The following is a 72089-nucleotide window of genomic DNA, read 5'->3' on the forward strand; positions in this document are numbered from 1 at the left end:
TCGGGAGCCTGGCTCCTGTCTTAGAGTTTGGACCTCTGTCCTTTCCGCAAGACTGCCAAGCTATCCTAGCCAGGGCTAGAGCCTCTTCCACCTTGAAATGCTACAAGAGTAAAAGGCAACGTTTTCAAGTATGGTGCAGGAGCCAGTGACTGCAACCTCAAACCAATCCAACCGGAGGATCTGTTGCCATATCTGATGTCCTTGGTTCTGTCTGGGTTAACACATTCCTCCATTAAAGTGCATCTAGCGGCAATCACAAGGTACAACCGTGCTGCGGGTGTGCCTTCCCTGTGGTCTCACCAGCTGGTGAAGGAGTACTTACGGGGGGGCTCTTCCGGTCTTTTCCACCTGTCTGCCGCCCAGCGCCAGCATGGGAGCTCTAGGTACTACTCGTAAGACTCCTGAAGCCACCCTTCGAGCCCATGCACCAAGCATCTATTTGTCATGGCTTTGCCATTCTGGCATCGATGGATACATAGAATTGGCTGCCATTGTAATGCCGCCACGTTCACTCCGCAAACTTGTGTAACGCTCTAGTGTCCCAGCAACATGGTCTAGTATATTCTGGTTTCGGATCGCACTGGCGGTGCGTTGCAAGCCGATATTACCCAAGAAAGCAGGTAAGACGCTCCCCGTGTGTTCCCATTCCTGTTTCCATCCTGCAACTTTGGAGTTCTTTTACTCTGCCTTCCTCGGTTTCCTTTTTTATAAACACAGCTGTCGCTGGCGTTTAGCTGAACCCCTGCTTATCTGCTGTGCTTGTTCCTGCCTTTACAAGTATATTTGTCCTTCTCTGTTCTCCTTGCTGCATCCTATTGACCTCCAGATACCTGCCTTCCTGCATCGTTCCTCTTGTTTTGCTCAGTCCGTTCCTACCTATTGTTCACCTCATACATGTAGTTATATTACTACCAGTTTCAACGTATATTGGATCAATCAATCAATGCATGCTACCAGGAGTTTTTATACTGGAGTTCCATCTGTTTGTTTTGTACCTTAGGCTTTTTCCCCATCGCTTGGGTGCTCCGGGGAACCAGCCTCTTGCCCGGACAACAGTCAGGCAGGCCATAGCTCCACAAGGAACGCAAGACTTCAAAAAAGAAGCCGCCTCCTCAAACTGACTTTCCCGCACACCTCTTTTGAAACTTTAGGTGAGGAGAAAGAAGGGGAGTCTGACACTATTAAACATCTTGAAAAACTGCATTCTTGGTGGCCATAACTTCAGCCAGACGATCGGGTGAGATCCAGGCGTTTTCTGTAAAACAGCCCTATTTAACGTTTCTCAAGGACAAGGCTGTTCTATGTACCAACCCATCATTTATGCCAAAAGTGACATCTGCTTTCCACCTAAACCAGCAAGTGGTTTTGCCTGTATTGTTTGGCACACCAACGTCTCCAGTGGAGTGCACACTGCACATGCTGGATGTGGTGCACGCCCTCAAGTACTATGTGGCACGTACTAAATCATTCCGTACAATGGATCAGTTTGTTTCATTTGGACCTTCTGGGCCTGGCTTGGCTCTCTTGAAGTCCTCCATTGCAAGATGGATTTCTGCCTGTATCTCATTTTGCCATCAGCAAGCCAGCAGACTGCTACCCGGCAAGCACTGGGCTCATTCTACCAGAGCAGTGGCTGCAACCACAGCTTTTCTCTGCTGCTGCCCGACATCTGCCATGTACCCACCTGGAGATCCGTGCATACGTTCACCAGGTTCTACTGTGTTGACAGACATTCTGCGGAAGAATCTAAAGTCGGCCAATCCGTTGTGTTGAACCTTTATGCGTGAGGAGGGTTAAGTCTCCAGTGGCAGGTTATGCTGGGGGCTCGCCTCCACCCATGGTATTGTTGTAATACTGCCTTGTAATCTATTCACAGCATGAGAACCTATGAAAGATTGAATGCTGGAGAAGGAATAAGTTACTTACCTGTAACTCTGGTTCTCCAGCATTGGTATCTTTCATAGATTACCATCTGGCCTTTTCTTCTTTGGTGGCTAGTATTTGTAACTTGCTCAAACCGTCTGACACATATTGTTATTAATATGGTACTTATTGAGTGCAGACCTAGCTTCGAGAAGCAACAGAGCGCTTTACAGAGGTATCCAACAGAGCAAATATACAAAAGGGGGTAGGATACAGAGGTGTACAGCTGTTCAGGGTGGCAGTGCGGACGGCATCTAGCGAGTCAGGTCGTGCAGAGTGGCAATGCAATGGCCTAGGTGTCGATAAGGAGAGACTCCTTGAAGAGGTGAGTCTTGAGTCCTTTTCTGAATCGTCAGAGCATGGGGGCAAGTCTGGTGCTGACTGGGAGGAGGTTCCATAGTTTTTGGGGCATAGGCAGCAAAGGCTTGTTTTCTGGTCCTTTTCTTTTTGCAGCAGTGGATTACAAGTCTGCACGTGTCCTGTCTTCTGGTGATACCCTATCTACCAGAGATGCTGAGTTTCTCAGCGAGTTAGCTAGGCGCCTGCCTTATAGATGATGCAACAAGACTTGAAGGTGGGTTGTGTGTGCGCAGTGGGAGCCAGTGAAGGTGGATGAGGGCGGGGTGATTTGGTCATATCTGTGTAGACCCTCGATGAGGCCTGTGGCCGCGTGTAGGACACTTCTAAGGGGCACAAGAGAGGCCTTGGAGTAGGATATCGCCCGCCCTCCCATCCAGGTGGGATAGGACCAGCGCTTGAATGGTGGATCTAAAGCTGTCTGGAGGGAGGGAGAGAGAGAGGGAGGGTGAGAGGGAGGGAGGGAGGGAGGGAGGGAGGAAGGAAGGGCTTGACTTACGCAGGAGGGGGACCTATACCAAGCTGTCTGAGTTTTCTTAGCTATGTGTGTTTTGAAAGAGAAGTGTTGGTCGATGTGGAACCCGAGGGACTTGGCGCAGGAGGTGAGCTTGCTGTGTGAAGCCCTCACAGTGCATGGTTGATAGCCAGGTCTTTATGTCTGGTGTTCAGTGTTAGTGAGGAGTAGGAATTCGGTCTTGGAGGGGTAGAGCTTCAAGTGTACAGTGGGTATCCAAGACTGGATCAGCGAGAGGCAGGTTTTGAGCCTGTGGATGTCCTTGATGGAGTCGTTCTTGAGGTATAGTTGTTTGCATTCTACGTATTGGTGGATGCAATGGGTGGCTCCCTGGGGAGAGGATGGCTCCCTGGGGAGAGGATGGAACCCTGTGGCCTCCACAGGTGACAGGCAGCATTGGCTAGAGTCGTCCTTCTGAACAAACTGTTGGTGGTGCAGGACAAGGTTGCTGATCCTCATGCGCCGATGTAGGCTGTCCGTGAACACCTTGCGGTCTACTGTGTCGAAAGCGGCCGAGAAGTCGAGTAGAACTGGGAGGCTGGGGTGGCCATTGTCAAAGAGGTTGAGGGTGTCGTTGACCACCTGTATGGTGTATACATAGCGTGTACAGGTATGATCAACTACCTTTTTGTTATCTTCTTAGTATAAACTCTATTTGACCCTCCAACCAAACTGACTGTACTCTGAAGATTTCTACCACGAGGTGATGGTGATGTGCCACCTATCTAGGGTGAGAGGCTGACTCTATTTCTTTACTTCAATAAAACACAATAAGATACATAGAAATGTGTCCATGCACAATTCCTTTAATTCTCCTGCTTATGAGAACTGAACATTTAAAATCCTTACATAAAGGCACATCAATGTTCAACATGGGGTGTCCCATTATTACTGGAATAGCCCTTGATGATATTGGCCGAATGGTCTCAGTGGCTAATGTTGGTGTTGCCACTTTGTTCAGGACTGCTTAGTGCTCTTTTTCATATAGAATAAAACGACTTCTGCTCCTGGATCTTTCTGTCCCATGTATTATGTTGCTTGATTAACATAGTGATTTGCCTCAGTGCTTCTGCAACCTGTAGTGGTAGGGGAAGGTAACAATGTGTATGGTTACTAGTTACTCTCACCTTGTATCCATGGGTGATACTATAATTGTATAATGTCCATGCTTACCCAAAATGCAGGCTTCATGTATTTACCAAGAGCAGGCTGTCGTGTAAGTTTAGTGTGCCTTTAGACCTAGACCTATTCATACGAATAAAGTGTCAGGTGTCATGAGGGGGTTACAGATAGCGCATTTCTTTTTAGAGCGGTCTTTGCCGCACATTTGCATTTTGTCCACTAAGCACGGTGACCCTGGTGGACAGCGTTGCCGGCTACCTACCAGCAGTCATGGGTTTCAATTCTCTCTTACCTTCATCTCATGTCTCTTTTTGACTCATTCCTATATCATCAGGTCTCCGCTGCGTGACTGCTGGTCAGTTCACGTTGCGTCTCCCGACATCTATAAATTAGCTGGCATCGCCAGCTTCATACCGCGCGCATTTGTGCTATCGTGCCGGGAGCTCGGCCTCACCTCAGCCGGCCATATTGGAGCATGCTCATTCATGTATTTACTGTCTACACTACACATGTCGGCAGCTGGTTTATTGTGTTGTGGTGTGCCTCACACGAAAATCCAACACCTATTCAACATCTCAGATCGAGTTGTGTCCTGTATATAATTTTATACACATGTTTTTTGCATATTTATTGTTCTTTTTTGTTGTTAGCCAGCTTCAAACGTGTCACTTGTGTTTATACATATTTTACGGGTATGTACTCATGTTCACGCAATCTCTTCAATATAAACGTGTTGGTTTCCCATAGAACGCATATGGCACTATGACTAACCAGGTCTGCAACCTGTGTGTGGGCATCAATACTCCAAATTGGCAGATTTATGTTGGGTATTGGATCTTTATTATTATCCACAAATGCGCAGTCACTACAGGAACATACCTCAGGGCTCCGACTATATAACCTAGTGCCTAGACATGTACAAATGCTGCATTATGCGGCCGACGGAAGAGCTGAAACAAGCGATGTGGCTGAAGAATGTGAATGTTTACTGGAGTACACTTGCAGTTCCTTGGCAACGGACTCTTGTCATCCTGCGGTACATAAAGCTTTGCCTAACGACGCGCAGAGCGTCTCTGTGCAAGTGATTCCAATATCCATCTCACCACAGCTTCATTATTGGTATTAAGATGTCGAATGGCTGAGAGGAGTGGGAGGGACAGAGTAGAGGTATGCCAAAGATTTATTAGAGTATTCCATAACTTGGTATGTGGAACCCAGTCAAAATCGTTTTTCAAGTCAAATAACATAATAAATAAGTTAATATTCCTGAAGACCACATATTTATCATGGAGAAGCTGCAGGCACAGTCTCTTATCAATGGTGCTGATATTTGAAAGCCAGCCTGCATATGATTTATTATATTTCTTTACCCAAGAGTCTAAATGTGACAATATTGCTCTAGAAAATAGTTTTCCCCCTGCATCCAACAGTGAGAGTGGATCATCTTCCAACCTTAGATTCAATCCGTCCCTTAAAATAGTGAATTTGTATTCCTCCGTATTGTCAGAGACCAAATCATGTGTCAAAAAGCCCTCTTCATCTTTTGGAACTAATTCCTGTGTGACCCTCTTATTTACTTTATTGCCAGGATGTATCACGTTCAAGTCAGATCACTCCAAGCCATTAATCAAGGTTTTATGAATTACACTTTTTTATTTCCCACACCCACGTTGGGTCGTGTGATGATGGGAGGTTTTGTTAGGGCAGGCATCGATTGGGCTGCTGTTTCTAGGCAGATGATATCATCACCATCAGTATTAGCCGATGATTGAAAGACCTTAGGAGCAATTCCTTTTGTATTTCTAGGAATAACACCCCGCCTTTCAAAATGTCTTTTTTGCCTTACCCAGCCATCTTTTACCAAAGTTCTACCGTCTCACCTATAGAGAAACTGGTTCATTATACTTGGCCTTATTTGTAAAATTACCTTCGATATGAATTTCATTCTCTTGATCTTCATTAGAACAAGCTTTATTATACGAACATTGTGATGCTATTATAATAAAATGCTCAACAATTTCATTTGAGAGGCTATTAATCAATCGTGCCTCTCCATTATTAGTAGACTCCAGCACTGTGTATTAAAAATATGAACCCGTCCATAATTATGTTTTGCTCCATATGACGTTATTGGAGATGGCCAATATAGCTTTTATCATTATAAGCATTTCAGGTTCCCTCTGCTCCTCCTCTTCTGAAGATTCACACGAAAAGGAAGAGCTAAGGGCCGGAGAGGATGCATAAACCTGTTCCGTAATCTTAACCAAATCAGGGGATTTTGACAAGTTTGTCAATGTATCGGGTATAGCCACAGCCTCACCAACTTCCCTGACCATACTGTGTATTTCCTGTGTTTAGGTATTGCATTGGCAGTTTCTTTCTGCTGTCCAAGGCACAGAATTAGTAACACATGATTATCAATGAGAGAACTAATCTGTGCCTCACAATCTATTAGTTCATTATTTCCTCATTCTCTACTTTTTATTTTTTATTGTGATCTTTAGTTTATACAAACTTTTATCACAGAATCTCCATATGATCACATTCATCTACAGCGAACTAAGTTTTCCAAGTCAAATAAATTCTTGATTATCAAGTTCTTACATGCAAGTCTTCTATAAATCTTTCAAAATTACATCTAGAAAGTCAATTATCACACAGGTTATTTTCATGTTGTGACCTGATGTCACACGCAACCACCATTCCTCACTGTTTCTGTTTATTGGAAAACAAAAACCCAAATAAAAAGTCCTTTGAATTGAGATTGCATCGCAATTTATAATCAGATGGTAAAGCGATTCCGTGTCTTTTTTGCAATGTCTACATAAGTTGTTTTTTAGGTCCGGATCTTTTCTCAGCCATCTCATTTCATTTGTTTGTACCGCATTTAGCCGCAGCCGCAAAAATTGGTCTCGATGGTGGCGGGATGGACATTTTAATAGATATTTTGGTTGTACATTTAGTCTGTTCTGACAGAAGGGCACATTTAAGGAGTGCTCTTTTTTCACTATTCAGGATCCACCCCCACCGTTGGAGACGTTTTTTCACCAATTGCAGATGGTACTGCAAGGAATCAGTATCAATGTCTGCGGCCGCCATAATTTGATCGACTTTGTGGGCCCAAACCTTTAGAATGCATGAGGAGGAAACAGGTATTTTCGATTTTAAATATTTGGTATGCTGGTTCGCCAGGATGTTCTCTAATTTTGCGTAACAATGCACATGCTTTCCAGATTGAAGAGTTATATAGAGAATTGATCGCCAATTCATATCACAAAGTCATCATCGAAACGTATCGAGGTAATCGTAAGGCTTTACGCCAAAACAACCCTTCTAATATGTCCCATACTTTAAAGTCGAGATTCCATGCACATTCGGCCCCAAATGATATTGCAGGTATTACTTTGTTTAAGTAGAATGTTAGTAATGGTCGAACTGAACATTTTCCATGTTCGTTATGTAATTTCAGCCCTTGTAAAGTGTATGTTAACATTCTATTTCTCAGATCTTGGTACCATGGCCATTCTCGAATTGAAGTACTGTAGATGACTCCTAGGTAACGTATCGACGTCGTTGTTTCAATTTTCTTGTTTGCCACATGCCATTTAAAGTTCGTAATTTTCTGTCCCTTCATGTTCGTCATCTTTATTATTTTGGTTTTAGCTGTGTTAATCTCAAGAATATTCTTTGTGAGATATGTGTTTAATTTGTTCAACAACCGCTGTAGGCCTATTGCTGTCTGGTCTGCCAAGACTGTCATCTGCGTATATGATGCAGTTTAGTGCCTGGCCGTTTATTTTTGGCGGAAAAGCCCTAACTTCTTTTAGCTCAGCAGGTAGATCGGAGATGAATAGCTTAAATAGCACCCAACGGGCATCCTTGTTTCACTCCTTTTTACATAGGGATTGAGTGTGTCAAATCACCATTCTGGTTAATTCGAATACGAACCAATGTTTCTTTGTGTAGAGCTCTAATCGGATCCAGTATATGTGAGGGACATTTCCACTGTATTAGTTTTTGCCAAAGGAGATTTCGATTTATTTTATCGAAGGCTTGCCTCATATCCACAAATGCTAAAAATAGAGGTTTCCGTCCTTTTAGCGAGGCTAGTTTTAGAAGATTTAATAGTAGTAAGTTTACTTCAGTGTCTACACCTTTAGTGAAGCCTGTTTGCCGACAATCGCCAATCTCTGCTTGTGTGACCCATGCTGACAGTTTTCTTTGTAAAAATGAAGCGAATAGTTCGCCGATTGCGTCTAACAGAGCTATAGGATGGTAATTTACCGGGTCAGCCCTTGAGCCTTTTTTATGAATTGGCACTAACACGGCTGTTCGCCAAGATGAAGGTATTTCATGGTTAGTTGCTATTTTTTCAAATAGTATTACAATAAACTGTGCCCACCATTCTGGTTCTTCTTTGAGCATCACATTTGAGATGTTATGGAGCTCTCGAGTTTTTCAACTGCTTGATTGCATTCAAGATATCAGCATGAGAGTCTACTACGTTCCATCGTTCAACTGGTATCCTTTGGTTAGTTTCCTTCTCATTATCACCATCGTTAAATAAATCGAAGAAATATGATTCCCATAAGTGGGGAGCTATTTCATTGATCAGTAATTGGTTGCTTTTGGTATTACGGGTGTTCAAAATAGCCCAGATTTCGCTCGAATTGTGTTTTTGTAATAGTTCCAACATAGTTTCTGCTCGTTCTTGATCTCTTTGGGTGGAAAAAGATTTAACCCAATTTCGATAACGTTGGCGGCGATGTCGTAACAGCTCATCGTGCTTGGGATGGTTTGATTTCTGAATTTTCCTAATGTCTCGCAGACATTTTTTTTTTTTCAGTTGCAAGCTGGCTGCTAAATTTATGTTGGTGATGATGACCAACTATCCCCTTTGTGTTCATCTTCGCTAGAAATTTACTTAACAATGGCACATAATTAGCATCTTTCGAATCTGTAGGTTGTCCGAATATATCAGTCAGCTGACGGATCTGCTTCCCATTTATGCAAAGACAAGTTCCAGTTGCGTTTGGCCAAACGGCATTGGCATATTTTGTCGGTGTCGACTGCTCGGTCTTCTGCCAGGGCAACTTCAATGGAGAATGATCGCTATTGAACGCTGGTGTCACATTTAATTTTGTGACCTTTTTTAAGAAATTATATGAGATCCAGATGTAATCTAGCGTTTTCTTAGTTTGCTTTTGATGCCAGGTTGCATTAGCTGGTATATCCCCTTGAACCTGTCCGTTGAACATTATACAATTGCGATTATTCATTGCCGCATGCCACAGTTTAGCCTCCGCTGAGAGTTTTTCAAACGTTATGAGCCTTTGTTTCGACGTGGAATTGTCGATCTCGTACCAAGTGTTATTTAAATCTCCACATATCATAATTTGGTGGTTTTTACCAATTGATAGGTAAGTATCTATCATTGTTATTACAGATTTGACAAATTTAGAAGGCCTGATCATTGCAGAGTTCCAGTAAGTATTTATAAGCAACATCCAAGTTTTTTCAAAGGTTGAGTTGTTTTGCTGTTCAATTAGTGCTCCTTGCACAAATAAGCTTGGATTTAATACTTCTTTCACCTGCCAATGTACTGAGTTTTTTTTATCATCATCAGTAAACCAGAAAAAAGGTCTTCCATTTCTTTTTTTCCCAGCTGGGTTTAATAGGATCGTATAACCATCTCTTGTAGGAGGATCTCGTAGCCACGTTTCTTGTAAACTTATGGCAAAATTTTCGTCTAGATTTACCGGAAAGGTATTTAGCAGATGTACAAATCCTCTTGTGTTCCAAGAAATTAAGTTCTGAGCCTGATCTTGGCATTCGATCCCTAGCTAATTCCGGGTGATGGTATGATATCTTCGCCTTGTTTCTTGATGTTCTGGTGACATATTCGATTTAGCTTGTCTTGACTTAGATAAATGGTACCTCAATTGTTCTCTTTGTTCCATTCGTGTCGCTGGGACAAGCTTTCCTTTAGATGCATGATCAACTTTAGTTGTTCCCTGTGGTTCAAGGGAGAGATCAAATCCATATAGTAGGAGGTCATCTTTTGCATCTAAGAGCATTCTCCTTACAGCTAATTAATTGATGTGAAGCAGCATTTGGTCAGAAGTTCTTTCAGTTACGTATTCTACAATCATTATGTCCTCAGAGGTTACTGTACGCAGCACTGGTATGCATTTAAATAATTTCATGATGTTACTGCGATTTAGATTTACATCAACGTCATCTGAGTGAATGTTTTGTAGTCGTAACTTTGTTTGTGGGCAGTCTTTGGTGGACTCTCACCTCTGTGGCGGATTTGAACTTGAGTTGATTCTTTCGGTTGTTGTGATCGTGTAAATTTGGGATTTAATTACCAACTCGAAATAAGTGTGCCTTTGCTCTGCTTTGAGGATTGCTTAACTTTTTTTGCATTCGGCGAAGGGGTTGATCTTGAAGATTTGTGTTTTGTTTTAGAGTTTCCTACTATGACCACCTTTGATCTTGATTCTTTTTTAGTCGAATTGATTTCGATCTCTGGCAGGCTTGTTACCTCAGCAATCTGATTATATGAATATGTTGAGAGATTGCATAAATTAGTTGACGAGGCAGAGAAGGAACTTACTTGACCTTCAGACTCTAGTCGCCGGCTTTTATTTGGGTTTGTATTTTTTGTTGACAATAAACCATCAAGAGTCTTTTCTGTTACTGCGAGCACATCTTGAGAGTCGGTAAGTTTAGCTTGGGGCTTCGCGCGTTCAAACAGCGCTAACTTACTTGGAGTCGTGAGATTTCGAATAAAAGTTTTGGCTGCTTGACGCGGGGGTTTCCTTGAATTGATTTTGTGCACAATCGGTAATGGCTTCTTTTTTAAATTTGAAGTCATGCATGTTGTTCCTTTCACATTCCAGTTCCCTACTTTTGCCGACCCTAAAAAAATTCCAAAAGAGGATGAAGAATTTGTTTTATCATTTTCCGTTGAAACAACGTTGTCGTTATTTTTATGTTTTACTAGAGTTGGTCGGCCGTCGTTAGTTCTCCCTTCGCCGCCTTCTTTTTGGATTTATGAAAGGATTTCTTGTGGAAGATCACTAGGTAATTTTAAAATGTTTTGATTGTCAGCTAATTCCATTGTGTCTATCATATTCACTGCTTTGATTTGTGGAAGACCATTGGACGTGCACTGGGCGGTTGTCATGCCTGCTGGATATATCTCTGGACCAGGAACGACCTCTCCATACAAAATGAGTTACGCCCATAGAACCACTAGACCATTCTACTCGAAATGGAGGTTGTTCGATGCATTGCCCGGAAAACGACGTCTGCATTTTTCACGTCATTAAAATTCACGTGACTTAGTTCCGTCACGTGTATCACGGCAGTGCGTACATAAGCAGCGTGGAAACGCCGATCGCTGCTTCCGATTAAGTCAATGTTGGCGTTTTGTAGCTGAACTCCGGACCTGCGTTCCCGCATTCCCTTCAGCAACTTCTTTGGCCTTTTTTGAGCGTGTTTTCCTCCAAACACTAATTCTTGGAGCCGTGTATCCTGTTCGCGTGCCAAATTTCCACGCGGACGCTGTCTGCAAGCGGGCTGTCCTGAGCTGCGTGTATCCTGTTCGCGTGCCAAATCTCCATGCGGACGCTGTCTGCAAGCGCGGCTGTCCTGAGCTGCATGTATCCTGTTCGCGTGCCAAATCCACACGCGGAAGCTGTTTTCAAGCGCGGCTGCCCTGGGCTGTGTGTATCCTGTTTTGCTTGCTAACTCTTCACGCGGAAACGCTGTCTCTAAGCGCGGCTGGCCTAGCTGCGTGTACGCTGTTGCGTGCAATCCTGCACGTGGTTTTCTGAACTTCTTTTGAATCTTTGGTGCCTGTGATAGTTAACAGGTGAAAATCTAATTTTGTTCTTCGTGGGAAAGAAAGTATTTCATGAACTATTGGAAGGTGATTGTGCACAGTACTTTGGACGCTATCCTGTGGTGCACCAACCCGGTATCTAGCGTGAGCCTCGTGCCGTTCGGGATAAGTCTCCCTTACTAATCTTCCCCTCCTTTATCGTTGTTTCAACTAATGGTTTTCTTCAAGAGACTTTTGTTGAATTCTTCAGTTTGGCCATAAGGTTAGTGTTTAATATTAATGCTAATACTGTGCTATCATAGTGATTGAAGTTGGGGACAGTTTCTTATGATACTTTATCTATCCTAGGCATATCTTACAATACAATACCCACGCCCTTTCCAGTGATCCATCTCTCTGCCTCTTTTATCAGACAGAGAGTTGTATCATTTGGAAGGTCTAATTTGACCTACCTACAATCAAGTTGTGTGAAAAAGGATCCAGAAGAGCCCTACCAATTGTATCCTTTTTTGGTTACCGTATCCTTTTCAATTGATACATTGTTTTTTTATGACAGAATCAGAAGCCATGGAGGGGGTACAGATCCTTTAACTGTTTTGACTCAATTAATCACTGACTTGAGAAATGAAATGATTACGGCACAGGACATGCTACGGCATCGAATGGATGTTATGCAAGATGCCATGCAGGCCACTCCTCAGGGAGCACAGGTTCCAGTAGCCACTGCATCTGGATCTGGGACTACGACACCATCATTATCACAGGAAACTCTTAAAGTGGTTATGCCCACACAGTTTCCCTTGGCTCCCCCGGAAAGGTTCACAGGTGATCCTAAAACCTATAGAACTTTTGTTAATCAGTGCCGACTTCATTTCCTTTGCCGGCCTAATTCGTTTCCCGATCTAACTACTAAAGCAGCATTTGTGCTTTCCCATTTGGGGGGTACTGCTGCTGCTTGGGCAAATCCTTTATTGGAATCAACTAGCCCCTTGTTGTACGATTGCGATGATCTTCTGGCTGCTATGAACAAAGTCTTTCATATGCGCTACGCTACTCAAGCCACAGATCTGGAGTTGCTGAATCTACAACAAGGCACTCAACCTCTGTTGGCTTACATCGCACGATTCAACCAATTAACAGCCAAAACCCAATGGCCGGAAGACAAGAAGACGGCTGTTTTCTACAAGGGTCTTTCAGAAGAACTCAAAGATGCCTTGTCCACGGTCCCAGTGGTTCCTACAGGTTTTTCAGAATTTCTTGATTTAATTTTACAAATTGATGCCCGAAGAAATGCCCGCAAAGGAGAGAGAAAACCTTTCCTTCATGCACCGGTTCGTTCTGATACACCGGCAGCTTCTTCGAATGGTCCTGAACCAATGCAAATTGGTGCGGTGAGAGCCAGTTGTCTAGAGCAGAAAGAGAGAACCGAAGAAAAAATAATTTATGTATGTATTGCGGTTCATCTGAGCATTTACTGGCGGCATGTCCTAAAAAGCCAAGTAAGCCTTCGGGAAACGCCAAAACTCGACAGTAGCAGGAGTCCCTGTGTTGAGTGTTACATCGGACTCCATTACATTTCCAGCGCATGCACCTATAGCTGTTGAGATGACTTTACGTTTCAACGATCAATAATTGGTTTCCAAGGCTATGGTCGATTCTGGAGCCACTAATAATTACATCGATATCACATATGCCAAGAATTGTTCTATACCCCTTGTAGACAAGAACAAACCTGAAACTGTTAATACTGTGGATGGATCAGTCTTGATTTCCGGTATGGTAACTCAGGAGACTGTACCTATTCAGATGACTTTATTAAATGGTCATTCGGAGGAAATAGTCTTTGATGTCATTGCGGCTCCTCAGTACAAAATATTACTTGGACTTAACTGGTTGACTCTTCATAATCCCGCCATTGACTGGGTTACAGGATTGATCCAATATCCTTCCGTTTTTTGCAATGAAAATTGCTTTACCAGTCAGGTGGTGTCAAATAAATCACATATTTTGGCCTCTATGGAGGGAATTTCCACTATTAGTGTGGTACATCAGAGCGGTACACATATACCAAGTGAATATGCAGATTTCACTAATGTGTTTGACAAAGGTCAGGCAGAACAGCTGCCTCCACATAGGCAGTATGATTGCCCAATTGAACTAATTCCTGGAGCTAAAATCACTACTGGTCGAGTTTATTCTTTAACTCCCAAAGAAGATGTTGTCTTGAAAGAATACATCGATAAAGCTCTTGATATGGGATTTATACGGCCATCTCAATCGCCGGCTGCCTCTCCTTTATTCTTTGTTCCAAAGAAGGAAGGAGATCTAAGGCCTTGCATTGATTACAGGGCTATTAACGACATCACCATAAAGAATCAGTACCCTTTACCACTGATTAATGTTCTGTTAGATCAATTTGGAACTTCCAAGTACTTCTCTAAATTGGACTTGCGCGGTGCTTACAATTTGGTTCGCATTCGCGAAGGAGACGAATGGAAGACCGCTTTTAAGAGGCGGTACGGCCTTTATGAATATTTAGGGATGCCTTTTGGTCTTTGTAACGCTCCTGCCACATTTCAGTTCTTCATGAACGATATCTTCAAAGACATGATGGACCAATTCGTGGTGATTTACTTGGTTGACATTTTGATATATTCATCGTCTTTTTCAGAACATGTTAAACACGTGTTAGCTGTCTTACAAAGACAGAGAGAACAAACTTTTTGTTAAAGCCGAGAAATGTGTCTTTCATACACAAGAAGTGGAATTTCTGGGTTACGACATTACCAATCAAGGTGTTCGAATGAGTCATTCCAAAGTGAAGGCCATATTGAATTGGCCTGTTCCACACAATGTCAAGTCCTTACAGTCATTCCTAGGTTTTGCAAATTTTTATCGCAGATTTATTCGTTCTTTCTCCAAAAAAGTGGCCCCATTGACAGCTTTAACTAGTTCCAAAATTCCATTCTGTTGGAATCAGAATGCCCAAGCTTCTTTTGAGAGGTTAAAGGAAGCATTTACCACTGCACCTGTACTTCAACATCCTGATCCGGATTGTCAGTTTATCGTTGAAGCAGACGCTTCCAGTGTCGCTACAGGAGCTGTACTTTCGCAAGTTTGTGCAGAAACCAAGGAGGAGCATCCAGTTGCTTTCTTCTCACGTAAGCTTACCTCATATGAACAAAACTATACTGTCACTGGGCGTGAATTACTTGCAATCAAGGATGCTTTCCAAGAATGGCGACATCATCTTCTTGGGGCCAAACATCAGGTGTTGGTGTATTCGGATCATAGAAATCTTCAGGCTTTCAAAACTATGAAATGTCTTACAGCTAGACAGGCCAGATGGCATGTCTTTTTTGCTCAATACGATTTTCGAATTACTTATCGCCCTGCCAGACAACATGTCAAGTCGGATGCTTTGTCTCGCATCGGTGAAGAGGTGAAGGAAGAACCATTGGTGCAAAATAAGTTGTTGGCAGATCACGTGATATGTAGTTGTTCTGCACAACCTTCCCTAAAAAACGAGTTACAGGAGTGGGTGAAACTAAATCCACAATTGATTCAGGAATTGAATATCGATATATACAATGGTTTGCCTTTCAAACAAGGAGTACTCTATCTACCAACTGGTACCACTCGGAACAAGGCCCTCAGTTGGGGTCATGATTCTTTGATTGCCGCCCATCCTGGACAGAAGAAGACCCTAGAGTTGCTGAAAAGGTGGTGTTGGTGGCCGTCTATAACACAAGATGTTATAAATTATGTTTCAACATGTTCTGTATGCAGTCAATGCAAGAACACTCCTGGCAAACCAGTGGGTTTACTCCAGTCCCTACCTGTTCCTAAAAAACCATGGGACATGATATCAATGGATTTTGTGGTAGAACTTCCAAGAAATAAAGGCTACGATACCATATGGGTGGTGGTGGACTACTTTACTAAATTGGCGCTTTTTATCCCCTGTATTGGTGTACCAACAGCTGCTGGTCTGGCTGATCTATTCATCTGGCATATATTCCGGTTTTTTGGCCTACCTCCTGTGATAATCACTGACAGGGGCTCACAATTTGCGTCACGTTTTTGGAGAGCACTAAATTCGGCATTACTAATTGATGACAGGTTGTCTAGTGCTCATCACCCTCAAACGGATGGACAGACAGAGAGTCAATAGCACTATGGAACAATATCTGCGATGTTTGTGCCTGCAGTTTCAGTCAGATTGGCTCAATGTTCTGCCGGCAGCGGAGTTCGCTTATAATAATTCCTACCATAGTGCCATAGGTACTTCGCCTTTCTATGCTTTGTATGGGCAACACCCACGATCCATTCCTTTGGATTCCAGTTTGTATTTGGATACTCCTGCAGCAGGACGTAATATTAGAGATCTAAAGAGTCTACAGACGAAAGTTAAGCAGCAATTGGAGCAAGCTAAAAAACGAGATAAGACCTATGCCGATGCTCATAGAATCCCTGCACCTGTCTACAAAGCAGGTATGAAGGTATGGCTGTCCACAAAAAACTTGAGGATACCCGGTAAAAAGAAATTGTTGCCTAAATACATCGGGCCATATGAAGTGCTCCACGTTATAAATCCGGCTGCTGTCCATCAGGCATTGCCACAACGGTGGCGAGTGCATCCTGTATTCCACGTGTCACTCATCAAACCGTGCTCGGAGGCTACTAGATTGCCTATACGGCCTGTTGCTATTTCTGTGAAAGGGTCAGACGAATATGAAGTACAAGACATACTGGACATGAGGCTACGGTCTGGGAAACCGTATTATCTGGTGGATTGGAAAGGTTATGGTCCCGAGGATAGATCCTGGGAACCTCTGTCTAACATTCATGCTCCTGCTTTATTAAGGTGATTCCACTCGAAAAGGGGAGAGGCTGCTCCTTTGGGGGGTGGCACTGTCATGCCTGCTGGACATATCTCTGGACCAGGAATGACCTCTCCATACAAAATGAGTTACGCCCATAGAACCACTAGACCATTCTACTCGAAATGGAGGTTGTTCGATGCATTGCCCGGAAAACGACGTCTGCATTTTTCACGTCGTTAAAATTCACGTGACTTAGTTCCGTCACGTGTATCACGGCAGTGCATACATAAGCAGCGTGGAAACGCCGATCGCTGATTCTGATTAGTCAATTTTGGCATTTTGTAGCTGAACTCCGGACCTGCGTTCCCGCATTCCGTTCAGCAACTTCTTTGGCCTTTTTTGAGCGTGCGTTCCTCCACACGCTAATTCCTGGAGCCGTGTATCCTGTTCGCGTGCCAAATCTCCACGCGGACGCTGTCTGCAAGCGCGGCTGTCCTGAGCTGCGTGTATCCTGTACGCGTGCCAAATCTCCATGCGGACGCTGTCTGCAAGCGCGGCTGTCCTGAGCTGCGTGTATCCTGTTCGCGTGCCAAATCCACACGCGGATGCTGTTTTCAAGCGCTGCTGCCCTGGGCTGCGTGTATCCTGTTTTGCTTGCTAAATCTTCACACGGAAACGCTGTCTCCAAGCGCAGCTGGCCTAGCTGCGTGTACGCTGTCGCGTGCAATCCTGCACGTGGTTTTCTGAACTTCTTTTGAATCTTTGGTGCCTGTGATAGTTAACAGGTGAAAATCTAATTTTGTTCTTCGCGGGAAAGAAAGTATTTCATGAACTATTGGAAGGTGATTGTGCACAGTACTTTGGACGCTATCCTGTGGTGCACCAACCCGGTATCTAGCGTGAGCCTCGTGCCGTTCGGGATAAGTCTCCCTTACTAATCTTCCCCTCCTTTATCGTTGTTTCAACTCATGGTTTTCTTCAAGAGACTTTTGTTGAATTCTTCAGTTTGGCCATAAGGTTAGTGTTTAATATTAATGCTAATACTGTGCTATCATAGTGATTTGAGTTGGGGACAGTTTCTTATGATACTTTATCTATCCTAGGCATATCTTACAATACAATACCCACGCCCTTTCCAGTGATCCATCTCTCTGCCTGTTTTATCAGTCAGAGAGTTGTATCATTTGGAAGGTCTAATTTGACCTACCTACAATCAAGTCGTGTGAAAAAGGATCCGGAAGAGCCCTACCAATTGTATCCTTTTTTGGTTACCGTATCCTTTTCAATTGATACATTGGTTTTTATGACAGCGGTGTTGTTTATCGTTTTCATTGCAATGGTGACGGCCGGGTATCGTCTGAGTCTACTTCACCTTTTGGAATGGAGGGTGTTCTCTGCTGACTCGGCTGAAACTATGGCATGAGGCCTGAGAGTCCTTTCTGATTTCATTTTGGTGCATCCATTTTATGGATTTGAGTAATGCTGCCATTAGATCGTCTTTAGAGGATTGATCTTTTAGCATCTGCTCTTTCTGTATTGACTGCCACTGTGTTGATTGTTCTGCTTCATGGACGATCTTAGAATGAAGAGATTTTGTAAACTCCTCAATTGCTGTTATTTTTTAGAGCAAATTTGTCATCAAGATCGTTTGGTTGTTCATAGTCGCATGAAGAGACTGGTAAAGATTGATGAATGGGCATAGCGCTAGGGTCGTGGCTGCCAGAACATTATTGTGAATTTGAATTGCCGCTGCTGTTGATAGATTGGGTTTAACTCCTGACTCGCGATTAATGTGGCTTTTTCGTTTTCTTGCATTTTACATCTGTTTTGAGGGTGTTTTGCTTCATCCTCATTTTTCCCATGCTGGGCTTTAATAGCCGCAGTAGACAAATTTAACATAGAATACCAATGTTCTGTTGATTTTGGTTCACTGTTTTTCATGTCATGTAGTTTTATTATTGGGGTACTGGTAGTAGCTTGACATCTAGCTTCCGAGGTGTAGGACTGTTTTGCCAAATCATATGTCCTTTTTTCTTCTTTCTTTTTATTTAACTCGTTTTGAAAACTTGCTGTTAATTTAGCTTCGACTGCAAGATAGTCAACTTTTAATTTTTCAGTCAAGCGACTATCTCGGGCCTCTTGGACAGTCTGACTCTGGGAGTTAGTTTTGTTTAAAGTTTCTCTCTTCTTGACAAATCCAGAGGGGGAGCTAAGCATTTTAGGCTCATTTCTAAGTTGGGCACTACTATGCTTTAACTGACTCTCTACGTTCTCTGTGTCATTTGCATTGTAGATGCCAAACTCTGCTTCATTTTTAGTGAAAGTCTCCACTTGGGGAGATGTAGATTCTAAACTCATGTTGCTGGTCTTGACTTCAATGCACTGGGCCGATGTTGAATGGAGAATGCGATGGCTGGCAGAAGTCTGTCTCTGATTTCCCGATCTGCGAGGGTAACGTGAGTAATTTACATACTTGTTTCAAATTGACTCTACCTGGGCGTTTCACCATTTCTTCACATAACCCAGCTGCTTTTACCGCTAAGGTGTAAAGAGAAGGTATCTGTGTGTTCGGTTGGGTGGTCGCACAGTTAACAGGGTTGTCTTCTGTTTGGTGCAAAGTGTTAGATATGTCGTTCTTTGCATGGCTATCATTCCCACTCTTGGTTTGTTGGCTTACCTTCACATTACGCCCTGCAGGTTTCGCCAGCGTCCAAGGATTCAGGAGACGTCTTTGTTGTGAAGTCTTTCCCCTTGTTTGTGGGCCGGCATCAAGTAACTCCAGTGCGTGTAGGCTGGCAAGCGTTTGTGTCTTCATTATGGGTATACCGGTCACCAGCTTACAGCGCACAGCACAACCAACAGTCTTTCACTCGCGCCCTTTACTGGTGCGGGCTTCATGCCACAAGGGCGTCGGGTGGCGGGTTTTTTTGTGTCTCCTTCAAGGGGGCGTGTCCACAGTCTTCGAGCCGGCGAAGCGATTAGACAGCTGTAGTCAGCTGTGGCCGGCGCCGGCGTATAGTTCTTCTAAACACGTCTGGATACTGACTCGCTCGCTTCGCACGATAATGCTGTTACCGAGGACATCCAAAGCTCGGACTCTGCGCGGACGAGCACAGAGGGGCTTGACTTTGGCCTGCGCTCCCACTGGGAACCTTTAAAGGAGCCACCCAACACATTCTCTACTTCTTGCCTCTGGCATTCCGGGTTGTGGACTTGCACTCTTAGATCAGTTGTAGTATTGTTTTGAGATATTTCCGTAATGCCTCGCAGATCATTAACAGAGCTTGTAATCTCTACCACCACACCCTTTCCCACCAGTTTGTTACCTCTGGTATTTCCTATCTCCCTACCCACTCTCAGCGCTCTACTACAGGCAGCACGCACATAGCTGGGTAGTTGATATTTACCGCCCAACGGAGGCATACTCAGCGTACTATTCAGTATGATTTGTCTGAGGAGTATGATTGCCTTAACTGCACAAGCTCTCCCACTAAAAATATTTTCACTTGATATACAGTTGTGTCAAGATATTTTGCTCATGACAGGCAAAAAAAAAAAACACAAAGCAATAAGCGTTTGTCTTCCTTCTTCTCAATCCGCACCGTCAAGTTGTCAGAAATTATATTACCAAAAAAGAGCAAGCACCGTTTCATATAGACTGGACTTTACAGGCGAATTCCACCTCAAAAGCCTCCAGCCAACACCAACTGCAGAGCCACAAGAGAGCAGAAAACTCAGCTATGCATTCCCACTGTGCACGCCCACTAAGCAAGAAATCATACCGGTTAAGGAGAGAAAGTTTAATATCTGTGGTGGCTGCAACTGGGAGAGGGCAGACAGATGCCAATCCACGTAAGCCTTTGCCATACAGGGTGTGTGTTGCCAGTAAACTAATATCTGGCCCTGTATCAACTCTACCCACATCAGCTTTCAACCCCTACTCCTCCCTTACCACAGCAGCCGTCCGCTTGTCACCTTAAATGACTCCGTATACTCTCGCTTCATTCCAGGGCCCTGTAGTCAAGACTCCCTGTCTCACTCTGCCTCCGATCCAGCCACCTCTGTCACACGTCACACATTGCGTGGCCCCCGAGCCCCTTCTCGTCGATGTCTGCTTCCTCGACTGCAATAGAGGAAAAGATCTCTGGACGTTGTAAGGAAGGCATGGTATCAACAGTAAGACAGACACAAGTGACCACAGTTCAAGGATGTTTATTGAACTTTAACAAGGGTGTGATAAACGCCTATCTAAACCTAAATCTACAGATAGGGGTACCCTACGACCATCAAATAATAAGAATGCAGTCCTAATGGAGTCTAGTCAAAACTATTGCCAATCCTTACCACTAAACATACATAGTGAGGCGTAGTGTTCATGAAAAAGAAAGAAGTGTTCATAAAATGATGTGTCAGGATGTTCAGGCCATTGGCCTCCCTTTCCCACGTTTTCAGCACGGGACAAGGCGGTTCACTCGAGCAAAGCACACACACTGGCTTCTTCGGCACGAGGACACAGTTCCATTACCAGCATCAAGGCCTTCTGTGATGCAAGTCCCTTTGCTTTTCCATGGTCTCTTGACTCAGAGGGCCTGATGTACAAGAACAAAATACTTCAGAGTGTTCAATTCGGGGGTCTCACCCTGGATCCCCCTCAGCCGGGCTCAGATCCCATCTCACAGTCAGTATCATGAATTCCCATCTTCCGGGCTCAGATCCCCCTTTTTCCAATGATTAGAGAACACTCTTTCTCGGGTGACTCACGGTTCACCCCAGACCCCACCTTAGCCAGTCTCAGATCCTTTCTTCGCCACGATTAGTCTCTCTCAACCGGGCTTGGATCAACTTTAGCACGCATGTCTCAGGGGTTAGCTCAGGGGCAACCTGCTCACCTTGGAAGCAAGACGGCACTGAGAAACACAGGTACTATCCCCGGGTCCGCGATTAGAAACCTCTGGTTATTAAGCGCATTATGAATAACCTATCATATCATTCAACAATCGAAGACTTTTGAATGTTCACAGGGTTTAGCCTGACCCATTGCAGGACCACTTCCATCTCAAATGTTGCCTTTCAATAGTTTCCAATTCATTGGATACCTGACAGAGACCTTCGAGTGAGCACCCATGTGGCACTGAACCACTCTGTCTATGGTATCTTATTCAGCCTCCCAAATTTCAATCACTCCTATGTTTTTCAATTATACATGCGTCGTTCGTCACATACGTTTCACACGCTATTCTCTTTAGGATTTATTCATATAATGTTGCTGCTTGCAACCTTGGTTCTTAACAAAGGCTGGTTTGGTATCAGTCACTCCTGCTCACCGGCTGGGCTGTCTTTACTGGCGCCAAGGACAGTACTACAGCGGCAGCCGCTCCTCTCCCCACCTTGGTTATCGACGCGGGAGAGCCCTGGGTACCTTTGACACAATGCAGGTTTCTTCAGCTTTAGTTCACGGTCTTCAGTTTCTTACTTTCCAAGGTTTGCAAAAGTAACGGTCTGAAAAGTTCAAATGCACTTCCCTCTTTGCAACCCTCACTGGTCTCACCATCTTTCTGCTCATATTAAACTGCCATCTTGGAACTGCTGTTTCCTCGCGTGCTTTGCCTCGCTCAAAGTGTGCTTTCGTGCCCTGCCTTTTATCTGTGTGGGAAGTGTGATGGAAGTAATGTGTAATGATCAGTAATTGCATGATGTTGCTCGACCATGGTATTGGGACATGTCAGGTATACAGCTCTGGTGTTAGTCTGTTTGCGCTCATGGTGAGCTGTCTGTGAGAAAGTGTTTGTGTCGGGAAAGGGGGGGGAGAGTTCCTAGGTATCCTTCCTGGTAGGATGGGGGTAAAAGGTGTTACAGGGAAGGGGTTACTGCGCCTCACCTTCCGGTGTCCCACTTCCACTCCCCGAAGACCCCTCAGCCATGTGATCCTCCCGAACTGGTCCACCACCAGGAACTAGATCCAAAAGCGATGACCGTGTCCTATCTGGAGGACAGATCCCAGGGGACTAGCTGGTGAGACACCTTCAGGTTTCTCACAACGTCCCCATAGGCTGTCAAGCCCCACTGCTTTGAGTTACAACCTTCCAGCTACGAGTAGCCGCTTCCAACAGCACTTGACATGTAGATAAAGCCGGACTAGGCCAAAACACGTGTCTGGTGTTGCTGTTGGTCTTGTTCAGAGGAGAATTGCCTAGCAGTTCAGTGCTAGACTGCCCTTGTGGGTGGGACAAAGACATATGTAAATGGATATTGCTCCTCTGTGAAAGGTACAGTGAGCTAAAATGTGGTTGTAGACCCTCCCGAGTGGCACCTTCCCACAGAACAGGTTATTTGGCCATGTTCGTTCTCGGTAGAGGAGCTCCCAGACCTTTTTTGTGCACATCAATTTGATATCATACATGTGTCCGCACGGAGAGCCCAGCTCAGCTGTGGAAGGGTTAGCCTGGCCCTGCTGCACAACAGGGCAGAAGACTGGATGGCTCTGCCTCTCCTTTGGATCCTTTGTGACCTCTATCCAGTGAGTCAGCCTCCAAGCAGGATCTGGCCTGGGAAACAGGAATCAAAGGGCACATGTTCGGAGTGCACAGATTTGTGTTCTGAGCTTACTTTCTTTTCTGTAAAGTGCCACACGCCCAAAGGAATGAGAGTGCACACAAAGCTCGGACAAACCGACAAAGAATCAAGGCACCAAAGAAAGGGGAGTCATAACCATGTAAATGAGGAGCCAATAACAAGAGTGAATAGTCTACTCCTTTATCAAAAAGATACCACTTCAGAGCCTTCTTAAATTGTGTCAGACACATTATTAGTCTTAGAGCCAGCAGAAGTTAATTCCATGTTTGGCGGGGCCCAGCAGGCAAAACTGCCCCCCACCCTCTGTATTTCTGGAGTTTGTAGCGTGGATGGGATGGAAGAAGTGAATTGTTGGATCGCAGGACTCTTGACCGGAGCCCTCAATAGCCGAGTTGTCAAATATTTGGGCACAGATCCATTAAGGCATTAATGAGTTAAAGTCCACGATTTACAGAGAATTCTGTTTTTCACTGGGAGCCAGTGCAGGTCCCGTCTTGTTTGCGAAATGTAATGGAATTTGCACAGGCCATGAACTGCCCGAACAGCCCCGTTCTGTGAAATGTGTAGTTTGCTAATATACGTAGTGGACATGACGTCAGGAGGCTGTTACAATAGTCTAACTTAGAGTTGACAAATTCAGAGGCAATCACAGCTTGATTCTCCTTGGACATGTATGGGCAAATTTGCCTAAGTACGGAGTTAAGGTAGGAACAGGAGGATAATAAGTGTGCTATATGCTAATCAAAGGTAAGCTGAGAATCAAGGAACATGTGGGACAACTAGGATTGAGCTGCCAGCGATACAAAAGCAGTTCTATGCAGGGTCCATCTTCCTTAGTCTTGGTCCTGAGCCAAGGATCAGCAGCACAGTATTGTTGTTAAGCACCAGTGAGTTTCAGATCATTCAAGATTGAATTGCGGTGTCCTTGCTTTAGTAACCTGAAAGTTCCAGCAAGACCTGGGTATCGTCCGTGTATTTGGTACAGCAAACATCCATGCTGTCCAGTAGCTCTAGGAAGGGCCTGGTGTATGACTTCAACAGAGTAGGGGAAAGACATGCTCCCTGAGGTACACAGCAGTTCTGATGGAGGGAAGATGCGTGGAAACCTTCCACAGCAACCCTGAGTCAAAGAGAACTCCATACAAGCGGCTGCATTTGCAGAGAAGTGTCCAAACTCAATCAGCCTTTTAAGAAGCAGGTAGTGGTCTATAAGATAGATCGAATGTGGAAGACAAGTCTAAATATATTAGAAGTGCGACTTAGTGACATGATGAACAGGTAAAGAATGTTTGGGGGATTGGAGGTGCGACGGTTGAAAGGGGCAGCCAAAAGGGAGGTTGCTTATGATATGATATTGATTATGAACCTTATACTTGAAAGAAGTACAATAAAGCACCGATAATTGCAGTTACCTTGTCTGTGCGTGTTCATCAGTCCGGTGGTAACCGCTGGAGATTAGCGCCTTCGGGGCAACCTCCTGTGAAGCTTGGTAGGCCGTGGTGGCAGGGAGGATGGTGTCTGTGACCCGTTAGGTGTGCCCAGAGGAGAAAGTGGAGCACACCCGAACGGGTGCATTGTAAGGAGCGAAGCAACCGGGCGTGGTGCTTGCCAGTGAAGGAACGGCAAGCAGTGACTTTCGTTAAGGCAGCAAGCCTGGAGAGAACTCGAAAGCATTCATGGAGAGCATATAGCTACGCGAGTGTGCATGCAGCCATCATGGGGTTGGCGGACTGAAAGGAATAGCACTAAGGTGTGCTGCACACTGGAATTGGTAGAATGCTGCATTGGCCTCATCAATGTGGCCTCTTCTTCACAGTGCTTTTGATGAATAGTATAAAGAAAGACATTATGGCAAATAAGCCTAGACCTCTGTTATTTTTTAGCCTTGCCTGGAAAGCCAAATGTCAGGTGGGCAGATTGGAAGGAGGTTTTCTTTTTTTAAATATGTTCTGGCGGTCTTTGGCCCCAATTACCCCAATGAGAGGAAAGACGCCCTTTTATTTCACTGTTTGGGTGCTGCTGGACAGGAGGTGTTGCAGAGGTTGCCACAACCAGCAGTGATGCAGGACCTTTTGAAGTGAACCTTAAAAAGTTGGACAGACACTACGAAGTAAAGGCAAACAAAATCCTAGCAAGGTATCACTTCACCACTCTGCAGCAGTGAAGCAGTGAGTCCATCGAAGAGTTTTTGATAGCCTTGACAGCCAATAAAATGCCACTTTACACATTCTCAAGAGGAGCACATAAGGGACCAGCTGATAATAAAGTATCAATGACAAGATAAGAGAGGAGTTGTGGCGAGAACGGGATCAAACACTTGACAGGGCAGTTGAGATTGCGAAGAATATAGAACACACAGAGTCTTGTATCAAAGAGCTTTGTCCAGAGAAAGGAGGAGAGGGACGCAAGGCAGAGGTTGTAGAAAGTTCAGTGAATAAAACAAGGAAGCAAAATGCCTCTTATCAGTGGTCTCGTAGGAAAAATGAATGAGCAGAAATTGAAGGAGAACTCCAGGGAGAGCAATACCTCTTCATACAACAGGGAGAGCAGTGCTTCTTCATCCCGTGGTGGTAGAGGTGAAGGTACAGAGTCACGTCCGTTGGCCGTAACATCCAGGTCAGGCCCTGGAAATTATTTAGGAAAAAAATGTTCTTGTTCTCGGAATGGCAGTCACTTCGCAAATGATAAAGAATGCATGGTGATAAACATTATTTGTTGTGACTATGGTTGAAAAGGTCATCTTGCTAGGAATTGCAGGAATTTTGGATTCACTCATGGACAAATAAGGGAGAATTATGAAGAGGAGCATGATGGTGGAGAGGAAATGGATAGGGAGATTGTATCATCAGTGCACACTGTGGCTGGCAGAGTGAAGAGGAAGAAGTCACATGCCTGGGTTTCATTAAACAATACTCAAGTGCCAATGTTAATTGATAGTGGCACAGACTACACGCCGATTAGAGTTCAGCTTTGGAAAGACAAATTCAACTGTTGTTCTTTGGAAGAATTTAGGATTAAAGCCAATGCGTACAGAGATGTGCCAATTGATATTGTTGGACAATTTGAAGCAGAGTTACAATTCAGAGGAAGGAAAGCTGCTTTCCTGGGATGACCAAGGGGAACTGGCTATTATACATGATTCACGTCATCCTAAACAGGTGTTGGCAACACATGAGGCGACGGGTGGTACCAGCAGAAAAGTGGAAAATGACAGGGATGTATCTACATGATTTCCAGAAGAATTTGAGAAGGAATTGGGTTTCTTGAAAGGTTTTGTCTGTAAAATTAAATTGGGAAATTATGCTTTGCCAGTTTCGGCAAAAGTGTGAGTGATACAGTTGGCCTTGAGGAAAGAGGTGGAAGCAGAGTTAAAGAAGATGGAGAACATTGAGGCTTATAAATGGGTCAGCCCGATTGTTGTGGTACGGAAGCCAAATGGGTCTGTCAGATTGTGCATTGACCTTAGATGTCTTTATGCAAATGTCGTGGCAGATAAGTTTCCCATTCCAAAGATTGACGATTTATTGGCAAGAGTGTCAGGAGCACAGGTATTTTTGCTGTTGGATCTGAGAGAGGCATATCATCAGAATGAACTGCACAAGGACTTGTATGACATGGCGGCAATCATCACACCTTTCGGTTTATTCAGATGTAAAATAATGCTGTTTGGCCTAGTGTCCGCGGCTCGGGTATTTCAGAAAACAATGGATACGTTGTTGGGTGATGAGAATGGAGTCATGTTTTATCAGGATGATGTTTTGTTGTGTAATGCAACGGTGGAGGAACATGACGGGATGTTGAGGAGAGTGCTGGAGATTCTATAGGAGGCAGGTCTCACTACTGCCTTTGAGAAATGTATATTCAGATCGAATAAAGTGACATATGAAAATGATGAAAACACCTATTTCCTGGAAAATCTCATAGGTGTGCCCCATATTTAAGACGGTGATAGGCCTATAGTTCTGTGGAGATGACCTATCTCATTAATGGATGTAGACTAATATATTTGCATCTATTGTTCTAAGGCTTATAGAAGAGTGGTATAGAGAGAAGAATATTTTACATGTTTTTCAGCTTGGTTTCCACAAAGCCACAGATGGGGGAGAAATGGGGGAGGAATAGGGGAGGAATTATTTCTGAAGAGTATACAACAAACTGCCTGGAATCGGGGGCATTCTGCCATTTACGTTGCCTCAATGAACCTCCCTAATATATTTGACTTGGTGGATCGTAACAGACTCTGGGTTAAATTAAAAGAGTTAGGTATGCCTGAAGGCTTACTGACAATCCTAATTTATCTAAATACTGATTCAGTTATTAGTGTGAGAATGAATAATGAGGGCCTGATGTCAAGGCCTATTTCTATCTATAATGGCCTAAGACAGGGCTGTTTATTTGCACCTACACTTTGTAATATGTATGTTTCATATATAGACTCATTTAAGTAAAGCAATCTTTGTTGCACCAAAAATAGGAAGCATACACATCTCTTGGGTAGCCTATGTAGTCGATTTTATATTATTAGATGTTACACCTGTAAGTTTGCAAAGACTATTGACAAGTTTAGATTATTATATGCAAGCAAACAATTTGAGACTGCATAAGCAGAGGTGATGGAGAGAGATTCCCAGTATAGGGTAGCACCTCACACGGCGACAACTGTAACATCATTTAAATTATTGAGTGGCAGGAAGCTCAATTCGCATTTATGCCCTGGTTGGATGGGAAGGTCGAGATGTGTTACTGTGAGCCGAGTGTGGGATAGAATTTTGCAGAGTGAAACGAAGAGCAAAGAAACATTTGATGTTAAGGGGTCTTTGTGATCAGTACAAGTGAAATATGGTCAAATCGCCAGGCAAGGTGAAGAAAGGCGAGTTAAGATTCTCACATAAAATGGTGGTGGTCAAGGATATGGGCCCTCCATCTTGATAAAAGGTAGTGTACGGAGTAAATAAAGGTTGGCTGTGGTGAAGGAGGTTGTGATGCCGGAAATGCATCTGAGGGACAGGGCCTCTGAATCCTTGTCCTTTTTCTGTTTTTACCGTGTGTTCTGTCATGTTTTCTGCCCAGGAGTCCATGAGGGACTCCTGGCAGTGCAGCTCTCTTTTGGTTTGGTGAACAGACCCATGGGATACCCTTATGGCACCCATGGGTAGGGGTACAACCCTGTGCCCCTAGTGTATGTTTTTGGGCACCTGTGGGTGGCCCACAGAGCAGGGTATGGGCTGGTGGCAGCTCCATGCTGAATTTGACAGGTGCTCTGGGTGTCCTCCATTTTGGGATACCCAGGCCCTGCCATTGGAATCAGTTGATTCCTGATAGGAAACAAGATGGCCCCTGTGGCCTCTTCTATTGCCTGTTATCTTGTTTTTCCCAAAGTCCTGGGAAGCCCTGACTCTGTCCCTTCCCCCTGACTGGCTGTTGGGTGGAAGTTCCATATATGGTGTTGTTGTGAAGGCCCAGCTAGACTGACTGGAGCCTTCCCAGTGACTGTATGTTGTGGGTACCTCCTGTGGGTGGGACCTGGGTGAATGGAGTGTGTGACCAATATACACTCCTTGTTGTGGTTGTCTGGTTTCTGGCATGAGAGACAAAGACTGAGACAGCCCTGCCCGAAACTGGCCTGAATGCAGTGTGTAGTGTTGAATGGCTGGGTACTTGTCCCAATCCACATTCCTTGTTGTGAGTGTCTGAAAGGGAGGAGTGTGGCCTGAATGCACTGTGTGCCTGATTGGCTGACTGACTGCATGAATGCCCTTCTGTGTGATTGGCTGCTGTGTGTGTGCCAGCAGTGTGGATGAGAGACAGAATAGTATATCTGGGGACCTCTCACCACTGGAAATTGTTCAGAAGCATTCAGAAGCTGAGTCTCCACTCAAGAGTAACTGGATTTGCTGATCCTCGACGTCCAACTGGAAGAAGAAGACTTGCTGTGGCATTTGCTTCGACAGAAACTGAAGGTTGTCGACATCGTCGAGGACTGACCCGAGAGAGGACCTGGCTAGGCGCCCTCTTCCCGTGCTCCGAGGGACCATCGAGCACCGCTGAATCTTCGCCGAAGCGCCCTGGAAGTCAGACCCTCGAAAGGCTGCCGACCCGAGACGGGACCGCCGAGGAGATCGAAGTGAAGCACCCGGACCTCGACGCTGTCGAAGTCCATTGCCGTCGACCAGGGTTCGCAGGTCTGTGTAACCGCTGGAGGCCCGTCGAAGTTGTGTTACCCAGCCGTGGGAACCACTTGACGCCGTGCCGCCGACGACCGGAGCCGTCCGCTCCTTGCCTAAGAACATTTGACTCGAAGGACTCCCTCGTCCGCACCGTCGACCGCTTTTGCCCTGCCGGAGAAAGTCGAGGACGACCAACGCGCCGAGGAGAATCCGCCGGTGGGTTTCCCGCCACCTCACGATCCCAAAGACTCGAGCGACTCGACGCCCTTGCTGGGCTCCCGTCTCTACAATCTTTGCGGTCCAGAACTATTGTCATCGAGGTGCCCCGCACACCTCCGCCTTGCAGGACGCCGACGCCCCGACGCCGACGAGCACCGCTCGGACGAAGCTGCCGCCTCTTCGACATCGTTCTACCTCGTTTGTCGACGGACGTTCGACGCCCCGTGCCTCCCGCTTGAAAGGGAAGGCATTCAAGAAGGGCCGTCGATTCCCCGTCGCCGAACCCCGAGGTCTTCGACGTTTCTCGACGCCTCTCGACGATCCGTGACTCCTGCTTAAAAGGGGGTCATTCAAGAAGGATCTGTCGACGCCTCTTCGAAGAACTCGACTCCACCAGGTACATTGGGGGGGTAAAAACATTGTAGGAGAAAATAAGACTGTTGAACAATATATGGACTGGGCTTGTGTCATAGCCCTTTATTTTACAGGTTGCCCAGGTGGGGGGATCTCCACACAGAACTGTGTCCAGTAGCTAGGGCCAGTATTCTGCCTATTGTTTCAACCATCTTTTATCTCTCCTCTCTCTATTGCTGGTTTCCTTCTTATTGATCTGTGTGCCATTTTTACAGTATTGTGAATGCACTTTAATGAGGTCTAATATTAGTGGTACCACTTTAGTATTGTAGATATTTATCATTATTGGTTTTCCTGAGCACAAAGTGCGTTGTTGTGATAAGTGTACATAACCCTTGAATATTAATTATATAAAGACTGTGTTTTCAGTAATACAGTGTGTGGACATTCCTTTGTGGGGGGCTTGGGGATACACTGTACTTAAGAACCAGCCTGCATCACCTCCTGAGAAGCTAGGCCTTGATTGCTCGTCCATCGCTACCGTATTAGAGAATCTTGGCTGGGGTCCTCTGTGCCTCTCCTCTACCATATAGAGAGCGGAAGTACAGACCCCCCCACCGGTCTTTACAGAGGTGTTGTTGGAAGTGTTCAGTGGAAGGAAGGGAGATGTTACGAGCGCACATGATTATATTACGCTCTTGGGACTTAGTGACATAACAGCTACGAATGTTTGGGGTATTCGAGGGACGACAGTTGAAATGGGCAGCCAAGAGGGAGGTCGCGTATGAACCTTATATTTGAAAGAAGTACAATAAAGCACTGATTATTCCATGTACCTGCTCTGTGTGAGTTCAACAGTCGGGTAGTAACTGCACGTCCATCTCAAAAGGACTAGCCTCACAACAAGGTGCTGCATACCAAACGTGCCTCTGATGCTATTGTCAAGGGAAAGGGCGTAGTTAGTGTAAAAAGGGGAGCTCAGACCAGCTGGAGCAATACTCCACCATCTTGTTTTCTCTATATATCTCTTTCTTCCTATTCCCTCCACTTCCTTTTACACAAAGCACTGTGGGTATAATGTCAGATGTCAGAAAGCAAAGTTCACTTGTTCAAAGGACAGGGATTGGATCACAAAAGGAGGCTTACTTTAGTCCAGTAACCTGCAGGCTTTTGCCTTTAAAAGAAGAGGACACTCACTCCTTCTCAGATTTATCTCCGGACTTCAGCCGTTGAAGAATAATATGTTTGGATGCTTTTGGGAGAGCAGTCCTTTCTAAGGTCCTACAGTTGTGAGGGGAAGACAGATAGTCTAAGGCAGAGACAGGATCTGCTCCATAGCCATCCCCAGGGCATGACCTGCCTCTCTGCCAGGAACACTCGTTCCCATGACGTCACTGTGCTGAAGGACTCATGCAGGTGTATGCAAGCCTTCCCCGTGTTTGGGTGCCTGAGAACAAGGATCATTTAGCTCCTGAAAGCCACGTCTGATACGAACTCTGCAATTTCTTCTTTGAACCGTAATTCAAGACAGTTTGAACTAACAAGACCCCCTGGAACTGCCTTTGACAGTCGCTGCCTTTCAAACCGCACGTTCAAACCAGTTTGCTGTCACACCAGCCAAACACGTCATTGCCACAGCTCAAACTAAGAAGCATCACTGCACCTGCAATACTAAAACCACTGTTTAACCTACAGCCTTTTCTGTGTTGATCCGGTTGACAGTAGAAGTGATCCTGGCGTTCTTCCCGAACAATGCCCTTTGAGCACAGCATCGAACTGACTCACCTTGCGCATCCTGTCATTAGCCGGTCTGCCATCAAACCGAATCTGGTGACCTCCAAGATCTGAATTGCTTCTAAGTGCAACAACCTTCAATTCGACCCTGGCTGATTGCCATCTGGACTGCTGCATTAGAGCCCAAATCGAAACATCTGCAGTACCAAGAAGCCTTCTTTGCTGTTGTTCAACTCCAGTACAGCAAAGGTATTATTCACAGGTAACTGCCCCTGGGCCCCTCCCCCCGGATCAAAGTTTAAACCATAGAGACTGGTTGGGTCACTTTAATCCCTTTTACACTCAATAACCTATCCTTTTTAAAAGGAGATTGTGGTTTATCTTGCCTTTCTCCTCAGTTGCATTACCAGAGTGATGCACTTTGCTATCTTTGTATATTCTGAGTTATTTCTACAGGGATGGGATTTTAGTAGTGTATTCTATTTAGTCATTATTGCTTATGATGCGTTTAATTAAAGTATTTTTATATAGAACCTTGATTGGGCGTTCATTTATTTTGAACTGTAGTACTTTGCTTTTTGGTACTACAGTTTCAAATGTACACCCTTCATGAGAGTACAGCCTCCCCTCGGCTCACGTTACCACAAAAGGTGAAAGAGGCATATCTCTAACTGTGCTTGTTTAACCTTTATGATTGAGTTCACTCTTGTTTTGTAGAAAATGAATCACTAGCACTACCTGAGTCAGAAAGCTATCTATACTTGAGCAGTATAGTACCAACTGATACTAAAAAAAATACAAGAGAAGGTACACACCAATTCTTGGACCACTTCACGGAAAGTAATACTGGAACAAATTACTCTAAAGCAAGCCGCAAAATAACTACAGACTGTAACAGGGCAAACATCACAACATATAAAATCTACATCTCAAAATGAAAAAAACCTGAAGAATATTACATATGACACTGCGAATATCAAATCAACATTAACACAGCATCACAAACTATCTACTGATGGTCAAAAATACTCAACATAGATAGCTAATCACCAGATACAGGGGGAGTGACCACAGGCATCGAAAACGTCAGAAGAAAAATACGATTTGGAACATTGAAAGCAACAGAACAAGCAAATAATGCAAGTTCGACCATACTGAGGAAGAAACTCAGATCTTCATCCACTGTACCAAATATGAAGGCATCAGAACCCACATCTTTAGAGACCTCACAACAGACCCTGGAGACTTCCCATATTGAAATGATGAGCAAAAGATTGTAACACTATTGGGTGTGGACTGGACCACAGAGGATAAAAGCAGCAAGCAGCAAGCAGCAAGTAACATTAGACACCCCAAAAGATTTCTTAAAAACATGCAACCACACTGTAAACACGGTACACAACAGAACTATGTAGATGTATGACAAGAATATATATGTATCAGAGTTTTGCCAACACTTGTATTATTTGTTGTGCCAATAAAGCATTATTGTATTGAAATGCATTAAGGGATCAGAGTTTCCAGATGGTTTGGGCTACAATCAGGAGGAAATTAGATGAGGCATGGCAGTTTCATGTCTCTCTCCCCCACCCCCTCCCCGGAAAACCAGCAATCGGTGCCCCTGGGCTGAGGCAGAGTACATTTTGGCTATTTCCCGCAATGACTACAATTGTTATAATCAGTAACTTGCTGCATTCTAGCGAGGGCTGGTGCGGTGTTTCTTCCAGGTGAATACAGTTCGTTTATATGAAATGTCTCCTCTCTTCCTGGTCCAGCCTGACTTCTACCACCACTTGAACGGACTAAAACACTCCAATAACACGGGCATTAGAGGAAAGACTATAGGGTAGCAAATGTAGTCAGACTATGTGGTTTTGTTTATCAAACGGGGGAAGAACTCCCTCTATATTTAGTGTAAAATGTATAAGAAAGCGAAAGCTGCCCTTCGAATGTCTGAACCCGACGCCGCCCCCCAGTCCCCGTTCGTTCTGGGAGGTGTTAGCAACCCGTCTGCCCTTGACCTGTATTCCTCTCCTCTGCGCTGAGCAGGCTTTAGCGCTAATCCCTCCCCATCACGGCCAATGCTCTGTTGTGTAAATGTTTACGATGCCTTTGTATTTGGCAGTTATTATTTTTTTTTTTTTTCCTCTATCGCGCATGCGCAGAGTTAGTCACTCGCTCCCTGAAATCTCCGATCTGACTCGGCTAATCATCACCCCTCCTCCAACTCTTCCGCGGGAGCGCGCGCTCGCACCACGCCCCGCCCCCCTCTTCCTCACGCTGACACTCTCTAGAGCTGCAGCGAGATCTAAAAATAGAAAGCCACTGACCTCAGCCAACCAATCAGAATGCACCCGGCGGGTAGGAGGCGGAGAGTCTCCCCGCTACGTGAAAAGCTCCAACAAATCAACAGCTTAAGCGACAGAAGGGCGAGAAGAGCCAACCAATTAGCGCATCTGTGAATTCATCGAGCTGGGACGGGCGATTCGCCTACGTCATGTTTAGTTTTGGAATAAGAATAGAAATCAACAAAGGACACGTGGCCAAGTGTCATACTACAAAGACGTCACTGGCAGCGTTCTCTAAATTGGGCAGCAGCCGTCTTGGAATGGTGGCCCCAACTTTGATTCCTGGTAGATTATGAATGGGAACCATCATGTAAGCTATTGTTCAAAAATGGAATACATTATTGATCTTGGCCAATTCCAATATGAAACGCATTATGAAACGCTTAGAATTAGCGAACTGTGGAAAAGTGGTCTAGCAACACTGGGCATAGCGGCCACGTTTCCCAATTGCACTCAAAATATTTGAGCCAGTCCTGCGTTTTTTTTCACACTGCATTCTCGGACTTATAGGCCCATCCTGGCAATGTGAAAAAAACCTGCAAGTTCCATTATGTAATTGGAAGCAAAAGAAAGGACTGGCTGGAGGTGTCACGCATGATATGATATTTTATTTGTATTGCGCTTGTACACAAGTGTTTCAGGGGGGGGAGCAACAGGGGAGAACAAACAACGATCTTACTAGGCCCAGTGACATTGAGAACGTGCAAGTGCATGGGAACGGGAAAGGCGAAAAGTGCATTGGGGGAGTGGAAAGTGCAGAGTAGCGGAGAAAAGATAAATAATAATAAATAAAATACATAGATAATAGAGGCAATAAACAGTGGTAGTGCAGCTGGCAAGTGCTGTGTGATGGTAGCAGACTGGGTAGGACAAAATAAGTGCAGAAAAAGAAGAAAATGAGGAGGGGGTGGTTGACTATGGGTATAGATACACTCCCCAGTGCAAGGGGTGCCCAGGAGGCAGTGCAGGAGGGTGGCAGGGTGAGCAGGTACCTGGGCCCAGGCAACAGAGGGTGGCCCGGCGCACAGTGCCAAGAGAGAGCAGCTCAGCAGGGGGGAGCAAAGGCAGAAGCAAAGAGGAAGGTCTTGAGTTGCTTCCGGAACCGGAGATGGTTCTCTTCAAGTTTTAGAGTGGCATGGAGGCTGTTCCAGATGGAGGCCCCAGCTGAAGACAGAGATCTAGCCCCAGCTCATTTCTTAGAAAAACGACTGACCCTGAGGGAGTTAGAGGTAGAGGAGCGAAGAGCTCGAGAGGGGAGGTATTTGCAGAGGGATTGCTAAAGGTATTTTGGAGCCAGACCCCAGAAAGCATTGTGGACAATGCAGAGGGTTTTGCATTTAATCCTTGCATCCACTAGGAGCCAATTGAGAGATTTCAGAGCTGGAGAGATATGGTCCCAGGGCTTGAGGCCAAGGACAAGTCTTGCAGTCCTGTTCTGGATTAGTTGCAGATGGCGGAGAGTAGAGGCAGGTAGATTTAGAAAGAGGCTGTTACAATAGTCCAACCTAGGGAGAACCAGATCTTGGGAGACAGTGAGCCTCTGGAGGAAGGAGAGGAAAGACAGAGTACCTGTGAGGAGGTGCAGTTGGAAGTTAGACTTTTTAGAGACCTCAGAGATGTGGGCGGTGAAGGAAAGTGTGGAGTCAAAGATGACCCTGAGGTTCTTAGCCTTGCAGGTGGGGGTAGGAGGAGGGTCAAGGGAGGCCGGGCAGAGAGTGAGAGGAAAGGATGGTGAAAATGTGCTGATGAGGAGGATCTCCGTCTTGCTGGCATTCAGACAAAGATCATTGGTGGCACACCAGTCTTGAATGGCAGTTAAGCAGTCAGAGAGGAGAGAGGGAGAGGAGGTGGCCGAGGGCAGCCTAAAAATGAGTTGTGTCATCAGCGTAGCACTGGAAATTTAAGCAGCAATTGGCAATGCAGTGGGCGAGAGTTAACAGGTATTGGTTGAAGAGCCGGGGCAAGAGGTTAGACCCCTGGGGAACACCACAGGTAGAGAGGAAGATAGATGATAGGAAGGACCCAAGTTGGACCTGGGAGGGTCGATCAGAGAGGAAAGAGGTCAGCCAGGCCAGAGCCTGATCAATGATACCCAGGTTATCACGGAGACGGTTGAGCGGGATGGTATGGTTGACCGTGTCGAAGGCAGAAGAGGGATCAAATAGAATGAGGACAGAGGGAATGTTAGAGTCAAGGTTGGAGAGCAGCTCTTCACAGATGTTCAGGAGAGCAGCTTCTGTGCTCTGGCCGCTCTGAAGCCAGATGGGTGGTCATGGAGACAGACTATAGAATCAGAATGAAGGTTAAGCTGAGAGATGGCCAGGTTTTCCAGGAGTTTGCCCAGAAAGGGTGCAATGGAAATTGGGCGATAGCCGGAAAGGAAGGATCAGCTGTGGGTTTCTTGAGAAGAGGATGCACAAGGGAGTGCTTCAGAGGGGAGAGGAAGGAACCAGAGGCAAAGGAGTGGTTGCAGAAATTGGCAAGGGCCACAGTGAGGGTGTTTTAGAGGAACAGGGATGAACCTGGTTTGACAAGGCTTTCATAGATCGGACTTGTGTAGCTACCTCATCAGGGGAGAAGAGAGGTAAGGAAGAGAAGGAGGGTGGAGAGGTGTTTGAGGGGGGACAGCAAGGGCAGACTGGGAGAGGAGGGGGAGGGGAGGACAGGATGTCCTGGGTTTTTGAGATAAAGTGAGAGGCAGGGGCATTGCAGAGAGCCTGGGAGGCAAGAGGAGGGGTAGAGACTGCAGCAGGGTTGGCAAGCTTCTTGCAGATTTTAAAGAGTTCGGCCGAGTTGTTAGATGCTGCAGAGACACAGGCTTAAATGTGGAATCTCTTCTTGGCGCGTACAGAGAGTCGGTATTGCCTTTGGAGCAGGCGACAGGCCAGTTTGTCAGAGGATGAACAAGTAGCCCTCCATTTCCTCTTAGCCGCCCTACATTTATGTTTAAGTGTAGCTAGGTCGGAGTCAAAACAGGAATTGCATTTGGCTTTGGACTTCAAGCGGATCCTCATGACAGGGACAAGAGCATCAAGAGTATCAGAAATAGAAGAGTAGAGAAGGGACAGGGTTGTGTCTTGGTGAGAGTCAGCCAGAGCAGAGAAGAGGGGTAGGGGGGAGAAGGTGGCAGTGAAAACCTCAACTGACGCACGCTTTATAGGTCGGATGTCCGAGAAGGTAGATGGCAGTGTTGGGCTGGGCTGGGCTTGGCTTGGGGGGGGGGGAGAGAGGGAGAGATGCGAGGAGAGAAGGCAGTGGTCACTCCAGGAGAGAGGAGTGGTCAGAGGGATAGAGAAGGGGAGGCCAGAGGAGATCAAGACTTCAAGTGTGTGTCCTGCAGAGTGTGTCGGGCCAGAGGGGAGGATAGTGAGGGAGAGGGAATCGCAGAGGTCGCGAAAGAGCAGAGATGAGGGGCAGGGAGAATCAAGATGGATGTTGAGGTCATCAAGGAGGAGGAGTTGAGTGGTTGAGGCTAGGAGGGAGGAGGAGAGGTCATTGGTTCCATTGCAAGGGAAGGACAATGAGAGTGGGCCTCACTCAATAAGAACAAGGACATTGTCAACGTGAGTTTATATTTATAACTAACCAGACCCCTTGTCTGCCTCCGTCACTTCCTTTCCTTACCCCTCAATTAGCCCCTTCCACATAATGAGTCCAAGGGATTACAATGTGACATCACCCCCTTTCATAAATCACGAGTCCAACTCATCTAGAATCCCTATACTATCAGTCTTAAGGACTTTAGACAGGCCATTACCGGTCTCCCATGATAGTGTTGCTCTGGACTCTATCGCACCAGGCTTGGTGTCTCGTCCTGCCACTCTCCATCAGATTCTTCTGCATCCCCTAAATATGATTCTCCAGAGTCCTATTCACCCCATTCACTCACAGGACTTCTCCATGCTCGGTCATCTCTGCTAGGACATCTTTTGAAGTGCAATATGTTTCGGGTGATTGACCATCGGGCCTCATCACCAGCAGAGATCATCGTACCCTGCTTGGCTGACACAATCAGGGCTTCCGGCCTGAACGTTGGGTCTTCTTTTCTCTGTTTGCTTTGTTTTACTATCACCTGGTCACCTACTTGTATGTTCATTTACTTTCCACCCACGGGTGTCTGCTGCCCTTTTCATCCTCTGTTTCTCTTCCCTGTCTTTTTCCCTGGCCTGATGTTTGAGTTCAGTCATTTCTTTCACATTGGGTCCTTGTGGTAATCGGGTACTCACAACTCTGCCAAACATGCGGTTGGCCGGAAGCACTCCTGTTGTACTGTGCAGCGTGTGTCTATAATCTTGCAGTAGCTGTGTTCAAATAGTTTGAGTGGCGTTTGCAATTTGTAATGCCCTTTTGATATTTGCCATAACGCGTTTGAATAGGGCGAGGCCATTGGCTTGGGGCCATAGCGGTGTGATCGTTCCATTTGGGAATCCCATGTATTGTTTACTTTAGTTTATTATTTGTAACCCGCACCTAACCCTGAGGTAACTGGCGCTTGAACTTGTGACATGGTTACAGATGCATACATAAAGAGTACATTGGTCAGCAGTGCTTGACGACTATAGGTTACAGCTTTAGTCAGCTTGCATATTAATACAGGTAAGTGCATTGAAATGTCACCAGCAGTTGCAGTTTGGTCGACAGTGCAGGATAAAAAAAGGGTTAATACAGTGTGGAGAGTGTTTAGGTACATAGGTTACAGCAGAGGAGGATTGTGGATGAACCTGATGCCTGTTAATGTTTCTTATCAGAGAGCCAGTTCTTCACCTTGGCTCTGAATGACCAGAAGGAATGTTCAGCTCTGATCGTGAGTGGGAGAGAATCCCCTCAGTGGCCACCTTTCTAAATTTAGACACAGCCCAAAGAAAAACAACCCCTTGCTGACAGAGGTTTTGGAAACTGGGGGCCGTAAAAAGGGAGGGTTCTTTCTTCCTTTTGAAACATGGGTTCCTCTATTGGGGAGATAGTTGTCCAGAGGCCAGGATAAGATACCAGTTGGGGATCGCCGACATTTATAAAATAATTGCCCTATAAAGAACCCAACTACATCTGAATGAAAGCCTTATGAAAGCCCACAAACATTTTACTGGCCTGGAATTCATATTGATATTGACACTTTCATGCATATGAGTGTAGTTTGTCAAGAGAATACCGAGCTAAACGGGAAATTTAACATTGCAGCAAACCAGTAAAACGTTGTTTGTTTGTTTATTCATTTATATGGTGCCCCCCAGACCCAGGACGTTGCACGCTGAATGCAAGTTGTATAACAAATGAACTCAGAAGTGAATGCATATTGAACACTGAACTAAAACGGAAATTTAATATTTCAGCAAAACAGTAAAACATTGAAAACTGAATGTATGTTGCACCAGGAATTTACTAAAATCTTGAAACTGAATATAATTAGGCAACATAAGACTGCATTAAACCCTGAACGGTAACTGCATAATATTGAATGGTAGTTGTACAACAAAGAAAGCCCAAATAACAAACCTCAATGAGTGAATACAATGTGACAAGGCTACCATTTGAAAAGGGGTGTGTGATACATGTTTGCAGAGCCACAAGGAAGCTAACGAGAAACTACAAGAGCCCAAGAGTACACCCTAAGTCCAGAAACCATTACAGGGAATCACATAAAGGTAACTTGGTGCACAGGAACAAGTACCAAGGAACTTGTGTGAGACATTGACATTTTGGGGAAGGGAACCCTGAGACTTGGCAGGGTTATATGTGTTGTCTTGGGATTGAAGTCTTATTTTGGATTGCGTTATTTGACACTTCGGGAGGGGATCCCCAGGAGTGATTTTGAACTATGTTGCTTTGAAATGAAGAAAGGTACATTTCAAGATTCTTTTTCATGGAACTTTCTTATGCTTGGCGAAGGGGAGCTGAGAGAAAGTTGTACGCTGGAAGAAGCTCTGAACTTTGAGTTAAAAACTGTTCCTATTTTACTTTGACATTCCTATACATTTGTTTGTTATAGTTGTGAGGGGAAGCATAGGTTTTGGACACAGCCGGATTATTAAGTTGAACTCTTCGACTCAAACTTCCCTTAGTTTCGTTCAGGTAGGGACGATGCCTTCACAAATGATGTCAGTAGTGGGATGCGGCTCAACTGATACAAGTTTGGGTACCCTACACTTAGAAAAATTAAGTACCAGAGCATCAGACCCCTCAGTGGCCACTTCAGGCTCTATTGGGTTTAATGTCTGTAGTAGTAGGGATGAGACAATTCATCCAGGTGAAAGAAGACTGATACCCACTGACTTGATATTGAATTCACCCCCTGACACATACATTAGACTAGCACTCAAGTTAGATTTAGCATGGAGATTTGGGATTGATGTTTTGGCGGGGGCGATGGACCCACATTTCCGAGTTGCGGTCAAGGTATTGTTACAAAACAACAGACACGACCCATTTCAAGTTTATCAAGGTCATAAGATTGCTCAAGGGATGGTGGGAGAGCAGTATTTCCCAGATTCAGGCAGGAAACAGAGAAGGAAAGCACTGATGGATGAATCCCATGGTTTTGGGGAGGTTGATGAGATATCGGTGACCCCTGCAACAATGAAAACCAAAAAGATTATGAAGGAAATCCAGTCACATTTCTAAATTTAGGCACAGCCCAAAGAGACAACCCCTTGCTCACTGAGGCCTTTTTAACTGTGGTTTCGAAAACTGGGGGCTGTAAAAGCAGGGTTCCTTTCTTCCTTTTGAAACAGGGGTTTCTCTATTGGGGAGAAACCTCTCCAGAAGGAAGGATAAGATATCCATTGGTGTTCCCCGAAAGTTATAAAAAACACTGTCCTGTTAAGAGCCCAACAACATTTTAATGAAAGCCTTATTGGACACTCTAAACTGCAGAGGCATATAATGGAAACATTTTACTGGCCTGGAATTCATATTGGTATTGACACTTTCATGCTTAGAGGTGTAGTTTGTCAAGAGAATAACCAGTATATACCATCTCAAGAAACAGGGCAGGGCCTAACATTTTTCCTGTCACCCAGTACAAGGTCTTGGGGAAAAAACACTAGCTTCCCCAAACGGGTATCTCATCATGTGGGAGTCGTTTTTCAAGCGATGACCTCACAGGCCATCCTCCCCATCAGGAAGTCCATAGAAGGAATGATTTTCATCATTTTTGTCCCCATGCCTGTCGAGTGCCAGAAAGGGACAACATAATAATCTTTTTGTGTTTACAACTGGATTTCCCTCAGGGCGTGGGAATCCATGTGCTACCTCCCCAAAGGAATAGGATTGAGAATACATCCTATACTTTCCTGGGGAGAGGAATTAAAGCTTGTCCTTTTGAATTTCTCTGATGCCCCCATTACGATCCAACGACAACAAGTGGCAGGAATCTTAAGGTATGAAATCTTATGCAAACCCTCCTCAAATCCAACCCCAGAAAAAAACTATCGGGAAAAGATCTTCGGTAAGGAGAGGAGTAAGGGCTTTGTCATTGATTTTTTAGAAACAGAAAGATCATGTACCCACGGGGAAGATATGTTATTGGCATCAGCCTCTCCCCCAGAAAGCAATGGAGTCCAGGAAGCCAGGGGAAAAGAGCAAAAGAATGTAATTTTATCGGTAGTACTGCTGAAGAAACCCCAGGGAACTCCAAGAAGTTATCAGATGCCCTATTTTCCTCATCAGAGTTACGCGATATCCATCTTCCCCAGATAACAACAACCTTAGGGAAAGAAGCAATAGGATTGAAGACCCTAGGGAAAACATAAGAGAAAGGGGGTAACCCTTCAGTAATAAATCCATCACTTGATCCCTATTGAAAGTGTTACTCTTGTAAAGAGTATGAACACGTTGCGAGACATTGTCCATTGAACACAGTTGACTTTCCTGATCTTCGGTCGTCTAAAGAACCCAACCTTGCTGAAGGAAAGTGGAAATATTGTAAAAATCAAAGATATTCTTATACCTTCTTGCATACTGAAGGAAAAACCTCAGATACAGTAAGCAAGGAAAGTGCTAGTAGACCAGAATGACTCCCTCAGGAACGGAAAGAAGTTACAAAGGAGAAAATAATCTGTGTGCATGCCCACCTGAAAAGATACCCAGTGACTCAAAATCCCAATCGCCATTTCGGGAAAGAAAGTAGATCTCATAGTAGCAATAATTCCCAACTTGCCAAAGCAATTAGACCTGGGAAGGGATGTACCCCAGTGCGATCAATGGGTTTCACGGGTAGCTCAAATTAAAATCAAAATGTCTATTGGTGAAATGCCTCATCTTACTAAACTAGAACCTCCTAAGTTTAAAAAGAAAATGAACGGGGGAAAGAAAATCAGTAACCTAGAAACAAACCTAATGTCCCAGCGAAGAGAAGCAAGCCTCGGAGATATGGGGGATGTCTTAGACCAACAAGGTTGTTGTTCCACAGTGGAATCTCGGAAGGATAGAGAGGAAGGTATAGTGAACTCCCTTTCCTGGATTCCATGTGAAACACCTCGGTCCAGCCTGCATTGGGGAAGGGTATGTGAAAAACCTAAGGGTATTCTAACTCCTACTCCCCTTGGATCCTTTGTGCAGGTGGCCAGGGAAAAGCCATCACTCGTGGAACCTGACCCTGGGGGTGGAGAAGCAAGTGAGGATCATCTGGGTGGAGAGTTCTTGAGGATTGGAATTGGGAACCCTTGGGCGAGACACAGTACCCTCCTTTTCCCATTGATGATAAACCTAACCCTTCCCCAACTTTTATGGGCTATTGTAAGCAAGTGCCCTTCCTTTTTCCACACATGACATTTGACAGTACTAGAACGAGGAAGAGACGACTAGGAGTTATGCACACTAATATACAATTACACCACTTTGGTACTTAGACGAGGAAGAGGGCCTCAGGGGAGTACCAGTGGAAAGACCAGACATGTCTGACTAATAAGCCTAACTGTAGTCAGGCAATCAAGTGGAAGGACTCACACCTGCAAACCCTTTACACAACTGAGGGGTATAAAAAGGGTGTGAACGGGAAGGTGAGAGGAAAGATGTGAGAGGCTGATGGGAGCCATAGTGAGCTGTTCTGCAGCCGTAGAAGAACATTGAGGACCGAAGCAGCTGAGGGTTCAGGTGGTGTGAAGTGTGAGCAGGATGACTGGCGCGCAGAGGCGAGGCGAAGGAAGGAGATCAGATTAGGGGTCATCCTTCATTCCATCCAAAGGACTGCTCATTCTCCTGTGGTGCTGCAAGAGCGCAACAGTGTCTTAGGAGCAGAGAAAGACACCCTGGAAGGAAGCCGTCAAGTTTGTGACTGGCGTGATATGGAGAAGGACTTCAAAGTGAGCCGCTGAGTTACTGTCAGGAATCGGTCCAGGATCATTAGGATGCAAACTAGGCTAGCGCCGTCCCCATCCTCTCAGACACAACAGGGACAGTCTACATTGCATCAGCGGACACAATCCCTTCGGATTCCTTGTAATAGGGGGATACTTCACTGCCGCAAGAAGTTGGGAAAGACTCATCCCTCCGTTTTGTTGCACTGGCGGTTGCCATGGAAATTAGGGCAGGGACGTCGACCCGCACCACGTGAGCCGCACGTTCCGGTCATGTGACTGCAACTAGATGAACGCTAGCCTGCAGAGAACTTGTTGCTTCTGATTTTGAATTGGAGTCTACTATGTATCCTGTGTCAAGTCTTGTTGCCTGCTATTGACCCCTTGCCTTCCTGTCTCTGCCTCGCTTCCTGCTTTCCTGCTTCAGCCTTGCACTTTGAGTTTCCTCAAAATTACGGCTCCCGTAATTGGAATCCCCATTGATCTCCCTCCTCCTGTCTGTGCTCTCCCCCTTAGCTGCTGCCTGCCTGCTCCTTTCCTCCTCCCAGCCTACCCACGGAACTATCCCCATTCCGCTCCGCAACTCCTTGTTGCCAAACCAGACCACACCCAGGAATTGCCATTGCCTCACGTTTTGATCATCTCTAAACTTCCCGTTGCCGACTCGGAACTCCTCCAGGATTGCTTTGCCTCACGTTTTGTCTTTGTGAATTTCCTCAAATACCGACCTGGACTGCCTTATGGATTGCTATTGCCTCTCGCCTGATCAACGTTGTTTATAACTCGCCATCAACGTGCACTGCATAGGGTTGCCTCCTGTTTCTTGGGATCCACGTGACCAGTGCTCCTCAACTAGACTGCCGATACTCAACTCCTTTCCTCTTCCCCGGTACGGACTAGAGACTGCCGTGGTGCCATCAGGGGCTGAGATCGGAGCGTCCTCGTTTCGTCGGTATTGTACTTCCAAACCCTAGGCGTACGCGTGACGGCAGGAATAGTCCTACACCCCTGTACCTGGCGGTTTTACTGAGCATTGGTTGTCTATGGAATACTTGCTATCAATCCCATGGTAAGAGTGTCTGTCCTTATGTTTGTTTCTGCTTTTCGATTCACTGTGTGTGAGTATTAAGGATTCTTGTTTCTTGTGTATTGCAACAGTTGTCGTTCTGCTCCTTGTGATGTCGGCATAAAAAAGCATTACCTTGTGTCAACTGGAATACGCTCACACACGAGGGAGTCTTCTGCCACGCGTTTTGGGTCCATTCTTCCAAACAATTGATCCCGGGTGCTGGTTTACTTGTATCCAAACACAGGGTTACATTGTAGGGTAGAATTCTTCTTCTACACTACAGGGGCAACTTAAGAAGGCAATCTTAACATAATCAGAAGCCTCTTAACATACCTCTCCATGGACCCAAACAATGCCCTGGCCCAAATTATGCAAATGGTTACTGAATTACGGGCGGATATGACGGCAGCTCATACCGCTAACCAACAGCGCATCAATGAGATACAGGCAGGACTGCTTCCTGCTGCCCCTCCAGTAGTCGACCCTATGGCCCCCTCAGGTTCAGGAATGGCTAGGTCAGGGCAGGAATCAGGTCCTGTGTTTATGACAGCTCATTTCCCTTTAGCCCAACCTGAAAGGTTCTCTGGAGATCCTTGTACTTATCGTACCTTCCTGAATCAGTGTCGTCTGCACTTTTTATGTAGACCTTCCTCGTTTCCTGATTCAAAAACCAAGGCGGCTTTTCTCTTGTCCCATCTTGGTGGGACTGCCGCATCGTGGGCTAACCCGTTACTTGAACAGGGTAGTCCATTATTGTTTGACTGCAATGCTTTGAATTCAGCTATGAGCCGGGTATTTGACACCCGGTACAAGACCCAAGCCACGGATCCTGAACTTCGGAGTTTACATCAGGCTGATTCCCTGTTGTTGGCATATTTGGCTCGGTTTAATCAACTTGTGGCTGAAACCGGGTTGCCTGAGGACATGTTTTTTCATGGACTATCTGAAAGGAAAGGAGAAAAGAGGTCTCACACCCCCTTGGCTATGTTACCTCCAACTCCTGTTCAGGGAGGACCAGAACCAATGCAGATTGGAGCTATTGGGGGTCCTTTAACTCCTGAAGAAAGAGAACTCCGTAAAAAGAACAATCTGCGTTTCTACTGTGGGTCATCAGAACATCTGTTAAAAACCTGCACTAAGAAGCCCAAGTGTCAGGGAAATGCCAACACCCGGCAATAGAAGGAGTCACTCTGCCGAGCTCAACGTTCCTTGACTCCATGACTAAGAGGCCTTTTATTGTCCCTACCCGTTGTGCTCATTCCTCAGGCCAGGAATGGTTCATTGATGCAGTGTTAGATTCTGGAGCCACCGGAAATGATATTGATGATGCGTTTGCCAAGAAATTAGGCATCCCAGTAGTTACCAAGTCTCAGCCAGAAATGGTCAATACTGTGTATGGTTCGATTTTGCTCTCCGGCTTAGTTACGGAACAAACAGTCAATTTATTGTTAACCACCTGCCAGCGTCATGAAGAGACAATTAGCTTTGACCTTATCGCAGCGCCACAATATCGACTAATCTTGGGTTTACCTTGGTTGAGACGCCATAATCCGGTGGTAGATTGGAACTCCGGGGAACTGGAGTTTGTGTCCGCCCATTGTGAGTCCTCGTGTTTTTCCTCGACTTCCGAATCAAAGAATCCATGTCGGCCATTGTATTGCATGGTATCTCTACTATCGGAGCCATTGTCACTAATCAAATACCCGAAGAATACGCTTCCTTTGGGGATGTCTTTGATGCTAAAGAAGAAGAGATCCTCCCTCCTCATAGAGCATATGATTGTCCTATCGATCTGATTCCTGGGGCCAAAATACCTGTTGGTCGTATTTACTCTCTGACACAGAAGGAGGAAGGTATTCTAAAGGAATATATCAATAAATCCTTGAAAAATGGGTTTATCCATCACTCACGATCATCGGCAGCTTCTCCTATGTTTTTTGTACCAAAAAAGGAAGGGGATCTCGGACCATGTATAGACTACCATGCCTTAAACGCTATTACCATCAGAAATCAATATCCAATTCCCTAAATATCTGTTCTTCTTGACCAACTCGGTTCTTCCAAGATCTTCACTAAACTAGACTTACGAGTGGCTTACAATTTAGTCAGAATGAGGGACGAGGACGAAGGGAAAACGGCATTTAAGACCAAATATGGTCTTTTTGAGTATTGTGTAATGCCCTTTGGGCTGTGCAACGCCCCGGCTACGTTTCAACATTTCGTTAACAACATTTTCAGAGATATGACTGACCGTTTCCTTGTAATTATCTTGATGATATTCTCATTTATTCCGATTCCTATGACAATCATGTACAACATGTTCGCCTAGTTCTACAACGATTAAGGGAACATTCCTTGTATGCTAAACGAGAAAAATGTATCTTTCACTTGAAATCTGTGGAGTTTCTTGGGTATGATATAACAGACCAGGGAATAGAGATGAGCAAGACCAAAGTAAAGCCAGTTCTGGATTGGCCTGTTCCAAAGGATCTAAAACCATTGCAGTCATTTTTGGGCTTTGCCAATTTTTACAGGCGTTTTGTACGTTCATTCTCTGAAATTGTCGCTCCTCTGACATCCTTGACTAGCAGCAAAAAGACATTCGTCTGGGATCAGAAGGCTCAGGACACTTTTGAAACCCTCAAATTATCCTTCATTACGGCCCCAGTACTCCAACATCCCAACCCACTTCAGCAATATGTGGTCGAGGCGGATGCTTCCGATACAGCATTAGGAGCCGTTCTATCACAGGCTTGTCGTGACTCCACGGCCCTACATCCTGTAGCTTACCATTCCAGGAAACTTTCCGTTCATGAACGGAATTATACTATCACTGAGCGAGAACTTTTGGCCGTAAAAGACGCATTCAAAGTCTGGAGGCATCATTTACTTGGTACCACAATTCCTGTCCAGGTATACACTGATCATTGCAATCTGGTTGACATTCGCTCAGTGAAATGTACCACTGCCAGATTAGCTCGGTGGCATGAGTTCCTTTCCGCTTTCAATTTCATGGTCACTTATCGGCCAGGTTCTTGTAACTCAAAGGCGGATGCCCTGTCGCGTATTCCAGGAACCGATACATCTAAACCGGTTCCTACGCCACTTTTGCTCCCGCATCAGGTGATTTGTGGGTGTACGGTCGACCCAACGTTAAGATCTCTCCTGGAGAACTCGGTAGAGCAAAACCCACAGACCATTAAGGATGAGGGTATCGTGGTCATGAATTTGCTACCCTATCTTCATGAGAAAATATTTCTTCCCAACGACGTGACTCGTTCCATGGCATTAAAATGGTGCCATGATGTTTTCTGCACACCCAGGGATTAGAAAAACCATGGAATTACTAGACACATGGACTTGGTGGCCTACCATGAAGTCTGACACTAGCCAATACATCAAGACTTGTGCTGTATGTGCTCAAGGCAAGTCATCTCATGCGAAACCTATGGGGTTGCTGAATCCCTTACCCGTTCCCAGGTTGCCATGGACTATGATATCTATGGATTACATTGTGGATTTACCACCGATCAATGGCCACAACACCATCTGGGTTGTTGTTGATTACTTAACAAAGTCAGCCTTGTTTATACCTTGTTTGGGATTGCCTTCTGCCCCAGTCCTAGCTGACCTGTTCATTACTCATGTGTTCCGGCGTTTCGGTCTTCCTAGTGTCATTGTCACGGATCGGGGGTCACAATTCACGTCGTGTTTCTGGATGGCTATCACTTTGTCCTTGGGCATAGAAGGCAGGTATTCCAGCGCCTATCACCCTCAGACTGATGGGCAAACTGAGAGAATCAACGCAACTCTGGAACAATACCTCCGTTGTCTTCTGCTCCATCACCAGGGTTCTTGGTTATCCTTTTTGGCCATGGCTGAATTTGCGTATAATAATTCTTTGCATACGGCCACAGGGGTCACCCCATTTTTTGCTCTTTATGGACATCATCCACGTACCTTGCCATTGCCTTTGTCCTCTGGGTCCAGTAATCCAGCAGCTAATTCTTGTGTCCAATCACTTACGATCTTGCATTCCCGAGTGAGACAACACCTGTTGGAGGCCCAACGGCATAGTAAACGACATGCGGATGCCCATCGGTTGGCATCTTCAGCTTACTCCCGAGGTATGCAGGTCTGGTTATCCACACGGAATTTGCGCTTACCTGGTCGCAGCTCCCTCCTGCCATGATTCTCTGGTCCTTTCATGGTGCCTGAAGTGATTAACCCGGTAGCTGTTTGTTTACAGCTTCCTTCCACTTGGAAGATCCACCCTGTTTTCCATGTCTCGCTTCTAAAACCTGTTCAAGGGGGTTCTCGGTTACTGGTCCCGAAACGTCCCTTACCTGTTATTGGCTCGATGAGTACGAGGTTCATCAGATTCTGGACACCAAGGTTCATTGTGGTATCCGTCTCTTTCTTGTTGACTGGAAAGGGTATGGTCCGGAAGACCGGACTTGGGAGCCTTTGGAAAACATAAACGCTCTGACCTTTTTACGAGATTTCTGGTGTTCCCGTAGAGGGAGGCATTTTTTGAGGTGGGGGTACTGTCAGGAATCGGTCCGGGATCACTAGGATGCAAACTAGGCTAGCACCGTCCCCATCGTCTCAGACACAACAGGGACAGTCTACATTGCATCAGCGGACACAATCCCTTCAGAATCCTTGTAATAGGGGGATACTTCACTGCGGCAAGAAGTTGGTAAAGCCTCATCCCTCCGTTTTGTTGCACTGACGGTTGGCATGGAAATTAGGGCAGGGACGTCGACCCGCACCACGTCAGCCGCACGTTCCGGTCATGTGACTGCAACTAGATAAACGATAGCCTGCAGCGAACTCGTTGCTTCTGATTTTGAATTGGAGTCTACTACGTATCCTGTGTCAAGTCTTGTTGCCTGCTATTGACCCCTTGCCTTCCTGTCTCTGCCTCGCTTCCTGCTTTCCTGCTTCAGCCTTGCACTTTGAGTTTTCTCGAAATTATGGCTCCCGTAATTGGAATCCCCATTGATTCCCTCCTCCTGTCTGTGCTATCCCCCTTACCTGCTGCCTGCCTGCTCCTTTCATCCTCCCAGCCTACCCACGGAACTATCCCGTTCTGCTCCGCTACTCCTAGTTTCTAAACCGAACCGCGCACAGGAATTGCCATTGCCTCACGTTTTGATCATCTCTAAACTTCCCGTTGCCGCCTCGGAATTCCTCCAGGATTGCTTTGCCTCACGTTTTGTCTTTGTGAATTTCCTCAAATACCGACCTGGACTGCCTTATGGATTGCTATTGCCTCTCGCCTGATCAACGTTATTTATAACTCGCCATCAACATGGACTGCATAGGGTTGCCTCCTGTTTCTTAAGATCCACGTGACCAGTGCTCCTCAACTAGACTGCCGGTACACTACTCCTTTCCTCTTCCCCGGTACGGACTAGAGACTGCCGTGGTGCCATCAGGGGCTGAGATCGGAGCGTCCTCGTTTTGTCGGGTATTGTACTTCCAACCCCTAGGCGTACGCGTGCTGGTGGGAATAGTCCTACACCCCTGTACCTGGCGGTCTTACTGGAGCATTGGTTGTCTATGGAATACTTGCTATCAATCCCATGTTAAGAGTGTCTGTCCTCATGTTTGTTTCTGCTTTTCAATTCACTGTGTGTGAGTATTAAGGATTCTTGTTTCTTGTGTATTGCAACAGCTGTCGTTCTGCTCCTTGTGATGTCGGCATAAAAAAGCATTACCTTGTGTCAACTGGAATACGCTCACACACGAGGGAGTCTTCTGCCACGCGTTTTGGGTCCATTCTTCCAAACAATTGATCCCTGGTGCTGGTTTACTTGTATCCAAACACAGGGTTACATTGTAGGATAGAATTCTTCTTCTACACTACGGGGGCAATTTAAGAAGGCAATCTTAACAGTTTCCCCGCCTGAGAAACCCAGTGTTACTGTAACCGCGAGCCTCATGAAGTAAACCGCTATTGTTAATGAAGCCAAAAACTTGTACAATGTAGTAGAGTGATCGCGTGCCTGCACGGAGTAAGGCGGCCCCCGTAAACAGGATGACACACTCTGGCTCAGGTTATCAAAAAAAGGCAGTTCAAAACGCGGGTCGAGGCCCGCTTGGCCTTCCATGTTATTCACTTATTCCACTTTTCTAAAATTTCTTTCACAGTTCAGCAAATGTTCACGTAGGTCTCCCTCTGTCAGGCTCAGACCCCTGCAGGCATCAACAGTTCACGTAGGTCTCCCTTTGTCGTCTCAGACCTCTCAAGGCAATCACAGTTCATGTGGCTCTCCCTCAGTCGGGCTTGCTCCTTTCAATAAAAAGTACCTGATTCAACGTACATGTCCCTCAGCCAGGCTCAGACCTCGCAATCACAGCACTTGTAGGTGTTCCTTTCCCCAAGCCTCTTTCACATTCATTAGGGGTTCCCTTCCCTAACTTATTTCATGTTTCCGGTCTCCCTCAACCGAGCTTGGACCTTTCACTGATGTTGAAGACTTTTGAATGTGAGAGGCTTTTACCATAGACCTCTGCAGGACCACTTCGACTTTCACTTCAGCTCTCCCTAATGTTATTTGCCCCCAGTTTCTCTTTCTCCCTCTTAAAGTAATCACCTTTTAACTTCCCCTTTCGTCTGGGTTAATCTTGACCATTGCGCATTTCAGAGTTCGTTCACTTTGCCACTTTATAACAAGACATCAAACATTTTGCTGAGACTTTCAAGTGGGACATTTCCTTTCGCCGGACCACTCTGCTACTCTGTATCATTGGCTTCACAGTTATCAGTAACTTAAAATTTCAGTACTGGTTTGCTTTCTTTCGCGTCTCATCAGCATGCGTGCAACCTTCAATAGTGAGATACACTGTTGCGGCTACAATCTTTCCTTGACACAAACTGGCCTTTTATGTCTTTTGCTAACTCACCGGTTGTGTGCATTCCTTTCTTGTCTCTGCTGCTTTGATTCACGAGTCAAGGTTAATACCACAGGCTAGGCCTCGCCTCCCCAACTCTGTTGTTCACCCGGGAGGGTCACTGGCGTTCTTGAAACACAATGCAGATTTCTTCTTGTCTGGGATTAGGCTTTCTCTGCGTATCCTTCATGGTTTCCTGGAGGCATCAACCTCCTGCATGGATCTTCAAGGTTTCCCTACCCTTCACTTTGTCCCTCAATCTATCGCCCTGCTCCAGTGGGGTCGCCTTCGCCCCGGAAGATCTGCTCCGTCTCATGTCTCACCTTGCCCATAGTGTGTCTCTATGTTCTGGCTTTTTTCCGTGTGGGGGGAGCTAATGGGTAACAGATGTATGTGATTAATGTCAAGTACTTGACTTTGCCTGACCTGATTAACGGGACATGTCCAATGAGAGATATGCAAGTGTTAGCCTCTTTACTCTGTCTTCCTCTTCCTTGGTCCAGTGTGTGTGTGTACAAAGCGGGTGGTTGGAACGTGGGAGAATCCTATAAAATAGGATGGGGTATGTGCACAGGAAAGGGGGGAATACCTCATCTCACCATCAGTTGCCTCACCCCCACTCCCCGAAGAGCCTCCACCCAGGTGATCCTCCAGCACTGCTCCACCCTCAGGGTCTGGATCCAAAGGCGATGGCCATGCCCTGGCCACCTGTGAGAGAGATCTCCTGGGATTAGTAAGTGAGACACACTTTGGTTTCTCACATACCCTTCCCCAATGCAGTGTAGCCACATCTGTTTCGCAGGGAGACCGGCTAAGGAAATTAATGTTCCCCTATTCTTTACCTTTTCGGTGTTCCACAGTGAAACAGTAGGGTTGCAGGTCTAAGAACCATTGCATGACCCGAGGGTGAGAGTTCTTTCGTTGACTTATCCATACCAGAGATGAGTGGTCAGTGATGACTGCATTTTCTCCCTAGAAGGTAGTAACTAAGATCAAGAATTGCCCATATGAATGCAAGGGGTTCCAGTTCCAACACAGAGTAGCTCTCTTGGGGGAAGAGTTTATGACTAGTGAATAGGATGGGGTGTACTGGCCCTAACCCTGTGAGGGAAGCATTGGTCTATAATCCAAATTCCTTTGAGAAGTCGACTACTTGTAATATGGGATTCTGGCATAAGGTTTGTTTCAGGTTATTGTAACAAGCCTCGTCATTAGTCCAACACATTTTCTGGGGTTTCGTATTTCTTAATTTATCTGTTAGTCTGACTGTTCTATCTGATAAACCTGTGATAATATCCAATCAAACCTAGGAATGCCCTAAGATCTCGCTTGGTCTTGGGTGTTGGAGCATCTAGAACAGCTTTCACCTTTTCTTGGTGGGGCTGTACACTGCCATTGCCTACAAAGAAGACCAGGTATTTCACTGCTGACTGAGCCAGCTTACATTTTTCTGGGTTGGCAGTTAAGCCGGCCTTTCAGAGGTTTCTCATAATAGTGGAGAGATGGTTGTCCCAGGTTTTACTATAAATGACTGTGTCGTCATTATAGGCCCCACAGAAATCGGAATAAAGCTGCAATAACCTGTATATGAGTGGAAAGTCGCTGAGTGTCATGATGCCTACCCCCGGAGCATCAGGCCAGGTCCAGCACCCCCGGAAGTAGGCATCATGCCCTCGGGTAAAAGCCCAGCGGCCCCTTATAGGGACTCTTTGGACTCAGTCCTGGCGCCTTTGGCGCCAGGCTCATGTTGGACATCAGTCCTGGCGCCACAGGCGCCAGGCGCATAAAGGGAGGTGTTTTGTGCACTTACCTGATGCAGACCATGCTGCACGCTTCAGGCCTCCCTGAGACCTGAAAGGGACTACTTTTTCAATGGGACTATTTTTTCACTCGGGCGTGGCCAGGGAAGGATACATACCTAGTTGGGGAAGGATACATACCTGGGACTTCTTTGGAGGCTATTTAAGCCACGCCCAGACAGCAGCTCATGCTTGGCGTTGTTCTGCTTCCTGCAGCTTAACGCTCACCGTGTCTGCTCCTGCTCCTGGACTACAGCCACGCCCGTCTTGAACATGGAAGACCTGCAAGGAAGGAAGAGAAGAGAAAGGTGAAAACCAAGGATTATTTCAAGCTTCTTACCTGCATCCGGAATCTTTTCGCCAGCATCCCTGAACGAAGACTTCAATTTAAAAGCATTGCGTTGCTCGCTGCAGCGCACGCTTCACGCACCTGTCCTGTCCTCGAGACATCTCCCGGCTCCATCGCGGCTGTCAGCATCGGACGCCACATCTCTGCACCTAGGGGAGAGAGGAAGAAACAAAAGGTGAGCAGAAGGACACACAGAAGGAAAGCCTGATTAACAGCCATAATACTTACCGGCTTTTCTTCCACATTTCGGGTCGGCGCCGCCCCGTTGGCAGGTACCGTACCCCGGCCCCTATGGGGAAAGGACTAGAGACATTTCAGAGGAATGATAAGGACATCTAGAGGGATCGCCCTCATTACTACTCACCTCGGCAGGTTAACCCCTCGACGCATCGCCTTCATTCTGCACCTGAAATAAAGGACAGATCACAGGTGAGAAAGACAGCATAAAGGGGGCCTCACTTGAACTTTGAACTTTCATACTTACAGCGCATCGCTCAGGAAAGTCAAGTGGATTTTGCCAGCGCCATTCTGAAAACCAGTGAAGTAACTGGACGAACGCGCGCCCCTGCACCAGAAGCAGGATGGAGAGTTCAACCTTCCAAACCATAAGGTGAGCTTAAACCGGGTTTGGAGGAATAGAGAGGAACGGAGGGGGGAAGGGGGGAGCTAGCACACCATTCTGCAGACTGTTAATCCCCTTTCTCATCTGCAGAAGGATATTCCTACGGGCCAAGGAAGCACGATTTGGAGGTCCTGTCCAATCGGTGTTCCGGGTCCTGCGCATCACGCTAGAAGAGGCCCCAGTAATCCAGACTAGATCAGCGCCCCCGTGGGAACCAGGTGGGCGTTACACTGAGGCTCCATGCAATACAAAAGGAAGGACTTTGAATTGGAATAGCCCTATTGGCGTTGAGTATGCTGTTTTTTCCTCATCAGGTCCATGCACAGGGATCTGCCAATATCCTTTGGGTAAATCTAAGGTTGACAAGAATGTGGCATTGCCTATGTTGCACAATGTTCATCACCTTGGATCCCCCTCATCCGTGCTCAGATCCCTTGACAAAATGTTCGTAGTATATTCTTTTCTCGGCCGACTCACAGTTTACCCCAGATCCCCCTCAGATCCTTTTTACTCAATTAGTCTCCCTCTGCCAGGCCGGTCCAATTTTAAATTACATCTTATATCGAAGACTTTCGAATGTGCACAGGGTTTGGCTTGACCCATTGCAGGACCACTTCGATTTCACTATTCCTTTTATTATTTGTCACCTTTTTTTTGGATACCTAACCGAGACTTTCGAATGAGCACTCACGTGGTGACGGACCACTCCGTCTATGGTATTGTATCTTAGCTTCAAAGCTAAATCGCTCATCTGATCTTTTGATTACATTCATGTCGCTCTCCACATATGCTTCATGCACTGTTGTCTTCAATATTCGTTATACTATGTTGCTGCTTGCAACCTTGGTTTCCACACAGACCGGTTTGGTATCAGTATCCCTAACTCACCGGCTGTGTCATCCTTCACTGGTGCTGCTTTGTTGTAGGAGTCAAGGACAGTACCACAGCGGCGATTGATTCTCCCCGCCTTGACGGTCGACACGGGAGAGCCCCGGGTAACTCCGACACACAATGCAGGATTCTTCAGCTTTGATTTGAGGTCTTACATTTCGTATTCTCAAAAGCTCATGAAATATATAGTCTTTCGGTGAAATGGTCAAGGGCACTTCCCTCTTTGCAATCTTCTTTGGTCTTGCCGTCTTCCGCTTTGCATTAAACTGCCATCTTGGAACTGCTGCTCCCTCGTGTGCTTTGCCTTGCTCAGAGTGTGCTTTCGTGCTCAGCCTTTTATCAGTGTGGGGAAGGGTGATGGAAGTCAGGTGTGTGTAATGATCAGTAATTGCCTGACCCTGCCTGACCATTGTAGTGAGACACGTCAGGTATACGGCTTGGGTGTTAGTTCGTTTTCTTTCACAGTGAGCTGTCTGTGGGAAAGTTTTCATGTTGGAAAACGGGGGGGGGGAGTGAGTTCCTAATTATCCTACCTGGTAGGATGGGGGAAAAAGTGTTACTGGGAAGGGGATACCGTGTCTCACCATCCAGTGTCCCATTCCCCAAAGACCCTCCATCCAAGTGATCCTCCTGCACTGGTACACCCCCAGGAACTGGATAAAAAAAGCAATGACCGTGTCCTAGCCACCTGAGTGACAGATCTCTGGTGACTAGCGGGTAAGACACCTTCAGGTTTCAAACATAATCTACCAGAGCTTGCGACGGTAGGATATGTCCCCTATCCTATAGCATCAATGTTCAGTCAGTTGGACATCGTCTCGGAGATTGGCTCACCAGTCAATCAAATAACTCATACCCTTATACAGCGCATTAGACACAATACTTAATTACAGCGCTCAAACTTTGAAAACACAGTTTTCAGGAAGTCTCTTCTACAGAAATGATGGGGGCAGTTTCGAGGATACAGTGCTCAATGGTGTAAATGACAGATTTAAGAGTAGAACGTGTTTCACCTCCCAAAGCAAGAAAGTAGCGCTCATCGGCCGTTTGCAAAGCAATTTGTTTTTCCAAGAGAAGTTGTATGTTAAGGTTATATTGACGAGAAATAAAGAAGCTTTCAGCCTGTTCAGTGGAGACCCGGATGAACGTTACAAAGCAACAATCCTTACAGCCTCTTCTTTTGTGACGCATGTCCAAGTCAGCGCAGGGGTCCGGTTATTGCACTCAGAGACGCTCTTGAGTAGTACTGCAGGATACCCTATTGAAAGGGTAGAAATTATAGTCTTCAGTATCCCAGCCGGGAGTCATGTCACTAACCAGGAAAATATATTTATGGGACATTTACCAAAAACTGTTATTCTGGATTTTGTTGATAACGATACTTTTTCAGGGTCATGTGAAATTAATCCTTTCAATTTCAAGCACAATAACATTTCCGACAGATTGTTCACTATGGACGGGATGTAGATCCCTGGCACGCCATTTGTCACGATCACGATCACATGGAGCGGATTTGGCTAGAGAATATAGCGCTGGGAAGTATGCTCTCGACAGATCCTATAAAGTGAAGAATATACACAAGAATAGTCCCTCATCGCTTTTGACCTATGCACAGATACAGATACAGATTGCAGAGAGCACTTCGCTACCAATGAAAGCAGGAATTTACATCTTCAGTTAAGATTTGATAATGCGTAACCAGCTATTGTAAATGTTCTGATCCGCACGGTATGATGTCAAAATGTCATCCAAATGAACAAGCAGAGGGAAGTGCTGCTCGACTACATATGAAATAATGAATACTCTGCAGCTCGAGCTATTCCTTTCTAAAGACAAGGTGGCTAAGCATTCTTTTTTGGGGGTGTTTGCGTCTGATAAATTGCCTACGACTCTGCCCCACCAACACAGACCTTTGATGAACACTATGCCAGAAACCCTCCGTGGTGAAAATTGGCAGTTTTTTTTAACAGAGTGGTCTGCCAAGTTGTTTGAGTCAGATGGGCAGGCACCCCAAAATAATTTGTACCCACAGTCCATATGGAGATTTTCTTTAAAAAAACACTGCTGATAGCATTTTGTATCAGATGGATCAGTTTCAAAAGTATACATCCTACACATGTGGAGCACATTATTTATTCCATTTGTTTTATCGCTGCAGGGGTATTATGTGTATAAAGAGATTTTACAGATGCATTCTAAACAGTTGGTGAAACATTACAATTTTAGTACTATGTTTGTAAAACAACACCAGCACCAGTGACAAAGGCGAGTGGATCAATTATTTCACAGTTTACAATCCACGTCCCCCCCCCTTACTTCTCTTCTTTACCTTCGTTCTGTCATTTTATCATTTTGATTGTACTTTTTAAAAAATTCTTTTATTGTACAGCGCCTTAGGCGAAAGGAACTTTATAAATGTAATAAAATACAAATACAAATCTTGCGTTTTGCTTAATGAGTACGAATATTGTCACAGAGTCAATTGAGCGCAAATGCTTGAGTTCAGGAAAATTCTGGGTTTGATTAAGATCTATCGTGGCCAGGAAATGTATTTCTGCAAGGGGGTGGGGGGCTCAGATTGACTATCCGGATATATGCTGCTCTGTTTGATTTTAGGAAGACTCAGAAGGGCTTGAAGGAATCCTGAACAAACTGCTTGAGGACAATAGCACTCCCAATGATGGAGCAATGTACATATCATACTTGTGTGCGCTCCCCCAGCCAATCAACAAACCCCTCTCGCATTTTACCCTCATCCTTCCCAGGTGACTTCGGCCCCTTTGGATCTGTGTTCCCAAAAGTACTTATTCCTAAAATGTGTGGGTTTTTGTTTTTAACAGAGAATGCAGCTGCTCAAGCAAATGGACTAACGGCGGTATTGAATCTGCATTTGCCAATGAGTACAGAGGAGGACTCTCCCCAGCCACGTCTCAGAAGACTTGCTGACCCTTGTATTCTCAGAAGCATAAGCCAACTTCCGTACTCAAAAGCTGCCAGACCGGAACCTCCACAGATACGTCGCTATCCAACAAAAATAAGTAAATGGTGGGGAGGGAAGGGACACACGTGAACAACTCACCAACCATAAAAAGAGACAGTCAGGCCTAGGAGGTGGGGAGGCATACAAAAAGAAGCAACATAGTTAAAAAGAACGGCATAAGGCTGAATAACCAGTGATTCAGACGCTTACTAAAGCTCAGGATCCTAAATCAACTGTAGAAATTATTGAAAAAAACCTATTGAAAAACAAACAGCCAGCCTAAGGATAGGATTTGCTGATTTTTAACCCCATTGCAGCTGCCCCAGTTCATATTGCTTCAAACTTCTCGTGCTCAAGTCCTATTCCCCCCTCCCCACCGTCGTCACTGTCTGTAATTGATACCCTGGACAACGGCTTAGTTCATTCGGCCCCAGACCTCTCAGGGCCTCACATGATTAGGAATCAGAGCTCCGATGCCTTATGCGCACGGGAAACTTATATTTGGACTGCAGGCTTTAGAATTTGACCTCTACTGAGACAATGTCATGATCCTGCACGAAACAGTTGCCAATCTACGACGAAATTCTTTCTGCTTTTAACAACCACAGTATTGCAGGCCTCGGCTAGGCATTAATGTATCTTAAATCCCATGTAGAACTGATAGAGTGAAAAACATCAGCTGCGCTCTCAGCGGTGACTACCAAAGCTCAGAGCTCGACTAATTCCCTGCCCCATCATAATTGTGAAATGTCCAAAAGAATGCAGAACGCTGCCGAGGGGCCCAACAAACAAAAAGCAAAATGAATGATGGCAAAAAAGATCAGAGGCCTCTGTTTAAAAAAAATTAGGAAAGCTAAAATTGTGTTAAGAAAACTATGGTACTATATTGATGTAAATAATGGGTATTTACCACTGGTTCAGCTGTTGTTAAATCCATTACCTCATTCCTCCCCTGCTACTTGTAATAATTCTGGTGTTAACGTTGGCGATGCTAACCCTCCGCCTGTGTATTTAGAAAGTGTTTTTCAATACCGACACATTTTTAAAGGATCTAGGCGATAGTGTGTATGAAGAATTTAATTTTGTAAATGTGCACCAAATCTGTTCCATACGTGGAGCACCACTCCATTTAACAATTGCTTGACAAACTGGATCCTGACAAAAGTACACGTACGCCTAAGCGGAGGTGGTAAAAATTAAACCCATTATACACATTCAGGCAGCCACATCAAGGTTTGAATTCTGAGGTTTCTTGAACCAGGGTCTAAATATGTAGAATAAAAACACTGAGATTTTGGGGTCTAAAAATCTCAGATTGGCTGTGAAGGTGATTTGAAGTAGAGACAGTGCTTTCATAACTCAGTTTTGATCAGCACAGTCATTGAAAAGAAGTTAAGATGGCTTGTTTGAAAAATCTCAAAATACCGATGAGTATGTGATCACCAAAGCCAAACAAATTCACAACGCCCTAACCATCCCCCCTGTTACAATGGTCAGTTTGAGAGACATAGCATTGTTTGAAGATCGTTTAGGAGTGTCTATTAAAATACTATAAGGAAGATGTCACGAATTGATTAGCGGCTCCCCCAGACACTCTTTGTACATTTACATGATAACCACTTTTATGGTAGTATGTTAAACGATTCCTTGGAGTTACATATTTCGGCGATTATTCCCATTCTGCCTACACACACACATATAACCACTGTTGTGCTGATTTTTGCAAGGCTTTTATTACAAACGGCTGTGGCATTGTTGTTACAGAACACTCCAGGTGTCTATGAGGTAGACAGTTCTGCTGGTCAAGGACTGTTTAGAACGGCATCAACAGTTAGCATTGCAGGGGAAAGTAGAGTACTTCTATAAAAAACAGTGCGATTCGTGCAGCCTTTACGGCCCGGAAATGCATGAATCTGGAATGCAGGGTCTGTAAAGAATGTGTGTTTTATTTCTATTTATGTTTTATGCGCATGCATACTCTCCAACACAAAAATGATTAATATCTTTTTTTATTACATGGACTGTCGGCTGGAAAAACAGCATTCATGAGCCCAATTATATTTACGTCAGGCACATTCATGGTGAGCAGTCTTGGGAGTTTTCAAGCCCAGAGCGTGTCAGTAGTTTTTCTCCAAACATTTATTGACACCTCTTTTAAGGTTTACACCAAGGGTATCACGGTTACTTTATTTTGAAGAAGCTTATAAAGGAAAAAGTTGGCGTAGCTTTGAGAATGAAGCGTGGTATACTACCAAAGTCCTCAAAATCCGATTTTTTGATTCCATAATTTTCTCCCTATGAAGCTCAACAAGCTCATCCGGTTTAATGGGGTTATGCGGTTAAGTAGTTGAAGTGGTATTTCCCCTGTTATTTTAATGCTCGGCACAATCAAAATTCTGTTGGTGCAAAGCCTGCCTTAGATTTTTATGGTGTGTCATATTTTCTATCTGATGAGAAAATGAATTAATGTCTTGGTACAAGTCAAACAAAGAGAACATCTTTGATTTCCAGAAAGGACTAGCCCATTACTGTCAACAAGATGTCAACATTTTAAGAGAGGCGTGTCTCAGATTTAGTGATGGTGTCATGAAAATGACTGCAAAACTCTGTTTCCTAAACCCTGGCTAACCTGATAAAATTGTTTATAGGAACAACTCAGATCCTTTTTAATGTATTACCCCAGCATCAATCTGCCTGGCGGTGTACAGGTTCTGCTTTTTTAAACCTTATACGATAGCATTGGTCCCGAAGGATAACTATGACAGTTCTGCTTTTTTAAACCTTATACGATAGCATTGGTCCCAAAGGATAACTATGACAAACAACAAGAGATTCTCACCCCTGCCATACAATGACTCATGTATTTGGAACATTGTAAAAAATCACCATCCATCATGCTCTGAGAGGCTGGCAAACTTAAAGTGGGGTCTTATTTTTTAGACGGCTATGCTGTTTTCAACGGCACCCGCACCGCCTTTGAATTGTTTCCCATGGATGTCCAATTTATTACTCTGCAAATTACTTTAATAAGGTGACTGAGTGTACTTTCGGTCAGTTACTTAATCCTAAAGAGATGCAAGTTCGATGACAGAACTATTTGGGACCATGAATGGAAAGAGAGTTTAACATCTGATGGTGAATTGCAGGGTTTACTCAAGGAAAATGATTTACCACAAGAGTTGAAAACTTGGGATTCAGTCTACGGTTGTACAGTGAATTAACTAACATTGTACCATAAAGCACTCCCTAATTAGAAGATTCATTACTATTATTTTACCAATCCGTACCCCTTTGTGATGAAAACAAAAAGGTATCTTGGGGTCATGCCCCAGGATTATTTAAAAGGTTTTTGGTGACCCACAAGAGTATTTCAGCCTAATCAAATACAATGTAAATCTTCTGCATGGGCTTTCTTTCCCATACTCCCATACCGGTTAGAAGGTAATCTCTTAATTATATTTTGCCGCACTTGCTCAGAAACTAAACAGACAAACCCTGCTCGCACAGTGATGAAGAGAGGTCCTTGACCAATACTTAGTGTATGGTTGAATTGCTATTGACCTTATAGAGAGGTTATACGCTGGTGCATATTTCTGAAATGTGGCATTTTGATAAGGTGTCAGATAATTTGTTAAAAAAATACATTGACCTACACCTGTGATCTTAACAGGAAGCTTCTGGTTACCCCTTGAGATTACAAATGAGAAGGTCAAAAAAAGGTTTTGCAGGGAATAACTTCAAAAAGAAGGGTTTCGTTTACGTGCAAATTAAATTGGCATTGACCCTACTAAAAGACAGATTGCATTTCTTTACTCTTTGTGGGGGAAATTAGGTCAGAAAAATGAGCTCGCTGAAACTGTTCCTGTGACTGAACCTGATGAGCTCAATCAATCTGGTTTTTAGCTCCATTACAAGGTTTCCTCTTGTGAATTCATAGGTGATGATGATGATGATACCGCCTGTGTGTGTTAGCGGAATGTCAAAGAATATTACATGTCTCCTGGTAACACTAACATATTGATTGTGAGCTTTACCACTGCCTATGCCAGACTAGAACTTTATAAACTCTGCAGCAACTTCAAAACCAGTGCTTTTATCATGACAAACTCTGTGATTTTTGTAAGCAAAGAGGGAGACATCAACTCTCCCATGAGTGATCATCTGGGTGAGCTCACCAGCGAAATTCCTGATGGTGAACACATTACTGAGTTTGTAGCAGCTGGTCACAAACGTATCAATACAGATGGGGATCGGTCACATGTCTCTTATTCTACCGGATGTCTATAACATGCAAAAAAAAGCACCTATAGGAGACACTAGTTTCTCCACACTATTGCCATCTTATACATTCATCACAATACTCATACCTCACACTTCATTTGTATGTTAGGAGCACAATTCAGCCTGTCATATTCCAATACTATATACATTTTATTCAAGTACCAATCAAATAAAAAAATCTCTTTCTCATACAGTTCAAAGTTTCTTAAACCACAAAAAGAAGAACATGTAAACACACCTAATGTAGATTACACTCCACGAGTTACATTCATGGTCTAATGGTGGGGTTAGTAAAACTGCCATAATAACACAAATTCGTTTTACCAATTTACCAATTTCTTGGCGCAACATTTACACTTGAAAACACAAAGCACTGGTCTTGAAATTTCTATTTCAAATTTACACATTAGTCTGCCTTCTTCTTCGTTCTTGGATATTTTACAAACTCAACTTTGCCAGACTATTTTACATGAACCCGTACAGGAGCCAATGGACTCCACAACCCAGGTTTCTATTTTCTGAGACCTTTTTTCCATCAAAAGTGCAATGAGATTCAAACAAAATATATATTTTGACACGTGTGCTTCAGCCTTACAGCTCACTAAGCGCCCTTCTTTATTTCAAACTAGGCCTTCATCAGGACATAAACCAATTTGAAGCCCCAACTTCTTTTATCAGACACATTACTTCTAAGCAGAGATCTGACAGGCCTTCTAGCTTTCTTTCCGTTTTCAGCTCTACTTTGGTACTGTTCACTTTCATCCCCTAATATGCATTCTATGCTGTTGCCACTTCTGAAGATATTTCTTTCAGTTTTTTACCATAGTCCATTCATGAAAGTCTCTCTCGGCTTTAAATTGCCTTCTAAGCTGGGTTATAATTATAATCATAATTATTATTTTAATTGTTCTTTTATAACGCACTTAATACAAGAGATTGGTTCCTAAGCATAGGATCGGGAGTCGAACCTGTGTTGCGCTGCGTTGTCTTCCTTCTAAGACAAACACTTTGCCCCTGAGCTTTCTCCCTCACCATATATATATTCCCAGTCGGGTCTTCTGATCCCAATTCTGGCAGAGTGACAGATCTGCAAAATACATCTTCATCTATGAGCACTGAAATTGCGAGCAGCTTTCAGGCTTACAACAATCTGAAGTCTGATTTACAGAGAGAGAAAGAAATGCGCTTGGCTCTGGAAATGAAACTGAGGGCATGAAACATCAGATTGGTTGGTGTGGAAGACACAGCTGATAATGATGACATTCATATATTTAAGGAGAGGTTCAACTATGGCTCCATTTCCTTTGGTGACATTGATAATGCCTACAGGATTGGAAAGCACTTGGGAGCCAAGGCAAGACACATTCTGGTGACTTTTATGAATCAAAAGAAAGTCTGAGGAGCTCTGCTAGACTGAAAGGAAATGCCGCCTTCAAAGGTAAACCAGTTTTTATCTACCCGGATTACCCCAAAGAAATCCTACACCTGAGGAAATCTTTTAAAGGGGCTAAAGACATAGTCAAACAGCTAAATTTGAAAGCTTTTCTGAACAAAAGTAATGTGTTAACTATTGTGATGCCTGATGGTGAGAAGAGCACTTCTGATCCTGCACAAGCCTTGCGCTGGTTGGAACAACACAAAGGAGAAATGGCTGTATCTATGCCACTCAATCTTTGATGACTCTCTGGATCCCATATGGCCGCCCTGATCTGATGTGGTTTTTATCATTTTATTCTTTATTTCATGGTATTTGTTTGTGTTTTTTACATGTTGCAAATGGCGCTGTGGCATTTATTCAGTTAAACATTTGCTGCTTCATAAAAGCACAATGGAACCTTTTCTTGCCGCTGCGCTTAACACCCGCCTCCCTCTCGAGTATAGAATCCGTCGTCATTAGGGTCAGCTGTTCTTGCAGTCGGATTCACAAGCCTCTCGGAATGCTTTCGGAAGACTGCCAGTAGTGTAATGAGCTGGGCCGTAGTGATTCAACGTCTGGAATTTGTGTAATGTTTGATCACTACTTCTATGCCCATGTTCCTTTCGAGTAAAGGACCCACATTGTGGCGGTCAGCTGGCCCGGAAGTTGGCCTTGAATGGTTCCCGGTTGAATAATCTAGCTAGGAGTGACATTCTGGTCTGCAGCGGCTCGGATTCATGACAGTAAGTGTGTGGATTTAACATTGGACAGTGTTTCATCTCGTCAGACCATTCTCGTGAGACTTACCGAAAAGCTGCACTTCTCCTTATATTTCCACGCATTTCATTCGGTTGCTCTCTGTTCTATGAACCTCTATTGTCCTATTACGAACCAGCTATATCCTTCGCCCCCCGCTTAGTGACAAAGGCATGCCATTCAGGCTTTTCCGTATTTCGAACTTACGGATGACAGTTTCTACTTTTAACTTAACTGTACGGCAACTCTCTTTCACAAAAGGTAACTGGGAATGCATGAGGAATGAGGAGGAGCATACATATAACCCTGCATGATGGATTAACTTCACTGAGGCCTTTTTGACTAGATGACTTTTCAACCAATGAAACCAGCTCAACTTATTTTGTTATGGGTTTCACCGTGCATCCCCTTGTATAATCATATGGCTTCCAGGGTGGAAATGTTTAATTTTATATTTGGCTAATAATATTTGCAAAGGGGTTCTTAATGTATGTTCTTTATAATGTCTGCATTGTAATTCGATCCATTTTCCTCCTCTAATGCTTGCATCCCAATATGAAACTCAGGCTGGCTTCTCTCACAATGACTTTTGGACTAATGCTGTCTAGTTTGATAAGGGGGAACATTTGATTGTAGTTCTTTTACTTAAAATGTCATGCACTAGGGTACAAATTGCTTATGGCTACTGAATCAGTGGGTGGATAGGCTATTCTTTGAGCATGGGAAGTAATTGTTTGAATTTTGGTCTAATAAGATATAGATAAACCTTATATTGGTTGATAATTCTTCAACTAGTTGCTGTACATAACCGGAACCTTTTTTGGTCCTAAAGATTGAGGTTGTATTCTAAACATCTGCTGATACAGTATATATGATCAGTAATGTTTTAAGTCTTCTTGGTTATGAGATTTTTCATTGCCTTGATCGCTGTGTTGTATGCACATGGAGTTTACACAGGGTTGAAGTTGCTTTACACCAGCATTTGGTGAATACCCTCCAACTGGGCTTTAAGAACTACTTGTAATTTTGGGCGACAATAGAAGGTTATATTCTGTTGCTCAATTTGGGTATAGGGGGAATGTAATGATAGGTGGTGGTTTTCATTAAGGGGCCTACAAGATACTAGAGGCCTCCAACTACTCCTTCAAGGTTTAGCTTTACTGTTTCTTTTGCTTTGAGGTATGTTTAAATATTGTTCATTTATTATAACAGCGTTCACTATAAGAGGAGGGGGGTGGTCATTGGGGTCCTTCAAATGTACTTCACCATTTCCTACTGTATAATGTTACTCTTTGAGTTCTTATGGGATTTGGAAGAGGTCCTAGAGTTTGTTCTTTATTGATGTTTCAATCTGTGTTTTCTAGGTTGAATAGACTTCACAGTTTCGATTGTTCCTTTAGATTGTGTTTTTCATATTTTTGTTTTTCATTGTTCGTTTTAATTTTTTCTAGTGAATGTGAAGCGATGGCTGCGAGGTCAATTAGCAAGATTAATGAGGATTTGTGTATGGTGTCTTGCAATGTAAATGGAATTAACAATTCCCTTAAAAAAGAAAGTATTTACGTTTCTGGATGAAATGAGGGCTGACATATGCTTTCTAGAGAAAATGCATATATTAGTTGATGAGATCACAAAGTTGTCGAAAGATTGGGTTGGTTATGCTTTTGGCTCCTCTTTCTCATCCAGATCCAGGGTGTTGCTATTATGGTTTGTAAAAAGGCGCCTGTTAAAGGTTTGAAAGAATGTGCTGACAATGAGTGAAGAATGGCTGCTTTGCTGATTGAGATTCAAGGGGAGCAAATTATTCTGTGCTATGTGTATGTATACGCCCTTTGTGGATAATGGTTCATTTTTTAGAATGGTGGCCTAGACTCTACAAGACTTGAATTCACCAAATATCCTTCTTGGGGGTGATTTTAATACTATTGTTGATCCAGTACTTGATAGAAGTCACTCTAGAAGGGCAGTTCGGAGTGATTCACATCATCAAGCACTCATGTCACTTGTGGTTGAGCATAACTTAAAAGATAATTGGCGCCTTGTGCACCCTGACAAGCGCGAATATAGTTTTTTCTCAGGAGCACATGGAGTGTACTTGAGGCTAGATATGTTTTTCAACAGTGGGGCTTTGATGGAAAGTTTTGTTTCTTGGGAAATTGGGAATATTCTGGTGAACGATCACGCTGTGGTAACAATGCATCTAAAACTAAAATTCAAATGTTACAGATCTTTCTCATGGAAATTAAATACATCTATTTTGAGGGATGATGCAATATTAGACAGAATAGTTTCGGAAGCCAGTTTTTTTTGTTGAGGAGAATCATACCGGTGAGGTTAGTTTAAGAAACACATGGGAGGCTTTCAAGTGTTCTATGCGAGGAATTTGTCTTGGATTGTCAAGTAGTAGACCTAAAAAGGAAGATAAAGTTAGACAGGAACTTGATCAGAAAATTAGAGAAATCTCTCGGGATTTGATGCTTGATCCCACTGATTCTTCAAAAATGAGGACACTAAAGAAATTAAAAGGAGAGATGGATGAAATCTTATCATTGAAGGCAGAACGTAGTCTGTTCTATTCTCAGTGTGCTTACTGCGAAAGGGGTTAAAAATGTGATAAATGGCTCGTGTACAGATTGAAAAAGAACATTTCTGAATCTGCTATCACTTCTATCATTGATTCAGACGGCAGGATTACATTTGACCCAAAACGGATACATTTGGTGTTCCGTGAATATTACATAGATTTATATCGCAATGAGGCAGGAATTACAGGAAAAGAGGGAATTCTTTGGGAATCGCATGATCCCGAAGATTTCTGATACTGAGAGTTTGCTTCTAGGCGCAGAGCTGTCGATTGATGAGCTGAAACCTGCTATTTCCAAGCTGAATGTTGGTAAATCCCCTGGTCCAGATGGGCTTCCAATTGAATTTTGTAAAATCCTTCCAAATTCGGCCCTTGAACATTTGAAAGATATGTTTCTTGCTATTAATTTAGATAAGGCACTCCCCATGAGTACATGTCACGCTTCAATTTCAGTTTTCTTGAAAAATGGAAAGGACAGCAATCATCCATCAAGTTATCGCACTATTAGCCTTATCAACACAGACAGTAAAATTCCGTCTAAGGTTTTGGCTTTAAGATTAGAAAGATTCCTTCCTAAATTGATTGGTGAAGAGAAATCAGGCTTTATGAAAAACAGACACACTTCTAGCAATATTTGGAAACTATTACATTCTATGGAAAAAGCGAATGATGGTAATTGTGATGCTGCTGTCTTTTCCCTTGACGCTGAAAAAGCGTTCGATAGAGTGAACTGTGTTTACCTATACACAGTTTTGAGGGAGATGAATCTTGGTGATGAGTTCATCTCATGGGTTGAGCTGTTGTATACCAATCCTTTTGTCTGGAGCGTGGCACTAGACAGGGGGTGCCTTTTCTCTCTGCTTTTGTTTATATTTTAGCGATTGAACCACTGGCTATTTCACTCAAAACTGATCCTGGGTTGTTTGGTGTCAGCTGATGGGGAGTTATGCAGAAAATCTGGTTTCATGCTGATTATCTTTTGTTGGCTCTCTGATATTTAGATGTTTCTCTCCCATGCCTGATGCAGATTCTGTCTAATTTTCACAAAACATCGGGTTACAAAGTTAATTGGCTAAAATCGGAGGTCTTGCCGCTTACTCATGGATGTGATAAAACTCTAGTCACATGATTGGGTTTTAGATGGTGTGATGTGAGACTGCGCTATTTGGGCATTTGGTTGACGTCATCAATATCTAGTTTGGTTGAGGAGAACATGTGTGATATCAGTAAAGACTGCAAAATGGATCTAGAAAGGTGGTCACTCCTTAACTTGTCGCTCTGGGGCAAGTTCAACTCCCTTAAAATGAATATGGCTCACAAAGTTAATTATATATCCGGTATGCTACCTTTGAAAATGAAAAATCATTGCTGGAGAGATCTGGACCGCATGATGCAGGAATTTATCTGGGACAGGAAACCTCTGACGCTTAAGATTTGGAAATTACAGCTCCCGGTTGATCAAGGAGGACTGGGGGTTCCGAATTTTAAAGCATATCACTTGGCCTTTTCATCACAATCATTCATTCCTTTTCTGAGCGAGGATCCGGACCCCTGGGCATTCGCAGAATTGAACGCCTTTGGCCTGCTTGGTATGGAGGCTTTGCTAACTACAAATACGAAAGATCATGGTTGCAGATCAATTGTGACGGGTTCTCTGCGCACTGCTTGGTACGAGTTGTTAGAGTAATTGGTCGAAGATGCTTTTAAGTGTCAAAGGGCATCAATTTGGCTGAACCCAAAGATTGGAGACAACGTCAAATCACTTTTCTGGCATGGTTAGTTTATTAGCGGTATTAAAAAGATTTGTGATCTCGGTAAGGATGGTCGTTGGCTGACATCGAATGAGGTGAGAGAAAGGTGGGATTTTGGGAGCTTGTCGGAATCTGCCGTTAGGCGTTTAAAGAAGTCAGTAGGTGATGTTGATTGGACTAATACTCTGGATTTGAATATCTTTCTCGCTAAACCTAAAGAGGATGAGGGTGGACTGGTAAGTAGAATATACAAACTGTTTGTGACAAATTTTCAAGGCAGTGACAAGCTGCGGGATGAATGGAGTAGGCGCTTTCATTTTTAAATTTCTCCTGAGATTTGGCATAACATATGCCGAAATGCTGCTTTATGCTCGGTGAATTTTGGTGAGAGATCTAGACAAATTAAAATACTGAACCGATTTTATTAGTGTCCAGAGAGATTGGAAGAAAGAGAACTTGCAAACTGTGATGAGTGTGAGTCTGTGGTTTTTGGGGCAGAGGTATGTGAAGCTTGTGTTAAGATCACTGGAGTGAATCTTAATTTAGATTTCGAAACAGTGATACTGGGAGATGATTCTGACTTAATTGACCTCCATTCTGCACATAAAAAAATGGCTTTTCAGGGGCGTAATTGTGGGCAAGTGCCTGGTTCTTCGAGGATGGAAAACTAAGATAGCTCCTTTAATTGACGAATGGGTAGAGAAGATGCACAAACTTTCAAAGGTCGAAACAATGATTTATAAATTGAAAAACAAACTGACGACAACATCTGGGGAACATGTTATGATTTCTTTTAATCTGTTGTTTTCTTTTTGGTTATTTTGGGGGAAAAGATAGGCTCTGTTGATGTATTATATGTATTTACTGTTCCATGTTTTCTTGTACTATGTATATAATTTATAAATATATATATATATATATTTTTTTTTTGTTGGTACTAATATACAAATGAAGTGTGAGGTATGAGTATTGTGATGAATGGATAAGACGGCAATAGTGTGGAGAACCAAGTGTCTCTTATAGGTGCTTTTTTGTGCACAAAAACGTATGCTTATAGACTGTCGGGTGGAAAAATCTGTATGACTGTCAAGGGGATTACTTTAAATGTCTTTAACAGTGAAAGCATACATTTTCAAAACTTAAGAGTTGGTGCAGAGGTATGCCTCTCATACTGAAAGACGTGAACAAACACCCAGTAATTAAAGCGTAGCTGTGAATCAACCGAGGATTGTTAGATTTAATAAACATTGGGCGATTGAGACATGCCCTCTCTACAAAACCTTGAGGCTTGTGTATGAAAAGCGGGTTCCCAAGATGCTTATACAACGCTGCCCCATGGTTTTAAAAAGTTACAGTGAGGAGCGCATTACATGGATTCTATACGTGCTAGGATCATCATCAGAGATCATAGATGGACATCCGCCTAAAACATCCATTCTCATGTGTCCCCGCAGGGACCTCAAAATCGGGTAAAAGCTACTTTGTTATTCCTGCTGACAAAAGCTGTATCAAGAAGTCTGAGGAAAATGTCCATACCTTAAATTCGTAGAAGTGCTTCCAGCCCCTTTTAAAGGATGATTTATTTTCCCACTCTAGCATTAATGTGCTAATTTTAGATGATTTAATGGACGCTGCTTGTGACAGCTATGAAATTGAAAAAGTGTTTACTCAATAAGTACTTTGCAGAAAAATTTGGTGTTTTATTTTATTCAAAATGTCCTTTGACAGGGGAAGAGCTCTCGCACGGTCGCTCTGAACATTAAATATGTGGAGTTGTTAAAAAATCCTTGCGCCAAGCTCAAAATGTCAATGTTAGCCAGGCAGATGGACCCCGCTTGGGCTTATTACTTTTGAGAAACCTTTGAAGATGTCACGAGTAAACCCTACAGTTATCTTTTGTAGATTTGAACTCCTCAACGCCTCAGGTTTATAGATTGAGGGTCAGACTTTTCCCGCCCCAGTTGCCTGTAACCTGTACTAAAAGAAAACTCTTAACGCGTATGAAAAGAGATGCTGATGTTTATTATATCCTGTTTTAGTACGAACGCTCCTGATGATCATGTCCTGCAGGGTGCGTAGAAATCAGACTCTTTTAAGACTAAGACTATTGGTCTCTTCATCCCCTCAGCAAAGGAACGTTCTACTCGGGGTCTGCTTCTGACGATATAATAGCCACCATCTCCAAACACCTTAAATTGTAATGTTCCATTAAGTGCCCAAGACGTACATGCTCTAAAAAAGAAAATCAAGCGTATTAAGAAGCTGAGCAATTAAAGATATCAATTAAAACAAAAAAGAGCCTAGTCAAGTAGTATGGGAAGTTTATATGATCCTTTCTGAGCTTCGCCATCCCTCGTCTCACCGGCCTACGTGGGAATCAGTCATGGACTATGCAGTGAAGATGTACCTTTTTCCCCAAACACCAACTCAGCCAATTACAGGGTCTCCCAGGCGATGAACCCAGCATAATAACAACTGCTACAGATGTACTGGACTCTGAGTTGAGAGCTGTTCTACATAGTGATGATTTACCTCCCCCTGAGAAGTCTAAGCTTTACTCTGCAATTTAGCAAAATTTCCTGACCTTTGTGCACCATGGCAAAATGTGTAAAGACTTCCTAACATCATTCGTTTTAGAGGATCAGGGAAACTCGGTGTTGGCAGTAAAGGTACCGTCTTCATTACACAATTCTCTAGCTGTTGAAATCATAGACCATGTTAACCCCTATTACAAAAAGAATTCTGAATTGCGGGTAAGTAAGATAACACTGTATGTTCATGGAAAGAGAGAGGGGAACTCGTTTATAGAGGTAATGCTATACATGGATGAAATACACATGACTTAGTCAGATGCGCTACACACTGCCACACCTTTTCTACCTATTGGTTGGGACATGTTCATGAAATTACTCGCTGACCTGAACATGCCAACATCTGTGGTAGGAAGTGCAGCGTATAGAATTCAATTGGAAAATTTCAAAAGCATTGTCCGCACCACTGGTGTTATTCCTTCGCACCCCACATGCCTATTTCCTCCACCTGCCAAAAGTGGACCTTTGCCCATCCTAACGGTTACTCCTGTTTCACAGCATGATATCCTAACACGGCCCAGAAGCCTCCCACCAAAGGTTAAGAGACTGGCGTGGATGGATGGATGTTTAGCAGTGGGTGATATCCAATTCATGGTATACTATGTATGGTGTTTGTATTAATTGTATGCTACTATGATTTGTAACTACCACATTATGCACAATATGCAATTTATTTTACAATATGTGCTATTTTTATTAGTTGTATGCTACAATGTTTTGTAACTACGTCATTTATGTAACTACCACATTTACGGAACTACCCCTGTAAGCGAGTGAAATATATGTATTGCAATATTTTAAATGCCAAATGTGG

This window comes from Ambystoma mexicanum, chromosome 3q, assembly GCF_040938575.1.
Source record: "Ambystoma mexicanum isolate Mex_15411 chromosome 3q, UKY_AmexF1_1, whole genome shotgun sequence".
NCBI classification, from domain to species: domain Eukaryota; kingdom Metazoa; phylum Chordata; class Amphibia; order Caudata; family Ambystomatidae; genus Ambystoma; species Ambystoma mexicanum.